The following is a 72,089-nucleotide window of genomic DNA, read 5'->3' on the forward strand; positions in this document are numbered from 1 at the left end:
TGTTTCTAGGTGTTGTTTTTCCCTTAAATCATCTTTTCTGGCCTAGGTTTCTGATTTTGGCACCCTTGAACCAGCAATACTGCTAACTATGCCATGGCTGGAAAAAAAAACCCCCAAACAAAACAACCCAAAACCCACAACCCAAAAAACAACTCACAGAAATAGAAAAGTCATAATCTTATAAGGACCACCACAACTGGGCACAAGTGGGAAAAAACCCTAACATTTAGAATATGAGCAGTCCCATGTATATTCTTAGGAAGGCGAGGGAGTCCTCAGTAGCAGAATGCAACAGCTTTTTGAAACCACAGGGGGGGTTTATTTAAGCAAATATAACACTCAACACAGTTTCATTAAAGGGAATGAGCAGATCTTTTCATGGTAAGTACTTAAGAGGACCAATGAAGCAGTTATACTTAGTGTTTAATAAAAGACTTTAAATCAATTCAGAGCCTGTTCTAATTCTATTCAGATTATAGTCTACTACTCTGGGATTTTATTTAGGTATATATTTATACATACACAATACTTTAACAGTTACAAAAATAATTAGATGGTGATGACGAAGTTGAGCTAAATCAGCCACAACTCACCAAAGCTAGTAAATGGGATTCAAACAGACTGAAGCAGGATCACATAGTCCAAATGCATGGGTCAGGACCTTTCCCCAACTCACTGGCTTCTTCCCTTGGACTTTAAAGATTTCAGACCATGGCTGGACACTGCTTCTCCATTACATTGAGCATAAGAGAGCCCTGCTCTCCTCTAGTGAATAAATGAAATGTGAGCACAAGGCAAAGCACAGGAATGCTACAGAAATTGCTCCTCTGCCCCATCTGTGATGGGGAGCCAAACACTTAGCATCCAATATTCTCTGTTGAACCGGCTGCAGTACATGAGTAGTATGCCCTGAGCTTCCCCAAACAGCTGAGAACCTGTAAAAATGCCTTTTTGCCACTCCTGCAAGGGTTTAGAGCGTTTAGTAGCAGCAGAAATTAATTACCACTGAGATTCTGAGAAGTTCTGGCTGGGTGGGAGCCAGCAGTTTTTAGAGTTGCTTATATTTGGGAATCAGTGTCCAGTAGAGCTAGATAGGAGCACCCAATCTGGCTGGCACCTGGTTTCAACCTTTGCCAAAATAGCAGAGCCTGTATTTAAACATGAGCATAACATCTTCCCTCTTTGGAAGAGATTTTGTTGAATGTGCATGTTGAGGATGTGGAACAGTGTCTCACTGTTGAATTCTTTGACACTGCCTTCTTACAGCTTGCGCTGAATGGGGCACAGTATGATATATATTCTCTGACTGAATGGGTATTAGCTATGCTTCAGTCAGGATCATATTTCCACTGGTAAAAAGAAACTGTTTGTTACCAGCATGTAGGCACAAAATGTTCCCGATAAGTTTCTTTTTCAGTAACAAAAAAGCACAAATTATTTCCTTGATTACATATTAGAAGAAACATTTATTTTTACAAATATGTGGCAGTCAGATCATACAGAAACTAACAGGGGTTTTTTGCACTTTCTACTTTTCAGTAGGATTTTTTCTATTTGATAGACTGTTCCCTGCGCTTTCATGGTAATCAAGATAAACGAGGTGATTTACTGACTCAACTGACTTAGGGAGTGCAGTTTTGGTGTGGACACCGTCAGCAGGAGAAGCTAAGCGGGCTGTAGCTGCTGAGATTCAGCACTGCCAGGTCCTGATAATGTGAACAGGAGAGCAACTGCATGGCTGCACTGACCACCTTTTCCATCAAACAGCACAGCTGCAGCTTGCCCTGCAGACATCCAAAGCATCAGAGATGTCTTCCTTGCTGTGTGCTGAGCCTGATCATACACAGGCACGTGTAGGCTGACACACAGATAGCAAAGTACTCCAAGATTTGGAAAAACAATCGCTTTTCCACAACCACTCGCCAACTCCCAGATCAGCTTAAAGCACGAGATGTCAGAGCTGCGCTGTTCAGCCAGATACGCTCGCTGCACGCTCGCCCCATCGTGGCCTCTGCCTGTGTATTAGTGGGGAGGAAACTCTCCACCCAAATGCTCCCAACGTGTTGGAGCCCTGCAAATCATCAAGGTTAGGCCCCGTTCTCAGACTGGTTAAAAACCAAAACACCCCCTCCCATCCCCCCATCAATTAACTAAATGAATAAACAGGGTGGGAGGGTGGGGGGGTGGTGGTGTAAGAGCCTTTCAGCTGCTTCCTAATCAAGTTAAGTTGTTTCAAAGGTTTGTGGGGTGCTGGACAACAGCTGGAAGCAGAGGTAAGATTTTTAAACGGAGGCCCAGGCAGAAATGCTCTGAAACTTGGCATTGCTTTGAACTGGAGGCAGGGGCAGCGAGGTAGAATGATGGGTCTGGAGAGGAGCTGCAGCGAACGGCTTCCCTGCAGGATGAGCCCCGTGCGGGGATGGAGTTAAGCCCTCTGAAGCTGGCACCCTGGTGAAGGTGGAAGCCCCGGAGGGAGCTGCCTCCTTGACCCCTACAGCCCTCTGGCAGCCTGGCTGGCAGGTCAACCAACGAACCATAGCACTGCCAGAGGCTACACAAAACAGGGGAAAAACATCTATGTCTGGCAGATACTCTGTTGAGACAGTGAACATGATACTGAGCCACTGTGGCAGAAAGGAACGGAGAAAAGAGGGCACTTGGTGAGGTAAGGCTGAAGGGAGGTGAACGGGCACTGCGGCACAGGAGGACAACTCAAAAGGCACCAGCAGCCACTGTCCCGCAGGCACGGCGAAGGAACCATCCTGAGCACTTAACCAGGGACTCAGCTCCAAAGGAATAAAAGGGATGAGATCATATCTGGCGCTGGGTGAGACGGCAAGAGAGAGACTACATTTTTGTGTACTTTTCTCATGGCAGCATATGACCTTTTAGAATATTTCCAGACAATAAACTGCATCTGACTTCTTCAGGGATCCTGGATCCCTTGCAAGGGAGCAGGAGGCACGAAGATGCATGACATGGCAAACCGGCAGCCATGGGTTTGTGGACTACTGTCGTGCTCTTTGCTCCACACCACTTCTTGAAATGAGCAGGTTTAACTTTAGACAGTGGGAAGGTATGCGAAATAAAAAAAAAAAATGTACATGGGAAAAAGAAAAGGCAGGGGAATATCCACCTCCACACCCTGTATCTGGATTTATATAAATTTTTGTCACAACTATTTAAACATATGACAGTAGTAAACCAAATCCTTACAGGTTTCTATTATTTTCAGTCCTGCCACCGAATTTCTCAGGCCCCTATTAATCTTTCACACATCAAACAGGATTTTAAACAATGGGTTTTGGAGGCAGAGCTGTAGTAAAATACAGAAGAGGACTGATTTGTTTGTTTTTAAAGAAAAGCAACTCTTATTCTTCAGTGATCCCCAAGGATGGATGCCACAAAAAGAGCTACTTCCAGATGTGGAGCAGATTTCTTTTAGCAAAGGCGTCCTAAGTTAATAGTCTTATCTTAATCTGGGTATTTAAAAGATTTCCAGAATAAATGAATAAAACAATTAAACTGATCATAAAAAGATTTCTTATCCCCTTAAACTGATCTGGTGGATTAGTAACAGGCACGTTGAGCTGGTGGACTAGTATGCAACAAGCAAAAGTGTTCACCAAATCTTCCATGTACTCACTTTCCCATTCTGAGCATAATCATGAAAACCAAAGTCCTAGAAAAAAATATCCATACTGGTGAGATAAAGCATGTGGGCACAGATACTTTGATATCCTCCCAGTTTAGCCATGGCCATAATTTACAGACAGTAACTTACAGAAGAATATTCCTTGGTATGGGGGTGCCAGGGCAACACAGCAATATCAAGACTCCTGAATATAACAAAAAGCTGACAAAAGAAGAAAAATAGATTGTTAAAACGAAGAAGATCACTATTTAAAGCTTGCTTGCTATTCAAAGTAGACACATTAAGTTCCTGGATTTCAAAGCTACACAGTCAAGTCCATTCTGGTGTAATTAAGTTCCTAGAAAAAGTCAGAAAGCTTATTTACTTTTTTCCATTGGGAATCATTAACTATGCATTAAGAACCCCAGTCACAATATCAAGCCTGCCACAGGCTTGATGAACTAGCTAGCTACTGCAGCAGACAAAGTCAGCATAGTCTGAAAGCATGTTTAGGTATCTGAAGCCTATTATTTATTTTTTAAAGGAGTCTAAAGAATACTACAAAAAATCTGCTCTGCATGTATGTTACCAATATCATTCTCTCCTTAGCGCACGGTTTTTCTCTCACTTTCCCTCTTTTCAGAGATTCTAGTTTCATATTGCACTTTCTGTTGTTACCAACATAAGCCTTGAAGATGACACACACTCTTTTCAGCTGCTCATCAGTGCGCAGGAGGGTCTCTGCTTCCAAAGAAATTAGTTCCTTGAAGATACAGGGAATGTATTTTCACATAGCAATTAAAAACCCCACTGAAAGAGTAGGAAAACTTTTAAGGGATTTTTGAGTCAAGCCCTGATTTTAGTTGAAACACCCACAATACTGACAGAAACTATGAAAGGTCATATGGAACAAACCTTAGTCCAATTAGTTTAATAAATGCATTAATCTAACAGCTGACCACTCTCTGGTAGTCTGCATAAAAATAGGAATTCCCAGTGGATAAGTGTCTACCTTGCAGGGAAAAAAAAACCCAAACCAAACCAAACCCAAAACCTTGTCAAATTGACATCCTTACTGGCAGTCCCAGCCGAAAACCCTTAGGACTGACTAAGCATGGAGGTTTCACCAGATATTTAACCTTCCGAAGTGGTTCCTCCGCAAAGGAACAGAGCCACAGCAGAGGGGATAGGGACAAGCGTGACTTGCTGGTGTCCCTGGTGTACTTCCCTTGTGCATGTCGGATGGCGTTTTGTCATAGCTGTCAACTCAAAAACTCTCATCAGAGCAGAGACACTTACAAAAAGGAAGGGGATAGAGGGTGAGAGAGTGAACCCCCAAACCCCAACCTCTTGGTCAGAGAAGTCAAATAATGGTTGCAGTGCCACTGCCCCCCAAAACTGGAAATTCTGTAAGCAACAGAATCCAGTAGTTTGAACAAATCAGATCTCTTCTGCTACCATATGCACTCACTAAAAAGGAAAAAAGAAACTTTACTTTTTTTAATATGGCAATTTAATGTCCACCTGGTGTGAAAAACAAAACACAGTGATTACAGGAATCAGCTGCTGGTGAGGCTAAAATACAGTGAGGCAGAAGGCCAGAAACATAATTTCTTATGGTTTCAGCAGCTCATTTTCCTGAAATGCTTTAACTTTAATGGTAGCACACTGAGGGATAGCTGAGATTTAATAATGAAAACGTTAAGATACTGAGAATTTAGCCTCCCTCAAGCTAGTGCACAGAGTGGACTGACCCACAGTGCCTCCTCCACCATGAGAGCAGCACTGCATCTGGTCAGGTGAAGCCTCAGCTTCCAGGGTTGGCCTGGAAGAGAAAAGAGCATCACTCTGCCAAAGCTCATTCCAGCCTGACACCCACACAAACAAGCTACTTCTTTCATTAACACCCCATTTTCCCAGCTTTGAGGTTTCACAATGCAGAAGAATAGCACTGACATTTCAACAGCTAGATCCCAGCTAACAAATGTCCTAAAATTACACTGTAGAGCCTGGTAGCTTACTAAAAAACCTCAATGTCAAAACTCAAAGTACATTCAGTTTAAACACACCCTTGGGGGATTTTATACTAACTACTTTCTATTTCAGACTATTCACTTTAAGCTCAACCAGCAACGCTTCACCACTCATCCAGGAAAACTCCCCTCTCTGCCACCCAATCTCAATCAACCTGCCAAATTAATTATCACCCTGCATTTGTCTATTGCTAAGAGGGGGGAAAAAAGCAAATAGATGAACATAGCAGTGACCCGAGCAAAAACGAATCCTCTGAAACAGAACTAATTAAATCAGTTCAGTGATCTTCTTCCAGCAGGACACATTTCACCCACCCCTTCCCCAAGCAGCCCCATTCCCGTATCTCCTCCAACTGTCCTCCGCAGGGTGCTCACATGGGGCTCAGATGTCTATCCAGCAGCAAACTAGAGATCTTTTCTACTCATCCTTGTAACCGCACAGAAAATTCACCACGATATTTTCACACTGACATTTACATGCAAATTCCTGGCCGCAGAATATGTGTTTCAGCCAGATAGCAGTAGGAATTGATTACCTACCTCAAATTTACGGGACCACAGGCACCAAACTTCGGTGCTTTGCTGGCTCTACAAAACGAGCAGAGCTCAGAGTGCTGGCAGAGTGAGGCTTCCCCTTTGGTACCCCAGTCAGGCCTTTCAGCAGAGCTGGCAGGACTAACGCGTAGAGAAATTACAGATTTTGTGAATTTTAAATCACTGCTGTGACTCAGACACCAAACCTTGCGCTAACTGCATTCCTAATCTAGCAAGTACATGTGCATGCACGACTGCAGCATCGGTGACCCTGCTGACTGGAAAGGGACTAGTTCAAGGAAGCAAGTTACACATGCATTTTAAACTTCTCTGTCCTACAATTTTAAGTGACAGTCCAGCTGAAATGCATGCAAAAATACATTTGGCCCTAAATTTCCTGGCCACTGGAAATGGCATCATTTTCACGGCAGCCACACTGTCGGACAACGCGTGAAATTCTGTACCAGCTGATAACAGCATGCCCATGCAGCGAGAATATCGAAAGCTGTAGGTGTAGGACCGCAACAGAAACACCAACCTCTCCTCTCTCAATGCACTTCACTTTCCATCACTTTTCTCTTTATGCAGAACACATTCAGAGCAAGAGCAGAAAAGGGAAAGGCAACTCAAATAGGGCAAGAAATGCAGAGTGACAGGCCCACTTGGGGAACAAAAAGACACCGAAGCAGGATCCCTCTTCACTAGGGAGTTCGAATATAAAGTCAATCCCACCTTGCCTTTCTCCCTACACAATTTTTAATACAGTCAGTGCCTCCTTTGACAGAAGGCACATCACAAGCAGACGTCAGTACTGAAAGGCACTGAAATCTGGATGCCTGCACAGGATCCCTGTCAAGTTAGGTAAAGCTTCAACACGGGAGCCCTGACAGTGCCCTCTTCGATAATGGCATAGGAACAGAACAACACCACACAGAGGCAGGACTCCGAGCAATCTCTAGGTAGGTGCCTACACAGGCAACAGTTTGTCATTCGCACCCATCTGCTGCTCCAAATCACACACACACGCTGTCACATGTGCTCTTCCCCATCTGGATTGCAGAGATGCTGGATATAAACAGGCAAAAGCCAGGAAGATGAATACCGGGCTTGTGCGGTACAGGGGGGAATCGGCAGTAATTTCAGTGGAGATTTCTAGAAGTCAAAGTAAAAACAGATTTTTCATAATGGCTGCAGGTTTTTCCATGATTTGAAATCCTGTCTTTCAAACAACTATGACTCTTTAAAAGCTTTGCTTCTGAGATTTTATTTTTAAAGTAATAAAACCACGCATGTTGTCTTAGAGGGATATCATAAAATACATTCCCCTGCAACATTGTCTGCCAACATTTAATTCCACGTGGTCACCCAAGCCATATTTCCATAGCATCACAGTACTGCTAACAGCAAAACCAGAGCCCACAAAAGCTGCAGTCTCTATCATGGTGTAAACGATGCACAGAATATATGCTATTCAGGGGTGTCATGGTGCAAACGGATATACCAGGTGGTGTTTTAGACTGAGAAGGAGAAAGGTAGAGCAGGGCAGAGGGGAGAGGAACCCATTCTGGAAGGGCTGACCTCGAAGGAGCGGGCTTCAGAGATGTGCAGCTGCTCCATCCCTTCTGTTTTAGGATTGCAGTTTTAATTCAGTTAAACCGAGTCACACGAAAGCTGCTGAAATATTCTTTGGCAGAAGAATCTTCCATTGAAAATATGTCATTTTGACTAATCTGCCTTTCAGAAACAGACTTCAACAAAATAACGTAGCATTTCTGTGGTTGAAAAAAAAAAAAAAAAAGTTTTGTGTCAGAAAGGTCCATCTATTCCAAAATAGAAAGTTCTGAAATTTGCTTTCTTTTATATGAGCAACTACTTCCACCTCCACTATTGGTCCTTTTTTCCCCAGAATTTTATTCCTTGCATAATCTAACTTTGCATGTTGCTGAAATATACTTCTAAAACAAGCTCGATCAAAAAAAGCAGTATCTCCTCTTCTTATGACAAGGACTCCCTCAGAAATAAGAGCTTTCCCTTCCATTAATCTCATTACGATGTCTTCAGCCCCTTCCTTTTTTGCTGAAAAAGTAATTTAAGTTCCTTCTTCCTGTGTCCCAAATATTTTTCTTTCATCTTCTTATTTTCAACTTATGTAAAAATGCTATTTTGATTCAGCATCAGTGTTATTTTAGTAGACACTAGTATACATCACTTTACCCCAACCAGGAGAGTCCAGATGGAAAGGTATTTATATTTCTAGCTACCAAAACAAACAAAAAAAAAAAAAGAGGGGAGGGGGGCACTAGAAGTACTAAGCAGCTGTGCAGATCTGGTCCTATGACTATGAAAAAGAGACCTCCAGATCTGTATTAATTACAGATACAATCCTGATCCCCTAATGCTAACAACATTTTTGTCAATTCAGCATGGCCTGGATGTTGTCCTTTGTTTTTCCTCTTAGGCCTGGGAACCAGCTTGGTCTTCCGGGAGACACAGTTAAACACAATTAGTCTGAGTCTCTGTAAGACAGCTTTGAGTCTCTCCCTGCTATTATCTATTAGCTGCAAATCAGAGAAATCTTAGTAGCAACACTTCCAAAGCACTTATGTTCAGATCACCATACAAACTTGTTAAATCAGACAGGACATTTGTGAGGAAAAAAATTTGATTTATCTCCATTTCACAAATGGAGAACTGAGGCATTTACCCAGCACAGTACTGCAAAACTGGGAATAGAAACTAAGTAACTTCAGTTCATGGGATCAGACCATAGGCTTAATTTTGATCAACTATTTATGTCCCAGTTCTTTTTTGGGGGAGTCGACGGCATACACCAGGGAACAGAATTAATCTTGTTTTCAGCCGCCAGGAGATCTTATCGCTCTTTCTGAAAATGCACTGTTCAGCCCTCTACATATCAGAAGGAGAACAGGCTTCACATATCAACAACCGTCCTCTTTTTAAGAAAGCACTAAAGTGAAACAGGAAAGATAGGAAACCTCAAGGGATCAAAAATAGTGAAAGTTTTTCCCCTGTATCTGTGGCTGAACACCCAGGCATCCTGCAATCCTCTTTCTTCAGTTAGAAGGACTGTAGCTAGAGAAGATGACTTGAACAAAGTGAAAAAACCAACAGCTGTGCCCCAGACCTGAACTGAACCTTCCCTGAGCTTTAAAGACATTGAGTCCACTTCAGCTCCACATATGGATGTGGAGATGAACAGCGAGCGGAAGGGATGAAAAGCCAAAATCCCAGGAGAAAAAGCATCCTCATGAAACTTTCTGATCTATTCATCAAGATCAAGTGATTGAGGTGTGTGAGGCCTCTCTGGCATGAAAGTGTTCACCACAAGAGCTCCATGAACTGGAGAGTATTTTCTCTCTTCCACCTTCCATTTTTCCACACAATTCCTTTTTCAGAAAGAGAAATCATAGATAATGGCAGTTTACCTACTTTATTAGTATCAAGACCCATAGTCCACAAATATGTTGCCAGGAGATAAGCAGTTGCATATTGAACGTTAGTTGCCTGTGTGCCTTTGGCCCTCTCAATGGGTCCCTTTATCAGGACAAAGCCTCCTTGAAGGGGAACCAGGGCCACCATCAACCTCAGTTCAGGCAAGAGCAACAGAGGCTGAGAAACAGATGCTTTATGAGCTTGGGAGAACTGCAGAAGGGGAAAAAAAATAACTTCCCTTCTCATACCTAAATATAGAACACAAATAAAAATGTATATATCCTAAATATTTTTCCTAACCTAATACTTTTCTTCCCACACATCCGCCCCCGTCCCCCCAGCACACACAGCGTGGTCCTGGAACCTGCATTTTCATTTGTTTTCAGGGAAAGACAGTTCAAGTTAAAACACCCATGCTGGGTAACAAGGAAGTCAGAAAGTTCAAGGTGGACTAAGGAGCTGCCTATGCGCAGCCAGTCTGATGAGAGGTATTTCAGTTCTTACCAAGGAGCCACAGAAAGGCAAGTATTCATGGTGGAGAGAAAATGCCCTTCTCAGCGGCAGTCTGGAGTGCGACATCGAGGAAGAGGCAGCCGCAGAGGAAAACAGGGGCTCCCAGGCAACACCCCACTACAAGCCTGTAATGCCACACTTTGTTGGCCCTATGACTAAAAAGTGGGGTTCAGCCTCCATGTGCATAATGCTACCAACATCTTCCATAATATTAAATAGACAGGATCAAGAAATAAGGGGATGGAAATACAGGTAGGGCCCACACATAGAACTGACGATAAGCTGAAACATTTGGAATCTCTTAAGATGACAGTAATAAATACTCTTACTGTAACTTACAGAAGACACACATGCTGATTTTCTGCAGTGCACAGATTATATCTGAAGTGACAATATTTCTCACAGCACTTCAGGTTTTCTTAGAAATTTCAGTTCCTGGAATCAGAATTGTAGGAAAAGAAAAGGAAAAAAAAGTAAAGAAAAGAAAAGAAATTTCTTCAAAGAGGGAAAGGAAGCTTCTAACTAGCATGACTGCGAGGGGGGGTGGGGGGGGCAGGGATTAAATACAAGGATTGAAAACTGAAGATTCGTGGCTGATCTGTGATCTCCAGAACGCAGACGGCTGCCCCTGCATTGGTGGGAAAGCTGCCGAAGGGCAAACCTCACCTCTGCCTGGTATGAAAAGCCAGCACAGTGGATATGGTAAAACATAATAAACAAGCTGCATCCTTCCACTCTATGAGGAGGATGGGCAGGACAGAACAAAATGCCAGAACTAAAGCAAGCGATTGCCAAAAATAACTTTATCTCTCCTTCTTTATCTCAAGGGCCAAATTATCTTAGTTGCTACTTGAGAAGACTAGGCAATGCCAGCATCAGAAAGGTCAGAAAGCATGTGAAAATTTACCCAGTAGCTTATCCACTGCCTAAATATCTGCTATTGCAACAGTACAGATTAGTGTGAAAATTCCTACTGTCTTGCTGCACAACTATATGGTAAATCTTTATTTGAAAAGCATGAGAGTTAAAAATGCAGTAGGTGGATACCATAGCTCTAATGTCCTCACATATTAATACACGAGGTTTTTGGTTTACTTTTTTATATTTATTTTATTCAATAAAATAGAATTCTGATTATTTATAAAACAGTGCTTTCAGACTGATATGAAGCATCTTGTAAAGGTACAGACTAATTCCTCATCCCCAGGATGCAAAGAGCACCTGCATACAAGTGAATAACACAATCAGTTGACTTGACTGTAAGAATTAAAACCAGGTTTCTTCAAAATTGAAATGCTTCGCAAACTGAATTTGCCAAAGATTTTGGTTTGGATGCAAGTACTGGAAGGGAGAAAGAGGATATTTATAAGACACCAGGGTCTCCTTTTTCAATATCTAGGGACAACAGCATTAAGTTTTGTTTTACTACAGAGTGTTGAAATTAAAATTTGAAAAGAAAAAAAAAAAAACCAACCCAAAACTCATGGAAAAAATTCCCACTATTGCTTCAAGCTTTAAAGGGTTTACTGAACCAAATCAGCTTTTCTGCTGTTGTGGTAAAGAAACTTCATTCTCAGTTTCTCAAAGTATTCAGGCTGCTTCTGCTTGGAAAAAAAAAAAAAAAAAAAGCTACATTTGGAAATCTTTCTTGAAATGCCTCCACAGTCCTGCTTGCAAAACTGGTCATTGGGTAGCTCTCGACTGAGTGGCCAAATTTTCTGACCTTACAGGCCAGTCAATCTTTCTAAGGTCAAAGAAGCACAAGATGCCTGCATGGGAGAAAGCAGGGGAGAGGGAGCCAAGGAGAGGTTCCCGAGCAGGAGCTGACAGCAGCTCACCAGGCAGCCTCATGCCCTGCTGGGGATGCCGCACAAGGCTGCGAGCGCTCAGGCTCTAGGAAAACTCACGACGCTGAAGCTTGGTTTCCTTCCCCCCCTGCTTTCAGGTCTGCATCACCCCAGAGTAGCCCAGATGTCCCGGGGACCTGGAACACAGGAGCAAGTCAACCTCTTTGTGAGCTGCTCGAGAGCCATGCTTACGCCACTGCTTGTGCCCAGCAAAATGGCTCCCGGGGTGCAGAACAGTAAAGAAACACTTATAAAGAGCAAGCCGTAAGGACGAAGGACCCAGCAGATTTCACAGGATGTAGACGTCAGAGAGCAAAGACAGAATGAGGTCAGAGTCTGATCTACAACCCGGGGAGCACAGCAAGCCATATCTAGGCCAACAATTTGCTGTAATCTTGTTATTTAATAGGAGGCAGAGGGAGAAGAGGGAATATCCTTGGAGCTCATACAACCACCAAGTAATGTGTGCTTAAAAGCAGGCTAGACCAGGGGTACAAACTTAAACCACTCTAAACTGTAGAGCAAGCACTCCAGCTCGCTAGCTGGCACTGCCTGTCACATAGCAACAACGCGGTGCAAAACGACGTTGGAATTACAGCTGCATATTCTCCTATTTGTGATTCCCAGCTTGCCAGCCATCTTCTGCCAGGACGGCATCAGCTGTGCGCCCTCCTGTGCACAGACTCACCTCTGCTTGGGGAGCCAGGTCTAAAATAGATTCCTTCCCTTTCATCTTCATGGCTAGGACAGGGCAGAATATAGCTGCAGTTATTCCTGGAGGAGCCTTTAATTTTCATTACCATCTAAGTCAATTTCCTAGTAGGAGGAGGTTGGAAGCAGGATGTCAACTTTCTTGGAAGAAAGAAGGAAAAAATCCCATCCAAACAACAAACCCAAACCAGAAATGTGCTAAGAACATGGCAAGCAGATGGCTGTTTTTGTTTTGCTGCGTGTGGGGGAGTCATAGGTCCAGGATTTCATACCAGGGAGGAATTTCACTTTTACGGATATGAGCAGAAAGCCTTTCTAATGCTGCTTATACACCGACTTCGAGCCACACATGTCCTGTGTACCTCACACACTTCTGATACCTCAGCTACTCCACTCAGTGCCAGCCCACCCTGTGCGGCTGTGCCTGCTTCGCCCGGCCGGACACAACAACGGCTCTAATACAAACACGCAGACGAGTGCCACCTTGTAAAGACTTGTCCAACATAAAAGCACGGGCTCCCTCTCTGATTAAGGTGGGGCAGGGGGATGAAGCATTTAGGCAGGGAGGTGGACTGCCCAGGGTGGAAGCATGTTTCCTCTCCGGCTCTTAATAGGAGCGTGGAGAGTCTTCTGACTCTCAAACTGTTCATTAATACCTCGCTTACAGATACCAATCTGCATTTAATCACAGTGGAGGGCATCTCTGCAGAAAGAGATGATTACTAAAGTATACTTATGGAAAACCTCAGGCTCAACCAAATCTCCATGATCCAACGGGGATAACACCAGGCATGCCAGGCCATGGTGAGCCTTTTGCTTTTGCTCCAAAGAAGTCAAGAAAATATGAGGACGGACAGGGCATACGGCTCACCCTTTTGTCTAGGGTGATATACTTAACTGCTCAGTGAACAGAAGAGTGTTCACTGGGGTTTTTTTGCTTTTTTAAAAGGCCACACTGCTACCAAGGGATGCAAAATCTATCCCTAAATTAAGCAAGCGAGCAAAAGACAGTGATTAATTGGCCAGTTTAGCTGCTCCAATCTGCTTCATCTATCTCCTCTAATTGTCCCCAAGTCCCTGTGGGAACAACAGTAAGCAGTAACTTCATTTTAGAGGAGAACAGACCCAAGACATTAGCTGTACCGGGGTGGAGCTAATTCATGATTTTTGTCAGATCCTGGCCGAGACCAGAAGAAAAAGCCTGTCCCACTGACAGGATAGAAACTAGCTTGAAGACAGTAATGGGTCTTTAACTCAACTAGATAAAAATGACTCTGTTAAGAAAAAAATTACAAGAAACAATTGCACAGTGTCTCAGTTCTACACAGTCACCTCCTTGGTTCACAGGGTGCGTAAGGCATCACCCACGCTCCACACACCCAGCTGTTCCACCTTTCGCTCTGGGTGCTCCATCGCTTGCGTAGGGTATCCCACCCGCTTCAAGAAAATGAAGATAAAAAGCACCCTGCATGTTGCTCGTGATGCACCAGGATTTGAAATAATATCCATAACAACTCAGCAATTTCATCAGCAAGCACAGAGGAACAAAGTAGTTTTAATGCAACTTGAAAACTATTAAGTCCTTTATCACTATGCAGGCTGTTTCTACCACAGGGCAGATAAAGCTAAGGAAACTAAAATACAATAATAAAAAAAAGTTATTTTACTGCCAAGGATTTTTCTGAACACAGATATTTTGTGTACGTATTTCAGACAGCCGTAGATTTAACTGTGGGAACCTGAGATATGGAGGAGGTACAAGACGAGGTTAATTCGTATCTTGAGGAGTCAAGAAAAAAAGTGAAAAGAAGAGCCCAGACTTCTTTTAAGCTCTTGCTGGTTTTTAACTTTATTAGCATGTCTCCTAACCTATAACTATTTATTTTCAGTTTCTTTCCTCACACGTGCATTGCCCAACAAACTCTCGACTGCTAAGAAGTTGCACCAAGGTGACTATGTACTGCTGGAGAATTTTTGTAGCCCTAAGAGGACTCAGTACAGCACCAACAGCTCAGCCTTCAGCAGCGAAAGAGTCGCTTTGTCACTGAGCGCAGTTGCAAAAAGCCAGAAAAACAACTCACTGCATTTTAGAATACGAATTTCCCAATGCCAGGGCTATGCTCTTACACTCTGCATATCATATGGGGGCCAGGTGGTATTGAAACAGTTAAAGGTAAAACTTCTCTTAAACCAAAACTCAGTTTGACTGCAAGTTCTCTGGGGCAGAAGAAAGTGTCTTTCTGTCCTAGTTTTATGCAGCTTCTAGAACAACAGGGCAAGTTCCCCAACTGGAAATCCTAAGGGCTACTGTCCTGTAAATAACAAAACCCCAAATTGGCAGTTATACTCAACCAAAAATCTCTCTGGCTACCACTGTAAATATGGATTTAACTAATCAATCAGCCCGAAAGGCTAATAAAGGTCAAGGATGATCATTTAAAGGACCAGTTATCACAGTAACTGATAGAGGAACAGCATGATTGTGCAGCTCTTAAACCAGAGATGAGATGCCTAGATCTAAGAAAAGCTTATTATTGAGATTGTTAGGCTGTAAGGGAAAGAGGTTTTAAAAACACACTCAAATAGCAACCCTCCTTAAAAACAACCATGCTTATACTATCCTGTAATAATAAACTAACATAGGGAAAAGCAAGCAAGCAAACAAGCTTGAATATCTACATGACAAAAAAAAACCAAAACCAAAACAAAACCCACAACAAAAAACCAGGCAATACTGAGTCTATTCTGAGAATGTTCTCAAAAATTAAACTTCCTTCTCATAACAGAAACAATTGGTCCTGACAAACTTACTTCACTTTATACACGAAACAGATTTGAGCCTAGGCAGTTACAACATGGTAACTCCAGTCGGAGAAATCTAAGGAAAAAATAATATCAAGTTTCTGCTTCTCAGACTCCTCAGCCTAAGGGCTGATTAGGTATTAAAAAAAAAGAAAAAGTTAAACAACAATATGATGAAAAAAGAGGCCATGCCCCTGGCATATGGTATTATAAACACAGGAAAGTGCCAGTATAAACCTTTATTGGGAGACTAGGTTCTTTGTCAAGCCGTGCCTTTCTTCCAAAACATCCTTGCTGCCATATGTCTGCATCTTGCCAGCTGCAGACCTAATAAGAGACTTCTTATTCATGCCGTATAATGTTTTACAGGTTTGCCACGGGGGTCACTCGCTGTGAGTCATTTACGTCACAACCCCAACAGCCTCAGAGCTGACGGGAGCCAAGAAATGTAGGTTGGCGGAGGGGAGAGGAGGGTGCAAGAGGAAACGGCACATCGGGCTTGGAGCTCTGTAATTTTGTCTCCTCACCGGTGCGCTGAAAGCTGGGCTTTCTAACTTGCTCTTCTGCTCCAAGGGGCTCTGTGGCTTTCCTGCTGTTTGTACACTTAGGATTAGAGGGGAAATTAAACACAGGTATTTAGATGAAGACCACTGAAAGATTTTATTCCCCCTACTCTTATTCTGTGCCTCATTATTTGCAATAACTCTGCAGTTCTAACAGGCCAACCATCAGGTTTTTGCAACCTATTTTGAATTATTTCATGCATTTATAAAATGAAAATGAAAGACACGCCACACATGCAATGCAACGGGTGTAAGCATTTATCTGAGCAGAAATGGAGCTAGCTGCCTGATGAAGTCAGTTTTTTTAAAAGAAAACCTACTGCCCCCACCCTCACAATTTATCACCCTGATCTGGCTCTCTGTAGTGGTTTTGGTTTTGTATCGGTATCCAATAATTGTAGGGAAAATGGTTTTTCAAATCTGCGTGTTATTATGGTGCTGGAAACACGGAGAAGAGAGAAACACTCACTACAGTGAAATCTAAAAAGGCAAAGGACCAAATCTGGAGCTGTGACTGGAGTGACCAGCGTGTCTCTTCCATCTGCCTGCAATCCTGGAGGCAGGGAAATATTTGCCTTTCCTCCTCACTCCCTTTCCCATAAACAGAGAATGAGAGAGATGAGTGGAAAAATTAGGGCAAGGTAGAAATTTGCCCTTTTTGCTGCTGGAATAATTTGCTCATTTAATGGCCAGTGAACTGAGCATTGAACAATCAGGTCCTGCACACCCGATTCAGAGCTGTGCCAACAAATTCGTGCACTGTAATTGCCCAGTAAGTGATGAACAACAAAGGCTGGATCTTTTAATTGTTCGTTTCCAGCCAAGCTGACATTTTAAGGATTTTTGGTTTTAAGTGTAGGTATTCTGTAGGTGGAAAACTGAAAAGGGAGGGGGCACTCTTGAAACATTTTCACTTCTTGCTCCACTTCATTAAGTCAGGGCTTTTGCTTTCCTTTCTGTCTGACTGGGGGGATAGGAAGCTTTTTACTTCAGTATTACCCCATCCTTTTAAAGGTTTCAAACTCTGTACAAGTGTGAAGTCTGCAGGAAGGTGAGCTTTGCTCGGATGCTCACCTTTTCTTTTTCTTTTTTTTTTGAATGCTAGCAAGTCACTAACAAAGCAGAACATTTTATTTAGTAAGGAAACAGCTGCAATGGTAAGTGACTTGGAAAACACGAGGCAGGTATTTCCATGGAAAGTTTAATAGCTAGAACTGTTAGCTTGCTAAAATTTTCAACATTTAAATGTTTTTGGGGTTGGGTTTTTTTCAGACAAAAGACAGCAGGTTTTCATGTCCCTGTCTCTCACCTGATCCCTATACAGCCATGATTTGCTAATGTGCATCAGAATATAGTGTGCTTTAAGGGTCCCAAGTCTTGCAGTCACGCAGACATACAAGAACACCAGTTTACACTTTAGAAATACTACCCTTCCAGACTGAGCCCATCACACCAAACAAAACTTAGAAAATCAGCAAGGACAGCAGAAGGTGAAAGCAATAACCAAAAAAGCGACAGATTCTGAAAGACTCTTAAACATTTCTTTGTTCAAAATTATGTACATCTAAAAGATGCAGCACCAGTACTTGCAGGCTATAAATGCACCATCTGCATAAGTGCAACAAAACCCTGTGCATCCCCCCCATCCACAGCTTCGGTAGGAGGGGAGAGAAATGGAGGAGCAAAGCACTCTGGGCAAATCCAGAGAGACGTTTATGAATTCAAGAAAGCCTCTCACTGGAGAAATACAGATCTTTCAGGTCAGTAATCCCTAATCAAGGCTGAAAATAGCACTTCAGAGCTATGACGCACTTTATAGCGGCATGTTAAAATTAGTATTATGAGCACTAAAACTACAGTAGCTCTGCTGGGAGTCCTGTTAATGAATGTACAGGAAGTGTAGTACTAAGGTCCTGTGGCACATACACACGCACACGCTCCTGTCAACTAACCTATAAACATTATGTGCACTAAATCCAAAGTCACGGTGCTAGTCTATTTTTTGCCATTCTTCCCGTAAGAGCAACTAAAAATAGGCCCATGAGAACCATGCATGGGACCCTACTCTTCAAATACTTAACTCTTGCAGCAAAAAGTGCCTAGCACTGTTTTTGAAGAGATTCTTCAAGGAGTTTGCATTATATAGATGAAGGATAAATTTTTTTTATATATATATGCACACACATATATGTGTACACAGACTGAGCTAATGATAACCCTAAGAAATTGTGGGTGCATGCTATTGCCTACTTACATGTATCTCCAAAGTTTATTTATATATTATTTATCAAGATAAAAATAAATACCTGTAGAAAATGGGGGCATGACCTCATGCAGCTCTCAAGTCCTACTCAGATGCACAGGGGAGGAAAAACAAAAAGCAAATGAAAAAAACCCAACTCTTTTGAAGAACTGCTGCTATGCAATCAAGCAAGGTTACATAGCTGGGTATCAAAAGAACCTTGCTGGTTCACTACACTGGAAAAAGGAAGAGCTGTTAAATTTAAAATAAAAGAAATTCCAGTAAGAAAAAAACAAAAATCACCTTGCATATGCAGCACCTGCTGTCTCTACTACAAGGCCTTTTCCACGCAGCATGCAAGGCAGCCAACTTGCAGGAAGACTACCCTCAAATGCTGCAAGTGCCAAACAAGCACAGAAGTATGCTAAAACCAGCAAACCTCTACCGTCCTCCCTGCTCCTCCAGAGAAACGCTACCCTGGTATTAGGACAGAGAATCTTCCCGTTGCTACGCCTCACCCATTGGAAAGGGCATATACAGACTCTGGCTGCAGCAAGCTCAGGGGAGCAGATGGCAGCACAGGCAGATGGCAGCACGCACAGGTTCTGTGGGGCTGGGAACGCACAGTACTGCATCTTCCAGTGAGGAAAACAAATGTTGGGAGACACCAAACTGAGGCTGAACTGACTTCCTCAAAGCCTATGATGTTTATTTTCAGAGGCCAACACTTCAAAGAAGAGAACTGCTAGATTCCTGCAGTGATGCTCTACACTAAAATGGCTTGAAAGATTCCGTGCACCTTGGCAGAAAATTGCCTGAGTGTTTGCCTCAGCCTACCATCACGAACTCCAGTTTTATCTCATTTCATTCATTAACAGTGGTGCTTTGTGCTTACAGACTGCTGAACTGTTTCTTCACAGATTTTTAAATGCTTTTGAGAAGGAGACTAAACAACCTTATTTCCTTGGTAAAATACAGAAACAGAGGGGTAAAAACTCCCGTTGTCTCCTGCTGTGAAAGCTGAGAGTCACCGCCAGGAAAAAAGCCTGAGTGGCTCAGCTCCAGAGTCATGCGACATTCACCACAAGTGACTGCAAAGTGATAAGGTCACAGGGAATTGGAGGGGAGGGGGAAGGATCCTGGGAAGAAATCTGAAGTATCAATGAATAGGGGCACGGGGGAGTTAAAGTTCTGTGGTGGGACTCGGCAAGGAGCTGGGATTAGCCAGGTTGTGGTGGGAAGCGATGGAGTGAAAAAGACGGGGAGCCAGGGTGGTACAGAGGGTGACAACAGGACGTGACAGGACATGCCGATGGGGATCTTCAAGAAAACGTGCTGCCGGTGAGCATCCTAATGGTGAGAACAGGCTGGGGACCATGAACAAAGATTAGAAATCTCAGCCAGGGAAAAGACTTGTAAGATGCATCAAGAGTGGAGACTTGGGAGAAATGTGCTGAAGCATGCACCCAACAGGGGACAGGCACATTTCAAACTTAGGCTAGGACACACAACCCTCTTATGGCCAGAAGGCAGTCAGAAATCCAATCCCTCTGAATTACTGGTTCAATTGAATAATGAAAACGTTAGGAATGAAAAAAAAATAAAAGGCTGCAAACAAACAAAAATCCACAGGGAGATCTTTAACACGGAAGTCCAATTTTACTTCACTCTTTCTTCTATTGCACAGCATAGAGCTTAATGAAGAGGCCACAGAGTATTTCACTGTAGGGTCCTATCTCATTTGGCACACAGAATGGTGCTGCCTACAAATGCTTTTGAATGAGCAGCTGCATTTTCTTCAGTATAGATAGCACTAAAATTTTTTAACTCCAAGCTATGGAAATTCTCCTGTCTGTTCTTTTTTTCTGGGAGCTTTTAACATTCATCACCACAGTATCTGAAAGCTTCAGAAATACTTATTTAAATAAGACTTCCTTAAGGAAGAGAGCGCTAAGACAAAGAGTGTCAGGTCAAATACATCTAATAATTTGAAACGTACAGTATGAGAAAATGGAGGCCTATTTCTGAGAATTTTTCATATTATATAATACTTTCCATATTCAAAACAGTTCCCATTGATCTCTGGAAGCATTCAGTAAATAAGATAAGGAGTCAAGCAGTCATAATAACAGGCACTCACAAGAATCTGGATTTTAAACAAATTGCCTAGTACTGCACAAAAAAATCAGCACTCTAGGGCACCATTCACCTGTCTTAACTCTGAAATTTTTCCTTCTGCAATCTCCTGACTCATTCTCTAAACACATTCTGGCATCCTCAAAAATGTGATCTAAGAAAATACTGCTTCCCTCAGTAGAGAGCACAGATTTACACCCAACACAGGTTTGTTCTGTGCAATGGCTGGATCAAGGAACCAATAGGAAAAGAAATACACAGAGCTGCGTAAGAGATGTATGTTATCCTAAAGGCTTAGGACATGAGGCGAGTATGAAGGGGATAATAGGATATAGGCTAGTTAAGCTCACACAGGCTACCATAATTTTAGCCTTCTCCTTATTTCTGAAAGATCAATAAATCCTTTTACAATGTTTTACAGTGGAGTTTTATGAGGTATACAGTCAGAAAAGTGAGACCTGTCTTCATTTCTGCTTCAAGTTTCATGAATATTTAGAAGATGCAGCAAGTGAAATCATCCAGTGTGAACAGGCTCAGAAATCGTGTCTTGTTAAAATATAACCAAAAATCATTTTAGGCTCAGATTTATTTATTTTTTTCAGTTGTGCAAGACAGCTTCCATTTACCTGATTCAATAGAAACATTAGTTTCTATCTGAAAGAAGAAACCAACCCTTCAATCATAAACCTGGGTAACCACATGCTGTCTTTAAGAAGGAAAAAAAAAAAAGTTAAACACCTCTCCTAGTTTCTAAATGTATTCTTCATTTAAGACCAATATTGATTTGCTAACAATCTATTTTCCTGGGACCTTGTTCTTTAACCTAATAATTTGTAAGCAAGCTTTCAACAGTGTTCTTCCAGATGAATTCTTTGACATGCACTGTTATTTAGTTATTGGTGCTTCTATGTAATTTGCTTCATTTTGGAGGAAAGAAAAAAAGTGAGAAACAATGTTACAATGAAGCCTGGCTAAGGATGAATGGGCACTTGCGTTTTAGGCTGCTGCTTTATCACTTGTCTAATTTAACGGAAGATGTTGACGTTTGTGTCAGGTCAGGGGAAAGACAGAGGGAATGAACATTTCAAGTCCAACTGGTACAGCAGCAATTAGCTGAGTTCGTAGAGACTGTAAAAACAAAAGAGGTCTCAAAGTCAATTTTTTTTTTAAGCCCTCAGACAAGTGACTTCTCCCCCCATCATTCACAGAGTTAATTTTTAAATTTTTTTTCCTCCAGCAAACAAGTCTGTAAGGCTGAATATTTACATATTCTGAGTTCCAAGAAGGAAAGCTGCAAAATATCAAAATAACTAATTACAAAGAGGATCTTTATATGGAAACACAAAACTTTCCTACAACAGCCCTACTGCTTACAGTAGCTCTAGTGACCTGGTCAACACAAAGAAATCCACTTTTTTAAAAATACTAACGTTTTCAGATGCCATATAAGACTATTCCTTCTTCTTCTTCTTTTTTTTTTTTTTATTATTTTTTTAACCATAAAAAGCTCCTGGAGTTGAGTTCAAACCAGCTTTTACTTTGTACTGAGTTTCAAAGACTAACTGTATATAGCAATGCACGTTTAGCAAAAAAAATATGCTTACTGTAAGTATGTTTCAAAAAAACCTAGGCTTCTTCAAAAACATACAAGTCTTTGGCTACATATACTCTAGTGCCCAGAATTACCTATGCTTAAAAATTTAAATTCCATCAAAAAATTAAGCTGCCTTTTTTTTTTTCTTCATAATTACCTCACTCTCCTCACTACAAAACAAAACAGTGAAAATAAACCCCATATAATTTTGCTGGCTCACTCAAGACTGTAAATATAGAACCATCAGTGCTCCAGACTGAATCAACCTCTTCCTCAGCAAAAGAGACTTGGCTACCCCACTGGTGCTGGCTCTAGCCTACCACTCCCTCTGGTCTCATGCCAGCATCTCTCCTGAGCTGCTGAGCACACAGCTCCCCCTTGACATCATGGGCACGACAATTCTACTGCATGGTCACAGCTCCTCTGATGCAGAGTGTGCTAGAACCATTGCATTCAAGTCTACCAAAGCTAGCAGGTCTCAAAAACTCAGGGGTGGACAAAACTTTATGTAGTATCAGTAAATAAAGAGGTTGGATTTAAAAATCAGAAAACGCATACGAGAAAGACAAGTGTCACAATCACAGTAATAATTGCTTTTTGGACCAGAAGGGGACATATCAAACATGGTTACTGTAGTAACAACCACACATATGATCACCTTGTAATCAGAAACATCTGACTAAGGAAGACTTACAAAGCCCAAAACACAACTGCTTTCTCCTTTTCTATGCATAAGGGGGGCCCATGTTCAAATTCCAGTTGTGTCCCTACTTCTTTCTCCCAGAGGAATAAGGAAATGAGGAGAAATGCTAGAGCTGGACAAAGGACACAAAGCTCCACGCAGGGGATCTGGGGATCAGGCAGCACCTTTTCCTGATTTCAGGAGGTCCTTTGGCTGCTCTTTGACACATCCCCTGGCGAGCCGACAACCATGAGGAGAGGGAAGAAGAGCTGTGGTTCTTCATGGGGGACAGAGAAAAATGACCATAAGGAGAGGGAGGAAGGTCTGCTTTTGAGCCAAGGAGCTGAGAAACGTCTGGCCAAGCCAAAGACTCAGTCCTCACTGCTGCCTCCAACTCCCCTCTTACAGCTGAAGCCAGGGCAGAAGCCCCCATGCTTCTCCTTGAAAGGTGAGGAAAGGCAGTGGAGAGAGCAGGCAGAAATCTGTCTTGCCTGTCCCTCCTCCATCCCCACCTGGGCCAAATTCTAGCAAGAAGCAGAGAATGGGAAGGGTGAATGAATATTTCATCTTCTGCTACAATGTTACTTAAACCTCCAGCTTTCTTCCCACTCTGCTTTGGACAGCCCAAAGTAGCAAAAATAAATTAAAAATCTTTTGACTACTGCTATGGGCAGGGTGATGGCACAGAAGTCACATCTGGGTCGCCACAGTCAGCTTGCACATTTTAAGCTAAGTTGCAGTAAATTGTACAACATCAAAAAACTGCTAACTTGCTCAGGAGAAGCCACCCATAATTATTTCCCTAGGTGGGCTAATGACAAGACTGTAAAAGATACAAAAGCTCTTGACTCCTGATAATTATGAATTTGCTGGAGAAACATGGAAATTCTTAAAGGTAAGAAAATCTCTCCATGCTAGATACATGCAGCATTTTATCTTCCTGCATCAGACCCACAGGAGAGGCTGCAGAAGTAGGTGAGTACTGCAGAGCTGCCACTGCAGTAATCGTCTGAAGACTGTTTTAAGGTTTTCCCAATGAACTGCCTTGTGCTGGTGGGGGGGGGGGAAACCCACAACCCACAAAAACCAGAAAAGAATCCAAAGCAGCCAACCGCACATCAGTACCTCTCCTGTGAGGAGAGGTCATACTTTCCAAAGTCAACGTTTTTCTTCCCTCTCTGGTTTGGGGAGGTAAAAGAGAATTTATCAAGAGTTTACAAATCAAACCAAGATAAAGCTGAATGCTTTTTTACTTTCATCTACACAATGACAAATATGAGCTATAAAAAAGTCCTTCATTTCTTTTGTCCAGGCCTGAAGTTGGTTGAGAGCAAGATTTGAAAGACACCACTTCCACATTTTTTTTGTTACATCACTAAATATGACTCTACAAGCAAAGGAGCCTACATGATGCAAGCTAAACCTCTTTGGAGAGGAAGACTGTTTCTTTTGGACTTCGTTACAAGTTTCTGAGGCCAACAGCACAGTTGAAATTCAAGTATTTGAAAATCCAAACATGGCATTTTCTTCGTCAAATGCTTTATCTAGCACCAGTCCCCCGAGGAGCAGGAAAAAGGCAGATTCTTCCCATCCTTCTCTCATTTTCCATTTTTCATTCCTTTCTCTTCCCCCCCCCCCCAACAGAACAGGAGAAACCTCCTCCCTTCCCTTCTTTTTGTGGGCAGGGATTGGGAAATAGGAACCTGAAGCAGCTCCCAGCCCATTCTAAACATGTGGGCAGCCTGTTCACTTCTCCAGCTCTCTTGCTGGCTCCTTTCCATAATGAGCTCAGAAAACACAGAGCCATCCCCAAATATTACAAGCACCAGACTGTTCTGCTTCTGCAGACTCCATCAGTGAAAATGATGAAGCAAGACAGGAAAATATCCCTCCTTCCCCTACCCTTCATTTATAATTGACCTCTTTGATCCTCTCCCTGGAAGGGTCTGAACTTTTCCTTGAGGTAGGCCAGCCTAATGACAGGAAAAACAAAACCTCAATATTCACTTCAAGAAATGTCAAGGCTAAAAGAATGAAGTCCCTGAGAGAAAAGTGAAGGGGAAACTTGGGAGCAGCAAGACTACCAACCTCCTGAAAGAGGACAAACCCATGACAACATTGTCTTTCTTTGCAAGCAAGAAAATATGTCTGCACATTTCTAGATTACTCAAGCAGTGCTTTTAAATACTACTTGCTAGGGAAACAAGTAACAAAAAAGAAAAAAGAACCCCCAAAGTAGTACACTTTTTTTAAATTATCATTAAATGTAGCTTGTCATTTTTGTCAGAACATCATCATCAGGGATCCATGAGGAAAAAGCCTAAGAGTACATAATGGCACCTGAGATACCAGGAACTAGAAAAAAAATAAAGAGCTATTCTTTCTAGTTTCACAGAGGCTGAGAAACTTGATACATTTGTCTAATACATTTTGTCATCTGTGTTACTGCAATAACAAACATCCTGGAGAGACACAGAGCTATTCCCTTGCCATGTGGCCTTTAAGAGAGTCCATCTCCACCACTGCAAAAAACCATGCAGCCACAAAAGCCCACAGGGCTAGCTACAAATTTGGGGTTAACATGCATGATAACAAAGGCTAGAAGAGAAGCCACAGATCAACACCAAGGACACGCACTCCCAAAGGAACAAACGTCACAGCATTTGGTCAGAGCCTGAAGCCAAAGCCCAAACCTGCACAATTCACACTTCTACAGTCTCACTTCCTGTAAATTTAGTTTTTATTTTCCATGAATGCAAAGAAAAATCTTGATCTTCCAATCTAGGAAAGAAGCCATCAAGGTTAGAATGCCCAGAGTTCTTTAAGAAACCAGTACAATTAAAACATTATGGGTAAATCTCAGTTTGGATTAATTATGAGGTTACTAAACTCTGACTGAGAATCCACTTAAACATATAAATTTTTGGAATCATGAATAATTTAGGTTCAAAAGGACCTCTCCAGGTCATATAGTCCATCCAAGTGCCTGCTCAAAGCAGGGCTCACATCAGTGTTAGATTAACTCAGTGTTAGTTCAGGTGAGCTTTCCATCCCCAGGGTAGATGTGCCACAGCCTCTCTGGTCACCATTCCGGTGTTTAGCTACTCTCACTGTGAAAAATTCTTCTATTTAATCTGACTTTCTCTTCCTCTACTGATTGGCCCTGGACCTTACAATATGCATCTTTGAGAAAAACCTGGCTCCACCTTCCCTATAATGCCCTTTTAGGTAGTCTGGAGAGCAAAGTGATCGCAGCCAGCTCCTCAGCCTCTCTGCTCAGCCTTGGTGGCCCCTCCACTCGACTTACTCCTTCTTGGCACTGGACTAAAGCACACACAGCATGTCACAGGATGCCTTAGGATCCCTGGAGGGAAGGATCACTCCCATCAGCTGGCCAGCTACAGTCTCGCAAGGGCAGCGGGCTCCTGGTGAGCCCCCATGGCCGGGCGGGTGCAGTGATGACTCAGGGTCTGGCCTGACTCGTTGCTGACTCATTACCCTGGAACTATGGTTGCCTTTTGAGCTAATCAGTCAAGAGTGCTAATGGACTGCTGAAAAGGCTAAGTTGCTACTTTTGTCCTCATTAATGCATCATGATTCACAGTATTCTGCCTACTGCTAACACCAGAGTGCTTTGACTGAGTGCACCAGAACTGACTGATACTGTATTTGTCAAAGAATTAATTTTCTTGAAAAGACAAAAACCAGTGTCAGTATCTGACTTAATGTCACCTATACAACAAAAAAGACTTTGCATGGAAGAACAGGTAGCCGTAAGGCTAACAGCTGTTTAACAGATATTGGACTAAGGCCATAGTCCTATGAAAATCTATCCTTTTAAACTGAAGAGTTTCTTAGTGCTACAAAGCAAAAGACAACCAGCACCCCAAAATAAATCTCTTTCCCTCCTACTCCCAGTATGCAACAAAAACAAGAAAACCACAGCAACTATTCATTAAGCAAAACACCTGGTTTCCGACACACAGCCCTCAACTCTGTACTCACAGTTTTGGACTTGTCGTACCATGAATCAGGAAGAAATACTTCGATTTGAGAAGCAAATGCAATTACACAAAAGAAAGAAGGCAAGTGTTCAATCTGCTGGCATCATAGCTCCATCTACCTTCCTAGCTTCCAGAGCACTCCCAGCTTGCAGAGCAAAGTATAATGCATTTATGCTCCCAGGTGTTTCTTCTGAGAACAGAGCCATACTGCTTTAGTAGCACCCAAGCAAATATCTGTTTGTGCTGTGTATAGAACATACATCCAAGGCTTCTGCATCCCCCAACAAATGCCTCTCTTACAGCAGGTACAGTATAACACTATCTTAATTGTTTAAGTCCTTCCCTCCAGCATGCCAAAATCTTTTGAGGTTCTGCCAAGAATATTTAACTAAGTGCTCCCTTAGAAAGGCAGTAAAGGAAAAAAAAAAAATCTAATGAGGTTAAAGAGAAGGTCTTTCCTTTTCTCCTTCTGATAATTATACAGAAAATACCTTAGTACGACACGGGAAAAAAGGTCACCATATAAGAAGAGAAGTGCTGTTGGGTGGGTTTTTTTTCATGGCAAAGGCTTGAGCTACAGCCGATTGCTGTTGTCTTTTTCCATACAGTGTTACACACAGAGACCTGTAGGATGAAAATGGCCCACCCTTTCCATATTGATACAATACAGGTGAAGTTTTCTTTGTGTATGTCAAGTTATTATTCTAGGCATATTCCACTGACGAAATCTACTCCTGCTCCATTTTATCTAGTTTTTTTTTACTCCCCCATTACCTGAGACCAACTATGAGAAATACATGTTTCAAATCCTACCTACCAACAGAAATCCTACCTATCAGTCTGGATCTCTCCCTTCCAAAGTCCAAGCCAAATGACTATCCATGGCTTTCTTAGTATGGACTACTTTCCAAGACTCAGTGAGATACAGACCATGTAACAGCCAATAAAATTATTGGCCAGTCATCAAATAGAAGACTGTAAGAAGTTAAAATGATATTTTGCAGACAGATACAAGCCACTTTACTCATGCCTCAAGGCAAAGGAACAACAAATGCAATTTCCTTTAGTGTAATGTCAAACCCAGCTAAAAAGGTGGCTTAAATGAATCTGTTTTTCTTCATACTAAAATGAAGTGGGAGCTCTCTGGCGCTTTGTGTCTCAGTTGAGGGAGAAATGAGGAACAGCTGAGCGGTGGTAACTTTGTAAACTGGTATCACTGAACAGCGAGCAAACACCGTACTATGTCCCAATCTCAAAAAACTCCTGAACACCTTTGGTATCTGATTAGTGTTTGGTCTTCTGAACTGGCTAGTAAAGAGAAGCACATGGTGGATACCACTGAGCTGTACAACTGTCATGCAAAGCAGCTCCTCAAAGTGGTGGAATCCACATGGTCAACTCATTTAACTTTTCGTCAGGTACAGTCTGATGGCTGGCTGGATTCCTTCTGCAGAAGACAGAGGAAGGTGGGTACCTGCAAACATGTCAACATTCTTCATCTTATCTAGCAAAACACCTGGCAATCTTGAAAGAAAGAACTGATGATCTACTTAAAGTAAGCAATGACAACATGGCTATCTCCCAAGCCTACCATGTCCTCAGACCATGTCACATGGATGCTTATCTCCTTTACACTTTATCCCTAAGGTCAAATTCCACTTACCAGATTTTTTTTTTCCCCTGAGAATTCTGCATAAAACAGTGCTTTCTTATACATGATGTAGCAATAGGACCTGATAAATAATTTCTTTATCCATACCAAACAAAATAAACAGAGCTTCTGAAATCATTCATTGAAACCTATACATCAAGAACCTCAAGTAATTCTTAAAGCTTTTTTTGTGATGCCACTGTAGTTTTTAAATACAATGCATGACACTACAATGGTACAAAGACTGTTTTGGTGCAGATTTTTTTTGTTGTTGTTGCATCCCAGCATCCTGGAAACAACATGGGCAATGTAGTATACTTCTTACTTCAAGTAAAGCAGAGAGATCATCAATGATCCAGAAATCTACTCTACTGTCAGTCTAAATACCAACAGAAATTTGCTCTCAGCACAGATCCACATGATCTTTCTTGCAGAAAGATTCAACAGGCCAGCAGTAACCCCCAGATCAGATTTTGAGGCATTTTAGGTACTCCAAATCCAAATCAATTATCATCTTGGATATTAAGAGCAGTACTCTTGATTCAATGCTCCACTGAAAGCCACTGTAAAGAGGGTAAAAAAGGTCTAACACCTTTATGGCACTGCATGTTGCTCATGAGATGGACTGTAATCATTCGAACCTTTTAATCTTTCCAAAATGTAAGACATTTTGTTTCCAAGACTAACTGCAGCATTGCAGGGCAGCTGAGAGGTCAGGGAGTAAATAACTGAAGCCAGATTATGATGTGACCATATGGGACCAGAGGAACCTCCAGTCATTAGGAGATGACATGTCATTTAGACATGCTTATTGATAAGTAACTCAGGGAGGAGTTAATCTTTCCTATCTGTAGACATATACGGTGTAGACATCCAGATGTAAGCTACTTCCTCAGATGTTGCCTTCGTAAGTCAAATGGAGAGCATCAGGCATGTTTCCATGTCATCGCTAACAGTGAGATGAAGCATGTCATGGAGCAGATCATACTTTCTTGGTGGACAGCTCAAATGCAGTTCATTTTGCCAGACAAATCCCAACTTTACAATCATGACAAGGTATCCAGAACCATAGTTGGAACTGAATGATTATGGACATGTGTTTGCAGCCAAACGGGGATATGACTTGCCTGTAAAATCCTTTTCAAGAGTCTTTCCCTGTCTCCAACACAACCTGTGCCACATTCATCTTTAACACCAACCAGTTACTCTTTTTCCCTTAGCAGATGTCATCCCAGGTTCTGGCCAACTCCCTACTATTTGCTTGCTACAAATGATAAGCAGAGCTTGCTAGGTAGATACATGTCTACTTCTGTACATACAGATGAAGTTAGAGTCCATTTTCACAGGCTAACTCACCAACCAGCTTAAGACAGGTGCTGAGGACTACCAGAAAGGAAACTGATAGCGGTGAGACTACTAGCAGAGACAGAGGTCTTCAACAACTTCTTCTTTATTTTGGGGTGGAAGGTGCACTGGGGTAAAGGCAGGTGGGAAGCAGGGAGCCAGTCAGTCCTCTGGAGAAGGCTCAGATCTGTTTAGCACATTATATGGATCACTGCTACTTTCCCTTTCCAACAGCATCTGGGAACAACATGTTGATATACTTAACACTGAAGTAATTATTTAGTTACCCTACAGCTATTAAATTATTCAATCTATTGTTTGGAATAGCATATAGCTTGTAAATGGCCAGGTAAGGGTTGACCCATAAGTGATGGAGCTGTTGCTGACTTTTAATATGCAGTGACAGACAGATGTATCTGACAGGCAGCAATGAAGACTCAGCATCCTTGATTTCCAGTACTGACATGTCCACAAGTACAGCAACTCTTCTAAATGAAATAAGGCCAAGAGAAACCAACCTTTCTAGAAGTCTAGCCTATAAGGGAAGAAGAAAAGCTTGAAAATTAAGTAATTTTTTAAAATCTGACTGGGTGACATTTTAATACTGGCCTGTAGTGCCAACAAACTGGAGTATCAAAGATGTGTTGGATGAATAAATTGTATTACATCACAAAGAAAATAAAGAAGTGCTTTAACAGAACAGCCCATCAGGATTTTACTGATCTTACGAGCACACAGCTAGACAACCAGAGGGCTCTGTCTGTGTGTGCACATTCAGGGACAAGCACATACAGACTAGCAGAGGCTTAGGAACAGAAAAGTGCTCATACCTATATATGGCTCTGTTATATGGCACTGCAAATAAATGCAAATACAGTAAAATATATGGAAGAACTCATACAGTGAGCAAAATAAAAGCACAGACAGATTGGAACATTTCCCACTAAAACAGAACTCATTCCTGAGGTATTCATTTCAATGGAAATATGCTTTTTCTCTTACTGAATTTAATAAGGAGATCTGCCAGTTATTACAAATGCAGAAGCAACGGTTACCCTGAAAGACTGAGCCAGTCAAGAACATTAAATCCTACAAGTCTCAAAAGGTTTGTTACTTTTATTAAAAGGCTCAGACACAGTATTGGTAATCAAATCAATTCATAATAACTATCACACTGTACATCAAAGAATGCAAAACCTCTGGAAATGGGATATGGAACTTGTCAGCTCGCATGTATCAGATCAAACCTACCCCAGGTCAATAACAGCCAAAATCGTTACCTGTCTGATAACTGTTTGGCGGCTTCTGCAAAACAAGTTAGGTAAGTCTACACCACATAATTACAACACTGTGCAAGGCTACAGGAGCCAGCCCAGGTTCGGGAAGTGGCCTCGCCACGTCAGTGTGGTACAGCGTCCAGGCTAATTAGTGGCTGCTTGGGGCACAGCTACGCTGCTTCCAAGACCACAGCTGTACTCCTGTATGGCACTTCACCATCTAGACACACCAGCCCATTCAAAGCCAGTGCTCCCTGCCAGCCCTGCGCAGCTTGGAACAGAAAGGTCTCCAGATCAGTAAAAGCCATCACTGCACTCATGCTGGCTCTAATCGGGAGCCCTGATCTGAGCAGAGGTGCCAAGGACAAAGCAGAGAGGAACCCAACCCGTGATACTTCCCGAAAATGTCCTGTGACCAACAGGTATAGGACAAAGTGATGAAAATGCAGCTATACAAACCTGCTTCGACTTCCCTGGTCTCGTTGCAAGCAGGTCTGTGCTGCTATCCATCCAGCTCTCTCATGATGGGTAGATCTCCTAAGTAACACTTACAAGAGGCCTGCTAACTTTCATGCTAAAACTTTAAAGAATGTTACTGTTCCACTTTCCATTGTAAAAAACAGAAAATAGTTGGTGATACTGTGGGTGTACAGGAGTCCCTCAGGCACTTTCATTTAAGCTATGTATTGTCATACCCCCATGAGAAAAATAACAACTCTGTCAACCGCTAAATTGGTAAGAAACTGAACACTGTGGTATGTAATTGGTAGCAGAGCCCTGGTCATCCTTAGCTCTGGCCAATTTATTATATGCTGGATTTCAAAGCAAAGAGCAATTTTCTTTCTACTCTGTTGGTAAAGCAAATGTAGTAATGAATACAGTGCTGACCACTTCAACTAATGAGCCCTAAAAACTGCACAAGTATAGAACATTTGCTCGCTCTGCTGAGCTGTGAAGTAAAGCAACAGATGACAACCTTATGCCTCAGTGTCTTGTGGCACTTTTCTTAATAACAAGGATCAAGACAACACTCAAAGAAAAAGCACGTATTTATGCCCTTAAAAAAATCTCACATCTGATGCTGTCTAAAAACAGTAAAAAACCCAACATCATTCCAAATGATGAGTACAGCAAGTCAGACAATAGTGATGTCTCCTGCCCTAATAACAGAAAGGCATTTCTAAATTAAAGCCTAAAAATCAATACATATTGTAGCCATATTTCAATACTTGCTTTCTAAGGAATTTAAAATCATAGCACACCTTTAATTTTTTGTAAGGTATTGAGCTATCATTTTAAACACATACCTATGGCTCTTGGACTTAATGAAATTACTCACTTTTGTACTCACAGTTTCAGAATTCTAGCTAGCTGAAAATGTGTATTTAGCCAATGGTCAATGTGATAGAAATAAAGAAGCAAATAAGGGCAGGGGGAGTGGGGGTAAGGATTCAGTGGAAGCTTGGGAGGGAGAGTGTTTCAGAAGTTTTAATCAGTAATGCTAGTTATATTCTCATCTCCCAGTATTCCCACAGTATTTTTCTCCCTTTGTTTCTTGAACAGCTGCTTCTAAAACTTCAACTGGTTGTTCTGGGGTTTATTTTGAATGGCTTGCATCCCTCTTCCCAATTTTTAGCTCCACTGCAGAGAGTAGATCCTACATCCTCCATCAAGTTCTAATTAAAATGAAAACATTCATCTCTGCATTTCTTAACGCAACTGTTAGGGCAAACTTCACCCTAAAGCAAACTTCAAAAGGGTCAAACTACAAATCATTTACATTGATGCAATCAAAAAGAAAGACAAAATAAAGTATACTTATGAATTTGATGAGTTGCATGCGTACATAGGAGTGTATTCTTCCCAAATTAGCTTTGATCTGGAGAGTGAAATACCAATATAAAGAATTTTAGACTTTAGTCTTCAAAACATCTACGTGCATAATTATTGCAGGAGACCAAAGTAAGTCACAAATTGCCAGTAAATGTAGAAGTGGAAAGCAGCAGGTTCATTTCAAGCACAAGGCTGTCATCATTCTTCTCTCAACCACCCTTCCCTGCCCCCATATATTTCTCTAGCAAAACTTAAGATCCATTTATGAATTGAAAAGAGAAAAAGCAAGCTACCTCCAGAGTCAGGTTCAGTGGTCACAACTGCCCAAAGTTATTCTATTATGGTGGGAATCAAAGTATGGTCACTGCTGAATCAAATGAAGACTGGAAGGAATCTTTAAGTTACCTAAGGTCATACCCCTGCCTTGAGTCAGGATCACTTATGGTGGTGACATTCCCGACAGACACCCAGTTACCCTTGTTTGACAGCACTGGTTCCAGTGCCAGTGCAACTAATCCTATTCTCTACTAATTTACGCAATAGATGATTATTTCCTCTTCGTGAGAGCCTTTTAAAGACTTATGTTTCTCCTTCAGGTTTTTTTTTGACTCAGCTCAAATTCTGTCAATCTTTCTTCAGAGGTCATGTTTTCTTTATCTTCAGTCATTTTAAGTACTCTCCTCTGGACTTGCGTTCATATCTTTCCTGGAGTGTGAGGCCCAAAATTAGAAATAGCCCAATCTGAAGCCAAAGAATTTCAGAGCAAAGTAGAAAGGTTATGTGATTCGTCTTGCTGACACAATAGTTTAGTTTAGGTATTCATTATGGCACTAACCTTCTTCACAACCACATAATATTATTTTTCCAAGTGTGGGCTGTGATCCACAACAAACCCAGTTCTTTTTCTAAATAGCTGCTTCAAGCAAGTTGTTCCCTGTCCTCCTTAGGACTCTCTAGCTACAGTGATCTGCATTTATCAAACTGAGCTGGAGTTCATTTCCCACACTGCAACCGCAACTTGCCCAGGTAAATTTTGAAATTTAAGCCTGTTTTGTAAGGTAGTGACAAGTCTCTCTTAGCTCCATGGGGTCTTCATATTTAATGAACATTCCTTTAAGTCCATCACTCAGCTTGCTAGTGAAAATACTAAACACCAACATCAGCTGTTATTTTTTCTTTTGATCTTCTAGGTGCTTAAATGTAATTTGACTACTTCGCTTTACTGTTTTTTTGAGAACTAAACATCTAAAATGTCCTATCTCATCTACTTTCCCCCTCTTCAGAAATAGATTTTAATGCTAATCTACAGGTCTGTCTCACATGTGCTCTCAAACGTAGCTACTAACAGCTCCAAGATGTTAGTCACAAAATCTTTACATGTCCTAACATAAAATTCATCAAGTCAAGATTACCCCAAACCATCTGAATGTTCTCTAACCTTCCTCATATAATGCTGTCATCTGTGGTCTCATCACACTAATTGTGTCAGCCACCTCCCACACGACCAACCTTTTCCATAAAGACAGCTGCTAGACAGTCAAGCGTAAATTTAAAAAACACTGGTGTCTATCATACGCTCTCTGATTCCATGAAGAAGTGGACTGACTCTTTAGTCTTCCTCTGAACACTTACATATGATAACTCCTTGTTATTTTGGGTGTATCTTGCTAGTTTCCTCTTACTTTTTGGCTTAGCTTTCTGGTTTATGTCCATGGGTACTTCTAGTACCTTTCCCTATTTGTCCTTAGCTCCTTGACTCAGTTTCCATGTCCTGTATATGTGCATATATACATACAGACACACACAAAATCCAACTTTTTTACTTTGCTATCATTCCTTTTCACTAATGTTGCTTTCCGACCTGGACGTACTCAACCTATTTCTTCCTATTGGTTGTAGTCAAATTTGAGAAGTTTCTCTTCTAGTTGTGTTATCCATCTCCTGAAATAAAAAACACTTTAACTGCTTGTGTGTCCCCTTGTGCATCTAGGTAAAACAGAGCTGGCATTCATCATAATACATTCTATGTTCTTTTTTTCCTTAGCTGTCGCATAAAGACTTTGGGTAAAGACCCTCCCCTATAAACAGGATCTCAGAACAAGTACATAACGGTTATATAAGGATGTAGCCCTACTCTCTGCTTGCTCTTCTTGAGCCAAATAACCACTTCAATATTAATCTTCTGTTAAAATTACTTACTAGGTCAGGTTCCTGTCCCAGGCAATATTGCTTATACTCATCCATGGTTTCTTTTATAGTACCCCCTCTCATTATATTAATACGCTCATGTGCAAAGCAGCTCTTCCAGTTTTTCCTCCCCTCCTGGTTCCCCCCCCGCCCTGTTTTCTCTTTTTTTTGGTTAATGTTGAAATACAGAGTTAATTTTTGCCCAACAGGTCAGAGCTCACCTGGGAATTGTGGTTAAACTGATTCCCTTTCCTTATCTTCATGAGAAAAATGATGCTGTATTGCTGTATCAAGATCAGTATGTGCCACTTATGCAGTTACAACAATTATTCCAAAGTTAGAAATGAATTGATAAGTAAGTGCTACAGACAGTGTGCAGTGAAGAAATTAAATCAGGAGGCTACAGAGAAGGAAGATGAGAGGAGATGAATGTGCCAGGAGAGAAGTCAGACATGCAGACTAAATGCTCATCATAACAGTGATGCTCTTGTTCTACTCTCTATAGCAACGACAAGCACTGCCTATATCATCAATAGGATTACAAGCCAAATGTATGATTTGTGAACTGCAGCAGTTTGTAATGGGCTGATATAATGCCTTTGAGATTCCACTGTAACATTCTGCTGTTGATAAAGCAAATTTAAGTTGAGAAAGATTGAAGCTTCTCAATTATCCATGTTGCCATTGTTCTCAATATATCACTAATGGCTGTTCTTTCCATATAGTACATTGTAATACATCATAGCTTTCAAGAAACAGTAGGTAAAATGGTGTGCGATTTTAAATTACTGCGTAGATATCAGTGCAGTGTCTATGACCTGAAAAATAATTAGCCAGTAATTCCAGACCAGGAAGGCATCATCATTTGCTTTTAAGTCCACAACATGGATGCAATACACAGCTCTGCTCCCAAGAGATTATATTTCAAGTAGTTCCTTTCCTGCATCATGAGTCAGTCAGCAGTCCCACACCATCAGAATAATTAGCCACAGCTTTTTGTTCTTCAGTAAAGATGTACAGGCTAACAGCTTGATTTCAATTCCCCACTGGAACAAGTAACTAATTATGACCTGCATTAAAAGTTAGCTCCAATAATTTAACAGGGTAATTTTAGAGATCTGACAGACCTCTGAATTATCTGTAAATAGATTGTTATGAATGCTTGAGAAATTAGATTATAAATTTAAAAGCCTCCTACATAGCAAGACAAAGACCAACTATGCACACGAGTCCCTTATCATAGCAATTTCAGAGATCCCCATCACTGAGTTTAATAATGCTAACAGTTCCCTATAGCTTCTGGCCCAAATAAATCATTAGCTATCCAGACACAAATCCAACTTTCCTGAATGGAAAAGGGTCACTCGCATAAAAAAAAAAAAGGATGAAATGAAGCTCTTAAAGTCTCAGGCAAGAAAATGGTAATTCCACATCAGCATCTTTTTAAAATATAGACCTTTATCATCAAGGGAGGGATGACATTAAGAATCTTCAAGTTTTGTCCACAAAAGCTGATGGTCAGCTAACATAATAAATATCCAACAAGCTGGACTGATTGCACTTGAAGTTCATTAGTACTACTGCTTAAAAGAAATAAAGGTGCCAACAGTGCCTGTTCTTTGGTGACCAATGTATACCCCCTCCCCGGTCTTGCAGTGTTAAAGCCTGTTTCCCAGAACAAAGAGATCGGTGGGGTGAAAGGAGAGGCAGATTCTCTTACTTAATATTATTTTAAGAAGTGAAAATGGGAGGGCATTATCTAGAGAATCACTGAGAGTAAATCACTTGCAAACTTCCTGGTTTAGCAGAAATTCTTGTCTCATTTCAGTTAACAATTACACTACCACACATTGTGATCTTAACAAATTTAATTGAAAGATTAAAGTCACTCCAGAATTCAACCTGAGGGTGTAACAAGTCTTTGTACTCATGCAGTCAATGTCCACAAGATGAAAAAAGTGAGTTTCAGATCAATTTTGCATTCCTAAGACCCTTAAACACCTCTCCTTTCACTTACGTGGCTATGTGACAAAAGTATGGCTGAGGTAATATTGCTGTATTTCACCTCCAAATTCAATGAAAAACTTATTATCTCCCCAACAGGAATGCACAGCATGTCACGTTTCCTAAGTTTTATCACAGAAGTATTTCTATTTCTTTTCCATCTTCTTTTTCAGATTTCTCTCTTGCACCTGTTCAGACCTAGTTTCTCCTTCCTTGGTATTTCAGACAATTGTGCGTGCCATGGAAACACATTTGAGAACTCTGGGGTCCGAAAGGAACAACCACTACAAGCCATCCTTTTAAAGAGCTGAGCAAGGAGCATCCCCTGAGCTCTGGGGGGAGCCCAGCTGCCCTGCATGTAGCAGTGATGACTCTAATGCCAATGAAAACCTGAACAGTATTCCCCAGTTGTCAGCAAAAGGCAAAGGCAAATTCATAAAGTTAAACAACTTAATCCAAAAATGGAAAAATTAACTCCATGGTACAAAAAAAATTAAGTATTATAAAGGGCACTGACATAGCTACTTTATCAATGAATAAGACTGCTAACATTTTAGATACTTATTATATAGCACTTTGACATTATTAGCTATTCAGACATTCAATACTTCCCCTTCAAAACAGTCTGAAATACCAGACTACTACATTTGCTTTCACAACATGATGAGGTGAAGCTTTTTTCCTGTACTATTGTGGACTTAAGACATTTTCTAATATGAACCTTGCCAATGTTTGCCCAAAGTATACTCCATAATGAGAACATATTTTCAACTTTAGAACAATCCTGCCCCTTTAAGCCCCCAGCTTTCAATGTGAAACTTGAATGCTATATGTTCTAATGGAGTTGGATGACATATATGCTAACCAACATAACTGATGATGTGAGCAAAAGAAAAAAAGAAAGAAAAATCACTACCAGTTTAATACAGGGTTTTTTTTATTAAATATTGGCAGTTCAGGAATGAACCATTTCCTTAAAACTCCTGCCATACTATAATTCTTTCATGTCCACATGCACTGCAGTAAGGATATCTGAAGTTTCCTTTGCAAAGAGCTACATGGATTTGGTGGATATGGTTTAAAAAGGCAAAACAAACACTTGGTCAAGCAACCTTACAGAGGGTTTTTTTGGTCTATATAACACTTGAAAAATAAGACAGAAAAGTGTTTGAAAAATATTTAACTTCATGGAACATAATTCTCTTGCAAGGTTTGATTAAGGTAACTCATGCCTAAACCAAATCGAACTGGCATCAAAGGGGACAGTACCATCCATTCACTGATGGTTGAAGAACACAATCGAGTTTCAGCCATCCTTTGGAGGCTTTGTCTGGGCTGCAGGTCAGTAGTGCCTCAGACGGAGGGACACTAGAGATGGCTCTTCATAAAGCTGTACTCTTCAGGGGACAACAGAATTATTTGCCAGACAGACCCAGAGTTACTTTTTGGGGTCCGCATTTGAGCAACAGGCAGCACAGCCCTCAGTAAGATGAAGCGTTAGTGAACGCAACAGATTTGAGCTAAGTCTACCTGGAGCTGCTCCTGCACCCAGCACGGGGCACCAGCACCTCTGGAGCCATCAAGGTGTGGGAGCTCAGCCGATGGGCGCGCAGGAGCAGGCTGCAGGCACCGTTTTGTCCACACCTCCTGTGCTGCATCTGCCTGGCCCGCACTACCTGGGCAACACAACAGGTACATCTGGGTCAAGCTGTTGCTACCAGCCCCATCTCCCCAGCCTCCCACTCCTCAGGCTACAGCACTCCACATCAAGTTCAGTGATGGAGAAATGGATGTCCCCTTCAACTGACATTGGGTACTGGGATGTCTACTGCATGAACTGCATCGAACAGTTGGAAAAAAATAAAATAAAAAAGATGATGGAACAAAGGCTCTGGATAAGACATTCCTGTTCTCTCCTGCCCTGTTGCTAGGGGCTGTCACGAGGCACTGAGGCAGCAGTGTACTCCTGGAAAGTGCTTAAAAACCTTCAGGTATGTGCAAAATGGTTTTGGACAGCACAAGTCAGGGAAGCTGCAACTTAAAAGGACTCCCAACCAAGTAAAAAGCTAAAAAATCTAGAGGGAAAAGGAAGTTGTTGCTGATAAGCTGCCTTTTATCTCCAGCACACATGAACTCTCCTTCCTACTGGGGAAAGTTCTTGCATAAGCTTATGTGAGGACAATAAGCTTCAAGAAGGACATATATCTAAGTAAGATCATCTCCTTTCAGACTTTTTTTTCTAGATGTTAAACTTAAATAAAACACTTTGCTACTAGAAAGCAGTCTAGTTGCCATATTTATCACTGGTGACAGACTTCCTAGAAGGCTACACCTAGACATACTAAACTCCATTGGACCTACTGGCTACTCTTACACATGCAGACACATGGTACTGCTACCCATAGTTCTGATACTGCTACAGAAAAGGAAGAACACAGCACCTGATACGTGGCAAATGTGCTCAAGATATCACAGAAGTCTCAGAAATGCGGTTACTTTAGTAACTGTTAAAAAGCTGCATTCTTGAAGCCAGGTATAAGCAATTATTCTCATTCATCAGAACTACAGTCCCTAGAAACTGTTCAACCTATTATGTGTAGCTCAAGGCCAATTACTATGCATACAATTGAAGATAAGGTTTAGGTGTACTTCAGCCTCTTGAAAGGATTTTTTAAAAAGTCTCTAGCTTATTTAGATGAAATGGATTTCCAAAAAATTCACTCCAGAGCACCATTCAGAAATCATAGTTTTATCAAAAACTGTATGATTAGATTGGCTCAGATTACATTCTGGAAAAGAAAATCCATATTTAATTAAGCATATAAATTGAACTGATGAAAAAGAAAATGTGCTCCCTGAATATAGACCCTACACTATCAATTTTTAGCCAGGAGTTAGCGATACACTATTTCATTTCACTTCATTCAGCTTTTTCAGTCTGTGGCTGTTGCTGAACTATCAAAACATACACACTATATATGACAACTTCCCGTATCTTTAAGTCAACTCCTTCACTATTCCCAGGACACATGCAGATGCAGACTCCCATATATGTAAAAATCACCCAGACTGTTCCCACCCTTCACTTTCTACACATCAGAGCACCTTTCTGTGCTATATTGTGTGTTCTGGTTTTAGGATCAGTCCCAGACTTTCCAGGAAACTCCCGTTCTGCATGGTTTCACCTCACACACAACAGCTAGAGGTGGCAGAGGTTATTCCCTTTAGGGTTTATAACTTAAGTTAGGGTTTGTAACTCGAGTAATCCCGGCAGAACATGGGACAGGCAGATGTATCTACCACCACAGCGTTCTCAGTAGGACTGGGAAATCAGTGCTGCCCATGTCAGTCATTTCTTCTTAACAAAACAGCCCAAGGAAATATCATACAACTCATGAATTTGTCACTAGTTTTGCTCTTCCATGCAGAAAACCCATCTTTGTTCTGTTTTGCTGGAATGCAGTTATTCCAGGCTACCTTGCCTTACCTGTATGTGGGCCAATTTATCCACTTTCATCCCAGTCTCAGGTAGCAAACCCCAAACAAATTCCATCTAATCAATTTCCCAGCTTAAGTTACTTTTTGTGTTCTTTTTAATTATTTGATTTAACTTGTAAAAATACCCCCTGGAATGTTTTTAATACTGGTCTCTAGAGACACAGCTTCCCCTTTGCTGCCTCTTTCTATTTGCACAAAGCAAACCTCAACACTCAGGCTCTGCTCCTCCCATGGGCTGACCTTGGCATGCGCAAGTGACCTAAGTGAAAGGAGAAAGCTTTCCCTTCAGACATGTGAGAAGCCACTGCATAAAGGATGAAAAAAGGTACTTGCCCTGCAACCGGTAGCACTAGAGAGATAAGGGCATGGTCAGACAGAATCCGTAACAGTGCAACTGATAAACCAGCTATCTACTACAGTTACCAGATAATACGTGAATCCAATGCTTCAGCCTCTCAGAAAAATATGCAGGCTCTGCTTGTTGAATTTAACACACTCCAGAAGTCATTCAGTCAGCCTTCGGTTTCTTTACAGATTCTTGAATACTCAGGAAGCTTTGGACAATGATTTGCTACTATTAGGTTATCAGTAAGCACTCCTCCCCTAGCCTTCTCTCAAGATAACTGTAATATCTCGGCAGCCCAGTAATCTTGAAGAAGTTATATGAGGAATGGAGATTCTCTTCAAGGACCAAAACCACCAAATTAGTTATTTCCACAACAGTATCCCTTGACTGAGATCATCACTGCCGCACCTCGAATACCGTGTTAAGTTTTTGAGCCCCTCACTACAGGAAAGACATGGAGGTGCTGGAGCGTGTCCAGAGAAGGGCAACCAAGTTGGTGAGGGACCTGGAGCACAAGTCTTACGAGGAGCAGCTGAGGGAACTGGGGTTGTTTAGTCTGGAGAAAAGGAGACTGAGGGGAGACCTTATCGCTCTCTACAACTACCTGAAAAGAGGCTGTAGTGAGGTGGGGGTCGGTCTCTTTTCCCAAGTAATAAGCGATAGGAGAAGAGGAAATGGCCTCAAGTTGCACCAGGGGAGGTTTAAATTGGATATTAGGAAAAATTTCTTCACCAAAAGGGTTATCAAGCATTGGAACAGGCTGCCCAGGGAAGCTGTTGAGTCACCATCCCTGGAGGTATTTAAAAGACATGTAGATGTGGCCCTTAGGGGCAGGGTTTAGTGGTGCACTTGGCAGTGTTAGGTTAACAGTTGGACTCAATGACCTTAAAGGTCTTTTCCAACCTAAACAATTCTGTGATTCTATACAATTCAGCAGACAGACAAACTACCTGGAGCGAGCCATTGCTAAGCAATATAATCTTTCATTTTACCAAACTGGAAATTGTCCCATGCAACGTCTAATGAAAATACTGTTCACATGAAAGACTTGTGGCGTAATCCTATGATAGGAAATTGTCTTCACTGAATTAAGATACTGTATCAAGCTTTTGAGGTACTTCAGGAAAATAAATTTTATTTCATCATTGTCTGGATGGCCATTAATATTGATATGTGAGAAAATTGTTTTTAAATAAGTTTCATTTTGCCCTCTACAATATCCCTACAAAGAATGTTCTTGAAAACGTACCCAAAACAGACAGTCCCTTTAAAATGATCCTCCATCTCCTCAAACTGACTCTCTAAATTCCCTCACAAATCGGCTCCTCTCACAGCCCCAAAAAAGGAACCCACCCAGTTGACTGCAACAATCTTAAAGAAAAAAACCTCAACCCATAGAAAAATAACCATTTGGTCAGGGCTAAATTATGACTTAAAGCACAACCCTACCAATGAGGTAAGGTAAAAAGCTTAGTGCAAAGAGACACTGCAGAAGTGTCAACATGACTAACAGGCATCTCCAGCTCGAGTGCATTTCTCTTTCTTTCTCTAGATTACAGGAAATTGCTTTAATTTACGCTGAAGGAGCCCCCTACTCATGAGTTTCAATAATGGATGTGATGCCCACCCCCACACTCCCCCACTCCAAATTCCCTGCTCACTTGCTTGAAGGCAAACTAAAGGGGAAAATAATCAGTTCAGCAATTTGTTAAGCATGAACCCTGGGACTTAGAAGATTTCCTACAGAACATTTAGGGAAAGTTTCCATATTCTCAGACAAGTCTGTGGTCAATTCACAGCTAACCCTTTATAGTGAGGGCCACGTGTTAATGAGCAAGTAGGAAGCAAAAAGCACAGCACTGAAATAGGCTGACACCTATGAGTATCTCACCAGTAAAGGTGATGGTATTTTCCTGCATTTCCTGAACTTGTCCAGCTATCTTACAATAATACCTCCCTTAAAATTACACTCAGGCTTCAGTGTCTTTTGATGATGCATCTTCAGTCTCTGCTGCAGGCCAGCAGCACTGTTAACATCATGGCTTCTAACTTGTCTCAGAAATAAGGTGGGGAAAAAGAAATGGAAACAGGACTGTCTAGCTCACAATGATCCCATTCCTGCTATCAACAAGCTAAGCCATAGCAACGAAAGGTAGCAGGAGGTCTGGTGAAAGACTGCTGTGTGTAGAAAGCTTAAGAACAGAAATAGTATCATGGGAACCCAAGCTCAGGTTGCTTCAAAGGACAGTGAAAGAAAGTGATTCATAGAGTGAGGTTTCAAGCATTTGCACATTTCAAGCCAAGCACGTAACCACTTACTGGTGCAAGTCTCTTCATTAACATAAACAAAACCATACATCATACATACACATATGGAATAGTTTGTGTGTTTAAGATAATTTTTGGTTTCTCTTTAAGGGAATTCAATCATAGCTGCCACTTCAGAGCTGCTAGTAGGTGACCTTACATAGCATCTGTGTTGCAATGCCTAAATGTGTTGCTAGGGTGAGCTAAGGATAGAAGTTAAGCCTCTGCTCTAAATTTCCTGGCTTTTTTCAGCTCATGTCAGCCCTTATTGTTATTTCCACATAGGGAGAGGAAGGTGCGATTAAGAGAAAGGATATTGTTGCTCTGCTTGACTGTTTCTTGGCAGTTGGTGGATTTTGCTAAAAACCTTATCAGAATAAACCTCTCTCGCTTCTGTGGCACGCAGTGGAAGCATTTTCATCTACAGAAAAAGATATGCTGTAACAAACCGTTCCCTACCCCAACATTACAGGCAACCTCCCTGTCAGCACAGGCTTGATCCCTCTAACCTGCACACAGGAACGGAAAGGAAGTCTGAAGCTGAATCTCTTTGAAGGAGCCCTTTACCTTAAGCTCAAGTACTTATTGGGAAACAAAACAAACTAGCACACTCAGGCCAACAGATGATTCACTCCCAGCTCTAACACTACCTCGGTTTACCTTTCCTGGAAACACAACGCACCCAATATTTTTTCTTCTTTCCCTCCTCCCAGAAGACCAGCTAATACTTATTCAATTGCAGATGCCTGTACTCCCCAACAACAAGAAGTGCAAGATGTATTAGGAACAATTTCAAAGTCTACAGACAATGCTTGTTATTCCTGGTAGACGATAAAGAAGGTCAGCCATTATTCACTGTCTGCTATTTGCACTTGAAAAGTGGCAATTATTCATAAACGTGTTCCCACTTCAAGTGCATTACTGAGAACTGCAGCTGGTAAGAAGTCTGGACTACTACAAAACCTGAAAACATTAACTGGTCAAATAGCTTTTGAGGCCACAGCACAAATACCAACTTCACTAATTGAAAAGATGACGTCATTGGACTGATTTATGAAAGGCACTGCTGATGTTTAGATTAGGAAAATTTACTTGAGATGGCCAAAGTAAACTTCATGGCCTTTGTTTTGGATACTTCAGTTTATGAAGCTGTCATTTAAAAGAGCCATTAGAAATAAACAGATACATGGTGATATAACCTATTGAAGAGGTCGGGACGGGTGGTGGTGGTGCTGGGATTGTTTTCCTTTTAAACCCACATACAACTGGCACAGCAGTGTTTCCTCCAGGCTTCCACTCTTGACCCTCTCTAAAGTGAAAAATTTCCAATACAGCTTTCTGCCTACAATACCATTAATGATAGCAGCATATATTGTTTACAATATGGGTCCACTCGGTGATCCAACAGTAAGAAGTAGGGAATACTCTATATTCCCAAAAGAAACAGGCTGAAAACATTCTCCCCAAGTCACAAATATTCCCTAGGCCACAATTCAGGTAGTTTCCATAGACTTCAAGCTGTGATTGAAATGTTTTATAGTCAGACTGGTGAATTAAAACATTTGTGATGCTTGGAATTATTATTGGTTTACAGAATTTAATTACAAGTTGTTTTCTTTTCTTAGCAATTTTATTTTTTGACTATTTAATGCGTTTGACATTTACTACTTTATCGTGGCTGGAGGCTAGACAGCAAGCATGTATTAAGGCACCCTACCCCAAAACCTTGGAGCCTTCCTTGTTTCCTTGTGCGACAACAAAACACATGCCCTCCCATACACTGCAAAACAGACTGCATTGAAACAGGGCCAGGAACAGAAGCAACCAAGTGGCATCCATCCCCACAAGAAAGAGCAGAAACTAATCCAACATCTGAATGCCAGACACTGGTGTGCATATATGAAGAGAGAGAATAACACAGTGAACTCAATTTTTTCTGCATTTACATAGGCTTACCTGTTTAAGACAAACACAAAATGTTACTGTGCAAAAGCTGCTGTCCAGCTGAATGGGGGCAGCTGTAATCCACTAGTGATGTTAGTGGATCCAAAAAATTTATTGTAAAGGACAGACAAGGTACCAGGCTCAGCTGCTCAACACAAAGCAAGAACCAAAAACATTTAAAAAAAAGCCTGATTGCTCACATAGAACACAGGCTTCACATGGAGTCACCTCTAAAGAGCATCTACAGGGACTTGAAAGAATTATACAAAGTTTTGGGTGAGATTGCACTAGAAAGATAAATATTCAAAAGAATACAGAACTAAACAGCATAGCTGCCTCAAAATAAGGGAAAGAAAAAAAAAGGCATAAGGGAATAGGGAAAGCAGCTGAAGGAGGACATGTGTTTCCATCCTTTCATAAGGCAGCAGAAAGAGAAATCATCTAAATGCTGGTTTGGGAGCCAGAAGCTCTTGCATATGGTGGGACCCAAGACCCTGTTAGTCATGGCCAGAGTAAAAACGAGATGAATTAGATGCCTCTTAAGTATCACACGATTAGATTTAACCTGGAATAATCTATGAATACTGCAATGATAAAACCAAAGCAGTGCTGTGAAAATGGACGATTTTAATTATGTTACATACCACTCCACTGGCTTCAGGAAGTTTCAGGTCTACCAAACTCCCTCCCTGCCTAAAATAAGTAGATACATATTGATTTTAAATGGTCCCTAATAGCCAGACAACTAGAAAATAATAAATATGGTACAGCTCTGTATTTTCTACAATGAACCTCCAACACCAGCATGCACAATCTCTCTTTGCACTACTGAAATATCCATGTCCCAGCCTAAAGGCTTACCTATAGATCTCAGCACTGCAGTACCTCATGGAGGAAGCATATGTTGTATTCACTCACATTTACCAACCTCACTGTGTATTGCTTACATTCTCAGTATGCACTAATATACCGTATTCATCTTAGTTTGCGTAATCTTAGAAGAAAGGAACCAATGAAACAGCCCAAGTCATTCTGGGATGTTCATGAACACCCTTAAAACAGTACATTCTCTTGACAGGCATAGCAAATTAATTTAAAGCCTCTGCCTTCCAGGTGTTGTATTCTTTAAAGTAGGAGGTAGCCTAAAATGGCGTCACTTGTAAGGCATGCTCATGAATATGCTGGTGGTCACAAAAACTTCAAATATTTTTTGAAATGATTTTAAAAAGTGTTGCTGTTTTGAATTTCCAAAAACATTCACCTGTCCTTGGTGGGGGTTCTCTTCAGGCAAAAGGGAGATGGATATTTGCATAAGGGAAAGTTTCCACCTTATTGTAAATGCAATCAGAAAGCAAGCAGACCTCAACATTTCCAGCTTTTATAATCCTTAGTAGAATTTAAATCACCACACAAGTAATTCCCAGGAATTTCAGATAAGCTATGCATTAACTGCTGGGGGGAAAGCAGACTTATCCAGAGACAATTGCTGTGTTTTCCTTCCATTGAATCACAGTAGTGCAGACCCTGCCCTGTAACAAGTAAAAGTAACTCCGTTGGCTTCAGTAGCCTATGCTGAATTTTTAATCAACATATCTATATTAATCAATCAGTAAGCAGCTTGCCAAGTCCTAGTACGGTACAAGAAATTTCATAAATGTTATTCCAAATGGGTATTAAATGAAAGTGAGAAAATTTAAACAAAACCAGACAAAACCAACCAAACCCCACCACAACTTCCCAAAAGCGAGGTCTAAGGGAGTACAGAAAGCAACTTCAAATATTAAAAAAACCCCAACCTCCCAAAAACCCAACCCCAAAACCCCCCAAACCAAAACAAAGAAACTCAGGAAGAGCCCTCAGTTGGAAAGAGACAATGCACCCCAAGTGTCTGATCAGGTTTTTTCAGTACTAAAATCTGTGTGGCTGTGACAGTAAATGTTACTGGACACAAGATGGTTTCTCCACTACTGAAAACACTGGCAATGTTATGCCGCTGGCAGTTGCCATACAGTGACATCTCAAAAGCCTCTCTCAGGGCCACAATAAACTGACAGGTTTGTCAGTTCAAGCACCTATAAGTCAGCAACAGCCCAGACTACAATTCAGGGTGTAGTTAAATTTTCTCCTTTAAAAATAAATCTATCAATCAAAATCTGTGAGAATGGACAAGAAAAAGAAGTCTAGCATTTGGTTCACACTTTCATTTAACACAAGACTTTAAAGCAGAGTCAAAAATCTAAATCTAATCTAACTTAAACTTTACTTGGACACAAGTGTGATAAAAAGAAAAAAAAAAAAAAAACCAACCAAAAAAACCCCCAAAACCAAACCAACAACAACAACAAAAGGCATCACAAAACCACTGAGCAGCTGTAGCATTTCCTGAGCTCAAATGAATAAAGCAGCATCTCAAACCACCTGAGCAATGCAGCAAGTTGCTTCCATTAGAAAATTATGAGCTTAAACATTTTTTAAAGAAGTGCTGGAGCTAGAAAGCCTGTTGTAGCACAAAGTGCAATCACAGGTCAAATCTGGCAGGGGCCTGCTGAACAAGGAAGACTAGTTCCCCTTCTGTTTGGCTCACAAGAGCCTGTTGCCTTTGCTGCCTAGGGTAATTCAAGCGCTTACTGAAGTTTGTGCTGTGGGGCCATTTAGAACATTATTTGTTTGTGGGTTCTCTGCTGTCTCATAAGTAGTGCACTCCCAATGCTCCTTTCTTCTCCACTGCCTCCAAACTCCAAACATAATGTGTATTTCCCTCCTCTACCTGGTCACCTGGTTTTAAGAAACTGATAGAAATTTAAGACCTTTACCATTCTCTCCAGGGCAACTAAAACTGCCTAACAGACTAAAAGACAGGTGTTTGTTTGCTTTTTGGATGAAGAAAGGGAAAATAATTGGGCACCTTCATTCAAGGAAAGTGCAATGGTATGGCTTTCTTTGGAGTGACATTGTATTATTTACACAGAAAATTAGATATTTAAAAATAGTAAACAAAATAATTGACATGCATAGAGGAATTACTTATGTCCTAGAAATTGCAGTCATTTATATAAAAAAGCAACCTCCCTCAACAAACTCCACCTCCTGATATTTCACCTCAATTCTGACATAAGTTGAGTAGCAGCAATGTATTCTTAATTTTTGCTTTTGCAAAAAGTCCTTAAGATGAGGATTTAAAGCTCCAGTGTAACCTATAAAAGATTATGCTGAAATACCTTAGCATATACCTATAAAACTTCTTTGTAGACATTTAATAATTTATCACTACAACAGGAAGACGGAAGGCCTTTTCCAAGCCTACTCAGCAAATTGTCAGCAGAGCCAAGATTAAAGCTTTCACTCTCCTAACGCCGTGAATTTAGGAAATTCACTGTTAGAATGGGATGGTTAAAAAAAAAAAAAAATCTTCCTCAGAACAGACATGCAGACTCACTCCCATCAAAAAATGCCAAACAGCATTCCATTAAACTTTCCAAAAAAACCTTCTGGAGTGCGAATAAGGAAAAATTTCAGCTCTGGATTGCCTGCAAGTTCACAGCTCCTGTTTTCACATACTTCTAACAAAAAAACTTCATTACATAACTGCAGTGTTGTTCTTGCCATAGGAAATCTTTCAAATGACTTCCACGTTGCATGTGGCAGGTCATGCCCTTGCTGGAACAAACACAGACAGCTCCGGCAAAGCTGTGCTTCGGCTAAAAGCAAACGATAATCGACTTCCATAGCCCTCGAAAGCTTTCGCAGTAATGTCACAGATATGCTGCAGTTGTGCCTGCTCCAGTCTAACAAACTTCAGCTATTTCACAAGATTTTCCTCACTTCCCAGTAAAAAAAAAAGAAAAAGCCCTACTTGATTGACTACACTTACCCACTACAACCAATACACTAAATCACGAAGCAATTGGTGTCAATGGACACTGTGGTACAGCTGCACCCATTTAAAAGCACAGCTGCTCAAGAAATAAAAGCACATTCTTTTAATCCAGCCACAAAACTTTCAGAAACATGAGTGACAAATCTGCCTAAGTGGATATTTATTAGCAACACTAAGGACTCCTCCTTAGATCCCCAGCGTTTTGTTCCAGGCCCAAATCTTCCCTCAGCATAAAATTACTCATTTTTGTGGCTGTCCCTGCTTCTACAAGCAGCTGCCTTTGCCAAACATTACTAATAATTATTTGTATTCAAATTGATCATATACTAAGTGTTGACCATAAACATAAGGGTGCTGTATAAGGCCTCCAAATGCCAGCTGCTCTTTATAGCTTAGGCCTACATGGAGCCCACCTCACCAAGGCCTACAATGCTACAGTCCGAAAGCCAGGCTTTAGCACAAGCATCTGGGTTTGTGGCAAAGGAGGAGATTTTACTTTTTCCCATGGCCTCTGTGTCATATCCTGTTTCTCAGAGTCCTCCCATTCCCCTAATCATGACTTATCTCTCCAGCACTTCTCTTTCTCAGACTCCAGGCTGACTATCCTGCTGACGGCGGAGCAACAGCACCATGAATGCCAGCTTTGCATATAATTAGATAAAGGTTTCAAACCATGCTCCACCATTTCCTGGCTTTCGAGTATGGTAATTTTAACTAATAAAAACTTGAGAATTTGAAGTTTGAAAAGTGTTTTGCTATTGTAAGATAAAAAACATTATGCAGAAGCACTCTTTATATTTATTTGTTGCAACAGAATTTAGTTCAAATAAACCTTGTATGTGATGGAAGTAAAAAAGTATTTGTTTGAAAGACTACACTCAAAAATGACTAAAATATGTTTCCAGATTAAAAGTTACAGATGCACAAGCACAAGCCAGGACCAAATTTTGCTGTCCTTAATCAAGCAAGCTGATCCTAAAGCTACTGCAAGTCTAAGACGGTTTACAAGAGGAAGAAACTGGAGCTTTGACATGTCAGTGTATGGAAACTGTATACAATCGCCCCATATAAGGGTATTTACATATGAGTCTGACAATAGATATTGCAACAGTACCGAAGCTGGGGTAAGATTTGGTGGGTTTGGCTTGGTTGGAGGTTTTTTGGTGGTTTCTTTTCTTCCCTGGAAATAATCCAGGGACAGCATATGGAAAATAGAACAGAGATTACAAAAAGGAAGGATTGTTCCTGAGAAAAACAGTATTCTCAACAGAGCTATGCATGGCTCAGGAAATGGACAACTGACCCCTGCTCGGGAAAGATTTTATCAATGAATAGCTTTTTGGTTTTACAATCAACATTACTGCAGCAGAGTGGAGGAAGGCAACACAGATTATGATATCTGCTGTACTATTTCTCAACTTTACACAAGAGATTTAAAATACCGCTATCTAAATGCTGGCCATTAGTATGCAAAAACCTTTCAAGGAGGAACACAGAGCAGGGGTGAGTATCTACTAAGCAGTTCCATCTGCTGAAGCCAGTGGTCCAAGCAGCCTCTGTGTAATCCGAAGCATTTTCCAAACACACACTTTGCCCTGCTAGCCAAAAAATAAATACAAGATGTGCTCACATTTGGCCCCAAATTAAAGCCTAGAAATTAAGAGTTATAGTGAGTATCAGTAAAAACAGTCCTTTTTTTTTTTTTTTTAAAACAATCCTTCCCCTAAACACCTCTCACGAACAAAGGCTAGAACAAAAATTGTCTCAGAACCATACAAAAAAATTATGTATAAGCCTGCCAAAACCAGGTGATCAAGTAGTCCCAAAACAGGGGAGCCCAAAAGCACCACTGGGTGAAGTCCTGGAAGAGAGAAGACAATGTGGGGTGGGGGGGTGGGGGAAGCACAAGTGGCTAAAGTCAGGGCTCAATGCCAAGTCTGAGCTCAAGTCTGTTCACTAGTATATAGGCACACATCATTACTTTGTAGAATGGACTACTGCATTTACACACAAGAGCAGCAGTAGCCAGCTTCATAAGATTCACTAATAAATATGCCAGAAGATGCTGCAAATTCGATGTCATAGAGCGCCCTTTCTGGACTCAAGGGTGAGGTGAACAACTTGCTTTCCACTAAAACAGCTATATCAGAACTGCACAGACAGCACACAGAATAATGGTTCCCTATTTTCCTATTCTGAACTGATGGAAGAAGGTGTTGGCTACAAACGTAAGGCTCACGTTATTGGGCTCAGTTCAAATATTCCCCAAGTTCAGCCCACAGACCTCAGAAATGGGTCTCCTCATTTTTCTTTTCCTCCTTTTTGAAAACACAAGACAGTAAGTCAGATATGCAAACACAAGAACTAGTTAACTTTTTAAAGTATTCTTCATACCACAAGGTACAAGAGGTTTCAAAACTGGTTTTCCAACACACATCATTATCAACTTCAGAAGCATACCATTTCCACAGTGCTCTAGATACAGAGAAAGGAGATGATACATACTTTTTTAATTGGATGATCTGATGCGGTGCAGGTGTTGAATAAAGAAACAAGCAAGCCTACAGACTGGGCTCTCTCTAGGACACACAAGTCCTTTTACATCCTTAGATCGCCACATTCACTTCTCCAACCACTTCGGGATCTCTTTCAAACACACAGATCCACTCCAAATGCATTTGCTACCTTTGCAAATTAAATTAAGTCCATTTGCCAAACAAAAACCCAACAACTTACAACTGAAAAGCTGAGAATGGAGACTGAATAGATAGATAGCATGTATACTCAGAAACAATTGCTAATCAGTAACTTTATTCTTAAAAAGGTAATGTAGTTCATCCTAGGACAAAAATCAGCATGTCAGTTCAATAGCAGTTTTACACATACTGCAAAAAACGTGTATTTCAATGGGATTATGAAGAATGAGCTAGAGTCTAGAGCTCTTGAACAAAGATGAAATTCTTTTTATGAAGAAAAGTACTAAGAAATAGTCTTTGCCTTCAAAAGGGATCTAGGAGGAATCTAAAAACAGACAGAACAAAGCAGTTAAGAAGTAAACAGTAAAACATGTATTATATTCAACCTCATCTAACTCTTTGAGTCAGTGAACAGACACAAACCATGACTGTCACTGGCACATTACAGCTGAAAATTTTTGTCATCTTAGTCTACAAACTCTAGGATAATATTCTCTCTTAAGAACATTCCAACATTTAAAAATAAATGTTTCTACACCACAGCTCCACATAGGTAGAACTGGGTTCCGTCATTGCTGGCAGAGTGAAAAGTCTATGGACCTTTATCATCAGCCCACTTTATCCAACACTCATGCTTTGCAATCAGCGGTAGCAATCCCCCAAAGATTTAAAATTCCCAGTTCCCATAAAATTGCATCAACAGTACATTTGAACCAGTACGTGAGCCATTTGAAAACTCTTAGGTAAGATTTTCAAGCTCTCTTTGTTACATTTACTTGGGCGGCTGTTGTTTAAATTCAGTCTTCAAGGCTTTGGCACTCCAGGAACCCGGCCGAGTCTGGCACAGGGTCACTCCTGCTGCAAGCGGCTGCCAGAGGCTCAGCTGGAGAGCCGGCAGGGAGAGCACTTTCGCCGTCTGGAGACACGCAAACAGCCGAAACCAGCACCAGCTCATTCATACATTTCAAGGGCAACTCAGTCAGCTGCCATTTTTTGGTGTCATTTTAGAACAGGACTGACTTTTTAATGGTTTTACTAAAATAAAAGCAAAAAGATGTTAGTCACATTTGAGACCACCAGTGTCACAATCTGAGACTGCGTACTCCATTATTCCTGCTATTTGACATGTTTTCCCTTTGCCCTGAGACATTCTTTCCATTGAATTTGCAACAGAATGAACATAAAACAGACCTTAAAAAAAAAAAGCAATTACTCTGAAATAATAACAAACAGACAAAGCCATAGTAATTTCTGTTGGCATAAGAAAAATTAGTGGAATTTAACACGTCGCCTGACGAGTACCTCCCACCAAAGAATTAACCATACACAGATGAAAAGATAAGAACTAACCACTGCCAGATAAAAATTCTTATTGAAGCTAAAAGAAATCAAGTTTCGAGGAAAGATTCAAGCAAACACTAAAAGCATTGCAATGCTTGCAGATTTCCATGCTTTTTCAGTAAATCAAGAATTAGAAACTTGTTTGGTTTATAAAGAGGAATGCATAACATGCTTGACCATGATAGGGAAGAACTGGAACAGATCACACCATATGTCCTTCCCAGACCTAAGATTTTAAGATGACTCGATACTGAGAGAAAGATCATCCAGATGGTTATTTGTCAGCCCGCTATCCTGCCCTTATGATTCCTCCTTTCCTTCCCAATTTAGTGAATTCTCTCCCAGCTTCTATAGTGTATTTTCTCCCAGCTTCTATTGTTCTTTCAATCTCAAATGAAATGTGGTCTCAGAAAACAGTACATTATTTCAGAGCTCTAAGTTTCATGTAATTTGTTGGTGAAACATGATAATATTTTTAGTGATCACTTAATCTGCTTAGCATTCTGAAATGCCCAATTATATGGTTAACATAAGCATGTTAAGAGCTTGAAAGCAGAGCTAAACGAGTAAGGAAATTCTCTGGCTTGGTGGCTCAGTTAAAATAAAGAAGGGAAGGGGCGGAGCAGAAATCACCTTAGGCCAAGAAACAGCAACATTTCAAATTAACCCCAAGAGTAGGTTCATCTCAAAATAAAGTTCTTTATGTCATTTTTGGTTAGCATATTTTTTTATTAATCTTTAAAAAGTGAAACATAGTTTAACATCTAAGCACAAATGACAAATTCTCTTTTGAAATAAGGTCTGACAAATTCTTTAGCTAGCTTAGTTGGATACTTCTAGAACTCCTCCTACTGTCATCTTTAATTCTTTGGCTGAAACTATTCAAATCATGTTAGTCCTCTTACTTTTCTTGAATCTTTGCTCCCCATCAAGGGGGCGCTTTCAGAATGAATGTGCCACTTGGTGGTGACAAGCATTTCTGTGTCACAGAATATAATATGAAATACTGAACTTCCAAGTACAGAAGCAGACTTTAGGAAGCTTCTGAGAATTTCCTACTTTGAGCTACACATCTGTTTTACAGAACGAAGAGATGGGTTGGTTTGACAGGGTGACAGAAGGGACATGCTACTCGACTGACCATACTTTCTTTTGTACAGGTCAGGTAACACTACTAAAGATGACACAGGAGTCTTAAATACTTCACTCCCAGAACTACGCACACACTGCTGACAATGCCAATGTACAAAAACCAGGGGAACATTAAAAGACAGCTCATCTTGTATTCCAAAATGACTTCATGGGGAAACTACAGAGAGGGAAGTCAAATGAAAACATGAATCTTTAATGAAAATATTTTATAATCATAAAATAACTTAGATTGGAAGGAACCTTTGGAGGTCATCTGGTCCAACTCCACCCAAAGCATAGTCAACATAGTAACTTCATGTTTTTCTCATACTTCTCTTTCAAAGAGAAAACAAGAATAAGCACGACGATAATCACTTACAAAGGGGTATCAAAAGTCTTTGTGACTTACATAAAAAAATAGCACGCAAGTCAAGCACATTAAACAAAAAAAGGAATAAAACGCAAACCTTCCAAAGTGCCTTCTAAGCTACCTGCTGTTGATTTAACACTCTCCCTTTACAAAACACCTTAAAGTCCAAGAGGAGGCATAATATAGAACCTAGACAGGAATATAAGATGGTGGCAGATGAATGAAGGTGCCCCAAGATTACTATTTTCCTTTAATGTTTTTTTCTCACTCTACTGAGGTCCAAAATACAGACATTTTACACCATTCTTTGGCAATTGATAAAATAAACCAAAAAAGGGAATATCTTTAAATGCTAAGTTCCTCCATGTTGGGAGCCTTTGGAAGCCACACTTCCAGCATGGGCAAGACACTGAACGATTCATCAGTGTTTCAGTCCAGTGTCTCTCACCCAGCTAGTATCAGACATCTAAGAGGATGGTACAAGAGCTCCCTGACAGACAGATACGGTACCCTCTAGCCTCTGGGAAGGTCTTTTCCTAAGCCCTGGGAGTTCGGATGTAGTTCTCAAAAATGCTGTTTTGTACTCCTTTCCAAGACTCTTTTGCTTTTTTCTTCCTCTCTCTTTCTTTTTTTTTTAAAATAAACATTATTTTTTCTTGTTAAACTCAGACCACCATAGTTGAGAGAGCAAGAAGCTCACACATAACATGATAAATTTATCTGTACATCATAAAGTCAACAAAGGTACAAATAGGCTGAAGTCTGAGATACATGCATCTGGGCTTTTGTCAGTGCACTGTGCCTGCTAGTGACCCACGGGAAAAATCACAGTCCTCCTGTGTGACCTTAAGAAGAATCTCAAGTGGGATCCTTTCATACAAATCGAGCTGACTAAGCATCAGGATTAGATTAAGTCAGACAGCCAACACTCTTTTATACTCAGTAGAGACAGGAAACTCCAGAAAGTAATTCACATTAGTGTAAAACAAGGACAGAACTGAGAGGAAAAGGAAGTGGAGGAAAATAGAAGTTTTCTGAATGGGATTTAGGAAAATATCACACCTAATTTTCCCTGCAACCTTCTAAACTCTTTAAAAGCAACATGATTAAAACACACATATACTGAAGGAACCCTGAGAACAAAGATAATACAGCCCTAACGAAATGGCAAGGCTAGATCTCAAGCACTGTTGTTTCTGAAAAATTCTCTCTGCTATATGAGAGATGTATATATTTTTTACTGAAAACAATCAAACAATACTCACTGTGTAATTTCATATTCTGTACAACTTGAGACTGTATTGTTAAATACGTATTTTCGGTGTAATTAGTTTTAGATACTGGAGAACAAAAAACTATCTTGGAACATGAATGGCAGCAGGGTGCACTTCACACTATTTCTCCTTTTCAAACGTATCTTTACACTTCACTTAAAAATGTAGAATGGGAGCATAATACCTCATTCATTGCTAACAGCACTATGAATGAAAGGCTCTTCAAACATCTGTTAAATGATATTTAATGCATGGTCTAATAAGCATTGGCATTTCCCACTCACAGATTTGTAGGAATTACATATAGGCTACAGTTCTGTTGACAGATCCTTGCTCTTCGGGAAAGACTCTTTGCCCAGTCCTCAAAGCTTTAGTTTAATTCCTTATGGACATCACCATATGCTTGCAACTCTGGCTAGTTATGCTAAGCCAGGTTTGATCATGGCACTGGATACACATTGTCTAAATACCATACAGCATCAAAAGCAACTTCCCAAATTAGCTGTTGCTAGGAGAGACAGGAATGACAGAGAAACACAGGAATGGAACATGAACCAAAACAAACCAGAATGAGTTTTTCAAAGGAAACAGAAACATCGGGGTTTCTTCATAGAGCTGGCATTTATGAGACATTATCATAGAGTTTATATAGTCAGGTCCACAGCCTCTTCCCAGCCACAGTCCCTTTAACTCATAGCAGTTAAAGCAGCCATCACACACAAACAGCAAGGAGGCTCAGAAATCACTTTCCTTATTCTTGTCATAAAACGGACCATAAAACACACCTTTATTTTTTATAGTTCTGTACTTGCAACTGGAAAACACGCAAGTTAGTTCTGATTTGTAAATGAAAGTATACTCACTCCCTATTTAATATTTTAAAATCCAGTAGGGGAAGTTACTTCAAAGTTTTACTTCAGGGTAGTGGAAGTACAAACAATAAAGAAACCTTTACAAGGTTTATTTCTTGCATTTGAACATGCATGGAGACAGAGATCTGAAATTTGTGCAATATTAGTCACACTGAAGAGGTCCAAGATAATGACAATGCAAGAGCTAACACAACATCTGCGCGAAAAGAAACCTGACCCAGCATAAGTAATATCTTTCTTGTAAAGCTCCCTATGGACTTCATCCAACATACTTTATAGATATGCTCTCTTTCTATTCCCCCGCTACAAACTTGCACTCATCTCAAGCTGGCTGCCTTCTCTGCTCTCCACATAACCTCAGCACTTCTGCTACACAAGCCAACTCCTCTGCAGTTCTTGCTAACTGGAGTAATCTTCTTGTATATCTACACCTGTACAGCTCTTCTCCTCCCCCATCCTCCCCCTCTCTAACTACTCAACTTCATGAATGGTTATTACACAGCCTTGCAGTTTTGAAATACAATAAAAACCAAGAAAATAGAAAACCTTCAGCGAAAATAAAGCCATTGGAAACAATGTGGTATTATCCAGCATACACAGCTGTATGTATAAATGACAGAACAGGAAAAATACAAGGATGAAAGCATGAGTGCATGCAACTTTTAGAATGAGCAAAAGCTGAGAAATGAGCCAGCTGAAAGTCCTTACCAGACACAGAGGCTGCTGCATTAATCCACGCTGCTCAATGCTTGTTATCCGGCTGGGTCCTGCATATCATTTCCAGAAAAGAACCTTAGAAACTTTCACTGGCTAAACACACCATTTAAGTATCAGCAAACTATTCTGTATAATTAACACAGGACATTTTTCTGATGGTGACTGGCTGCCTAAACAGCCTGGTACAAGGCCATCCTGCTTCTTGCTCAGATTTGCAAATGATATGACTGTCACCCTACATGTGTGCCACACATAGGTACTGCTCACTGACCAAATACCAAATCTGGTTGGCCACTCAAATACAGCTAAATTGTTGAGGACTACATGGGCAAAGGAGAGCACCCTACCTTTTGAGCAACAGTCACACTATGCTTAGGTCAAGCTTGAAGCACAACCTCATCCATATGTGAGATTGCCCCCCTCTGTTAACATCTCTCCCTGCTAACGATTGCTTGTGAGGTAGGACAAGGTATTTTAGCACTGCCTAGCAAAGCCACTCTCAGAACACATACTTTCGAAAGAGCAATGATAATTCTTTGTACTTTCAGGAAAATAATGCTAATTTTTTTTTTCTTCTTCTTTTTTTGGGAGGGGTTAATTAAAACAGTAGTAGTTACTTTTTAGTTAAATATATAAGGAGAATGCTAAAGTTGCACAATTAAGCAAATCAGTAAGTGACAGCCTGAATTATACTACTCAGAACTGTGTAAATATCATCTACCATTCCTCAAATAATAAAGTATTGTTCATTTTTCCTACAGCACCTTGTAGCCCTGTGTCTTCATTAAGAGATCCCACAGAAATCCATAGGGAAAGACATGTCAGCCACTACTTACACTTAGTCTTCCATATACACTACAAAGCAGCAGTGAAATGCTGGGGAGATAATTTTCTTACACAGACACCTAACGAGCCACTTCAAACCCCTCGCCTCTGTTCATCAAAACACTAAGTGGGAAAAAAAAAAATATCTAGTTCTTCTTAAGTCGTTCTTAATGGAGAAGTATTTCTGGAGAACATGACATAATGCACCAAATAATGGTGATCTGACAGTGAGGAACAAGCTGCAAAAGTGAGGGGCACACAGCCAGCTCAGCAAAGACCTGTAGAGCCCAGTTGAGGTACCAGACCGTGTACACATACTGATCTTGAATATGGCAAGGGGAAAAGTAATGGAAAATGTTAACAAACATCGCCCCAGTTCTGTCTGCTCTGAACAAATCTGTATTTCCCTGCTGTTGAGATGCTTTTCACTGGACAGCAATACAGATTAATAAAAACATGCCTTCCAGAAAACACCTAGATTATGAAACACTTTAGACAACCAACCTTGGTAAGAACAATGGATTTTTACAAATTAGCTTTCAATGAGCACAAAACTCACATCAGCTAATTAAATTGTAGCCTCTGGTTTATTCCAAGCTACCAGGTATGAAAAGAATGGTAGAAACCTTAAATATTTGGTCACCAGGCCCTGCATATTTTGTAAGCAGCAGGCATTTCCATAAGCCTATTAATCTCTTGACACAAAGGATCACTTAAGGCATGTAGGAAGCCTGTCCCATCCATCTTTTTCCGTCCAAACTAAATTAAAAAATAACACCTACAAAATAAAAGAAAGCGATACGGCAGTCTTTTCCCTTTACACTTGATATTTGTGCAGTGATCAGGATACTTTAAACAATGGTTTGCTTCACAGAGGTTGAGCAACAGGATGCCTTACAAGGACAGGGAAAACATCAAGCCATTCATATCTAAAAGACCAAAATAAATTCCACAGTTGCAATAGTAAAATCTGAGAAATGGAAAAATACAAACACTTGCTGAATATTTCAAACAAAGGGGATGGAAAAAAATCAAGTGAAAATATACTCTGTAAATTGAATGGTAATGTACAACAATCAAAATAATTGATTAAACATTTTAATGTTATGCAGTCTATCCCAATTGCTATTACTATATTGAAATATGTTTTTTAGACAATCTACAACTCCATCACAGCTAAAATGAAGTGAAACTAATTCCCTCAGTCAGCACTACAACAGACACCTCACCAGACTCTCAGTCGCCCTGCAGCATGAACGCGCCACCAAGACCTTGATCTTGCAAGAACCTATAAACATCCTAAAGCCATAAGCTTAAGCAAATGTTCTCACGATAGCCTGAAGAACTGAAGCTAACTAAATAAAGCAAATATGCTGTTCTTGCTAGCTGGGTAGTAGGGAACTGCTTGTGTCATTCCAGTTCACGTGACTTCCTCTCCAAAAAAATTGTCTTACTCTTGTCAAGATCCAAAGTTTCTGACAAAAGAAAGAGAAGTCATAATCTTCCTAAAGCCAAAGTCTTGATGGTGTTAAAAAGGCAAGAGCAATTCAGAAGGTAAGGCAAAAAAACACCAGTTCAATGGGGAATGAGAATACAAACGGGACTGAATATGCATCAGTCAGGTTTAAACACTATTTAAGTAATTAGAAAATTGTAGAAAGGAGTGGCATGCAAGGAGGTTGTGTTCTCAAACAAAGATCGAAAATCTCTCTCACTGTATTAGAGACGTGAATGTTAAGCCCAAAACATGTAGCACCTCACAGAATCAGAATGGCTCCTGGCAAACGAGATGGCTAAAACAGCCCATGACACTGCTACTCTGTGCCTGACATTTGCTAAGACACCTCTACGTGATCACCATCAGCTCTTGTGGCAAATACTGCCACAAAGGAAAGAGGAAAAGCAGGCAGTAGGACATATAGTCACGGCTACTATTAAAAATGTGAACAGAATGAAAACTATGTAAAATGTAACAAAAAAGTAAAACCAACAGTATTTTTAATTATAAAGTTGTTAAAAAAAACCCCAAACCCTAACCAACAAACTAAAAGAAACATCCCCACACCAAAAACTTCCACATGAACAGCTAAGAGATTCAGCGTTCATTTAAAGGTTTCATCTTCAACCATCTGTGATTTAACTGTTATTATTTTATAGTCATATATCACTTATTCCTACATACTGTGAGGAGTAGGGGAGGAGGGTTGGGGGAAAGACATTTAATGACAGTAAGCAGAGTACTTACTAATTTATATAACTCCCAGAACTGTTCTTATCTACTGAACAAACATTCCAGTGTTTTAATTAAGTCAAGCAGACAGAGATCAAATGAACATGTATGTAGCAATTTAGGAGTAACTCACAGCAGTGGAAGGTGCACTTTTTTTCCCGAGGCCAAGCTGAGCCTTTGAGTCTTCCTACCCCCCCCACCCCCACCCCCCAACCTTTAAGTTAGAGTACATGGGGAAAAACATTCTAGAAAATATGTTGCATGGAAGCTCTTTAAGCTACTTTGTTACTTACTCTAAAATTAAATGCTTTCACCATTTACTTGAGTAGATAAATCACTAGTGACACTATTATTTAAAAATAAGTCTGCTGCTAGGGAGGTAGAGCATTCAGTAGTACACATTTCAAAGATTTAGCCAGAATTACCAACAACTGATCAAAAAGAATGGTTAACATCACAAGAATCAACATCTACTTACTTTGCTTCTGTCCATTAGTGCAAGAAGCTGGAGACCAGACCGAGCTGCAGCGGCCTCCCTGACACTGATCTGCACAACACAATCCCTTTGAACATGCATCATCAGGCTTTTGTAGGAAGGAGTCACGCTGATTTGTTTGCTCAGCATCTGTCACTGCTACACATCCAACACTAGAATTACGTATGGGTGCAAAATGCAAGGCTCAGGTGGGCCATCAAATGGCTCTACCAGACTGCCTATACAGCAGGTGAGGAAGCAAGGAGACCACACCGAAGTTCAGATCTTCTTCCTTACTGTGATTTTGTGATTAACTAAAGACAAAGCAGTTTGAGTATGAGGATAGTGTGGGCTTAAGAACAAGTAAGACTTACAAGCACGCCCATGCAGTTGCTGGATGGTGGGACACTTGATTGGAATAGGGCAGAGAGGGGAAGAATATTTCTGAGATGGGAGGAACAAGAACACGATTTGGGCCTCTTGGACTTCATCCCCAGCTATACTTCTGTCTTATGTGGAAGACACTTAAACTCTATTAAAGGTAATCCACATGTAAATGCAGCAGCCCTTCATTGCTTGAGTATTCCTAAACACTTTTGATCTTCTATGTGAATTTGCTGTCTTTGAAAATACTGTTTCTATTGATTTTTTTTTTTAAGAGGAAAGTTTTATCTTTAGAAAGCACAAGTGGAGTAACACATCATTGGTTGCAACCTCTCATGACACCTTGAGTCAAACTGAGTCAACAAGCAATGCATTGCAGAAGATAAATGTGGGTGGGTGGGTGCATCTTACAGCAACTGTTTCTCCATGTTATCGAAAAACAAACTAACAGGCATTCTGAAACATGAGCAAAAGCTGAAGGTGCAAAGATATTGCAGTAAGATCACAGTCATGCGATAATGGAGCCGTACCCTTAAATGACAGAATAAGGAAATGACAGAACAAGTCTAGGTATAGAAATATTTTTTTTTTAAGTAGCCTTCCAAGTGATCTGTTCCTCATATTGTAGAGGAATGGAAGAATTTTCCATCCTAAAAGAACCTAATAATATACTTCAGAAATTGACTTCAGTGAGAAACTGGGATAGGATAAAGAATAGTGTATTTCCTCCATTATTTGACAGCACAGTTCTTTCCCCTTCAGAGCAGCAAAGACAGTTTTGCAAAACTGCTCCATTACATCACAAAACTGTTATCAAATACTCCACTTCTCAGATACATGTCTGCTCTCCCACATCAGCATAATCATTTCAGTTGAAACCAATGCAGACAACCCATAACCAGCAAATTTATGTCTTACAGCTGTCTTGACCTTATCACCAATCATATAAATATCTGGTGCCTTCATTTCAAAACAGATTTTAAATACTCCAACTAATCAATCAAAAATTTATAGGAAAATGCTCTCTCTCTATATACACCAATTTAATACCCACACCTCCAGACAAATTTACTCTTCGCTGGGTGAAAAAGTGGCTGGATGGACGAGCCCAGAGGGTTGTAGTGAATGAGGTGAAATCCAGTTGATGGCAGGTGACAAGTGGTGTTCCTCAGGGCTCGGTGTTGGGCCCTGTTCTGTTTAGTATCTTTATGAATGATTTGGATGAGGGGATTGAGTGCACCCTCAGCAAGTTTGCAGATGACACCAAGTTGGGAGGCAGGGTCGATCTGCTCGAGGGTAGGGAGGCTCTACAAAGAGATCTGGACAGGCTGGATCGATGGGCTGAGGCCAATTGTATGAAGTTCAACAAGGCCAAGTGCCGGGTCCTGCACTTTGGTCACAGCAACCCCATGCAGCGCTACAAGCTTGGGGAAGAGTGGCTGGACAGCTGCCCAGTGGAAAAGGACCTGGGTGTGCTGGTTGACAGCTGGCTGAATATGAGCCAGCAGTGTGCCCAGGTGGCCAAGAAGGCCAACGGCATCCTGGCTTGTATCAGAAATAGTGTGGCCAGCAGGAGCATGGAGGTGATTGTTCCCCTGTACTCGGCACTGGTGAGGCCACACCTCGAGTCCTGTGTTCAGTTTTGGGCCCCTCACTACAGGATAAACATTGAGTTGCTGGAGCGTGTTCAGAGAAGGGCAACCAAGCTGGTGAGGGGCCTGGAGCACAAGTCTTATGAGGAGCGACTGAAGGAGCTGGGGCTGTTTAGTCTAGAGAAGAGGAGGCGGAGGGGAGACCTTATAGCTCTCTACAACTACCTGAAGGGGGGTTGTAGTAAGGTGGGTGCTGGTCTCTTCAGTCAGGTGGCTGGAGACAGGATGAGAGGAAATGGCCTCAAGTTGAGGCAAGGGAGATTTAGGTTAGATATTAGGAAAAATTTCTTTACTGAGAGGGTTGTCAGACATTGGAATAGGCTGCCCAGGGAAGTGGTGGAGTCACCATCCCTGGAGGTATTCAAAAAGCGAGTAGACGGGGTACTTCAGGATGTGGTTTAGTGGGCATGGTTGATGGTTGAACCGACTCGATGATCTTGAAGGTCTTTTCCAACCTAAATGATTCTATGATTCTATGAAATTTCACTGTGATTACTTAGAAAGCATCAAAATGCTGTAGAATTGCTTGGCTGTATACCTCCAAAGAGGATGATAAAAACAAGCCCAACAAATTACAGAATGCATCTGGAAAATGGAGACTGATGACTCATGAAGAAAATTCATGTTTATGCTTAAGATACAGAAGTCAAGAATAAGGAATCAAACTCTTTGCTTTTAAGTCTAAGCTTAGGTAAAAGATTTGGAAGACGGGGACAGGACCCCAGCAACAAAGAAAACACATGTTGATGTGGAACAGTTTTCCCTGAGTCTCTGAACTCAGGTTAATATCAGCAAGAGCTGCTACATGCTCACTCCCTTAGGTGTTGACTCTCATTTCGTATGTGTCCTTCATTTAAGATCACCTATCCTTTTTTTAAGCTCCTAAATTCATGTGTTCACATATTCCCCATTTTCAAGAACTCAAGAGAAAAAGCAAGCATGAATATAATTATTAAAATCCCCCAAAGTTACACATAAAACTTCTTTTCAAGCAAGAGACCCAAGCTATCATCTTTTAAAGTTTGGAACAAAAAAAGATTGTTTCACTCACATTCCTAATAAGTATGTAGAAGCCTAAAATTAGCATTACTTTTTAAATAATGTTTAACTAAAAAGTTGTTGGGTAAATTAAATGGGAGAAAAAGAGTATTTTAGATCTTCACATGTAGAAACTTTACGTACAACATCTTCATGATGGTTTTTGCCTTTTGACTAGATAACTTGTCTTATTTCTCTGCAATTCTAACCCTTCATCCCTCAGTCATCATAATTACAAGACAGGTTGCTATTGGGAAAAGAGGCTAATGGATTATATAGCTCAACGGGACCCCTTCAGTGGAAAGGACAAATCAGTAACCATGTAAGATAAGCACGTAAGCAAGCATGGAGATAACCTTGTGCGGAAAAATTTTCAGATAGTCAGCAAGATGTGGTAGGAAAAAGGTAGAAATATCTCTTGGTAGAAAAAGAGAAAGCAGAGCTTTTATTGGGTAAGGAAAAGAGAAGAGGTACAAAATGAGGATTTCAAAGAACAAGGGTTAAAATAGGCAGCTTAAAAGAAGCATACAGAAAGTCAGGAAATAGCTACATGAGGAAACAGTAGTAGGTAACGCCACCACTCCTTCTGTCTAACCACGCAGAAGAGCAAGCTACATGCTAAAGCAAAGACATAAAATGACTTTAGGGAGTTCAGCAGGTTCTAGTCTCTCACATGCAAAGCAGGCATTTATGATGGGGAACAGATTCAACTGTGGGGACTAAAGAGAAAGCCATAAAAATTAAGAAGGTGCTCAATATTTCAGTGCTGAAGTTACAGAGATCAGTAAATGGAAAGGGAGCTAGAAAGCTCCTGGGAAGCCACTTAGAGCACAGCAAGAAGAAATCACTTTAAGGGTAACAGGTCCTTCAGACAAAAATATACCACCACCTTCAGACAACAGAAACACCCAGGGCACGCTAAGAGCAAGCCCTTTGTGGAGAGCACAGTAACATCTATAGAGCTATCTACAAAGCACTTCATCACCCTTGTGAATCTCATCCTGAACATCTTGCCCACTGTCACGCCACCAACAAACCAGATTTCCCCAGTGCCAGTTGTGTTCTCCAGAAACTAGAAGTCAAGACACATGCATATTCTCCTTAAAAACCTCCAAGGAAAAGAACAGGTCATCAGTTTCTGGAGTAGTATTCATGCCTGTCTCTCCTCCTTCTCCCTCTCCATTCTATGCCTAGGAAGCTTTATTTATATTTTTCTCCATGAAAATAAAAGAACTACTGCTTGTATGAGGCAGACACATGAGGAAAAAAGGAAGGAAAGGCTTTGCTATTTTTGTAAAGGTAATGTATTGCATGAAAACAAGTACAAATGTTAAAATGCGCTGCAAGCTTGCAAACCTGCTGTAACATTCTCCAGTTACCTCAGCCTTGATATGGAGGAAACATGGTCTCTCCAGGGGACAGAATGATCCAGTCCCAGCCAAATCAAACCTTCATGAGCCAGAAGCTCCCAATTCATGTGCTAAATTATATTCAAAGATTTTATAATGTGAACTCCCCAGGTTAGAGCTGAAACTTAAACACTTCATTTTAGAGTCCCAAAGAGGAGATAACAGTGTATTTCCCCTGTCACCTCCAACACACACCTATTTCTGATTGCTTCTGTAAATTTTCTTTTCCAAATACACCCCTCAGAACAATCCTAAGCAGAAGGGTCTCCTGCTGCTACAGGTTTTGCTCACAGTATCAAAGGTCCATCATTGATTCAAATTCCACTAGCTGGTAGTTCCCTTTATCATATGTTAAATTAGTCCTAAATCTACAGAGTACTGAAATAAGTGCACTGCAGCAGCACACAGCTATGGTCCACCGATCTTATTCAAATCCCCTATCATCACAATTTTTTTTCCAAGGAGTCAGAAATGCAATATATCTGGCTACCCCAGCATCAACTCAATTACAATACCTGCAACGTGTAACACAAAGGCTGAAAACAAGAATTAATAACTGGGAAGGGTTGACAGTTTTATGTTTTGGTAATATTAATTTCAATCACATTTATTTCTAGAGACTTGCTCTACAATCTCAGTTTCACTGTTCTAATCATCACATTGCATGCTTTTCTGTATGCCTACAGCAAATCCAGGGTAGAACACAAAAGCAAACAAGTCTCGGTACACAATTCTTCCCATCCTATCCTGGTTTTTAGGACACACCTATTCATTGCAAATCTTAGTATGCATGAGTAGGGAAGTAACCAGCGTAATAGAGAATTAGCAAAAAAAAAAGGGCAATTTAGTAACCTGAAAGGCTTATTTCCAATCCACTCTGCCTCTTTCTCTACTGTACTCATGAAAGCCTGGGGTTCAGCTTCTTTCAGATTCCCTAAAGGCAGGGCTAACTTGCTCATAATTAGGGAGAACTGGTAGGACCAATATCTCTTTACCCATCACCTGAAGGAAATTACGGAGGGAACTATCAAGTTTGCAGATTACACCAACTGGGAAGGGGGGGTGGTGGTGGTATCGTTCAATACACTTGGGGGCAGGGGCTGCCATCCAGAGGGACCCGGCCAGGCCGAGGGAAGGAGCCACCCGGAGCCCAGTGACGCTGAGCAGGGCCGAAGGCAGAGCCCTGCCCCGGGGAGGACGAGCCCCGGCGGCCACACGGGCTGGGGCCGGCCTGCCTGCCCGCCTGCCTGGGGAGCAGCTCTGCCGAAAGGCCCCGGGGCCCGGTGGGCCGCGAGCGCTTGTTAGATCCTGCCTGGAAGACCGCGTCCAGTTCTGCTGCTCCCCAATAGAAGACAGACGGATAAACTGTCGCGAGTTCAGCAGAGGGCCGCCACGACGGTCCGGGGCTGGAGCAGCTGCCCCGTGAGGAGAGGCTGAGGGAGCTGGGCCGGTTCAGCCTGGAGAGCGGGCGGCTCCGGGGGTCCTAACAGCAGCCCACCTGTACCTACAGGGAGCGTATTAGGAAAACGAAGCCAAGTTCTTCACAGGGAAGCACGGCCAGAGGCTGAGAGACAACAGACGTGAAGGGAAACCAGAGAGGTGCCTCAAAGGGGAGGAAACAGTACCCTTCCTGTGAGGAGGGTGTCACTAACCAACTCCACTCTCTAGAGAAGAGGGGTGTACAGGACCTAAATAAACTGCCTGCTCACTAGAAACAGTGAGTTTGACAAGAGCTGAAAATGCAATATAACTTCTCTGAGAGCTTTTAAGATCACCACCTTAGCTCCGGATCTGACTTTGGACTTCCTCCTAAAATTCCAGTCAACTAAATTAATTCCTGATTGCCAGGAGGAGAGAGCACTGAAGTTTATTTGGTTTTATGGAGTAGGAGTGTTTTGGTCTTTGTTTTTGCTAAGTTAACTATGTACATCAGTAGCTAGTAACTAGGCTTTCAAAATTTAATTCCTCTGTTAGCATGTGTTAACATCAGTATGATGTGAGATGGATCACTCAATATATCTAGTACTTCACTCATTTTTCCTCTGATAAACAAGACAGTTGGCATCAGCCTATTTTGCAAAGGCATCTCTTAAGACCAACACATGACAATTACCAGTTCTCATGAAATCCTAAATCACAAAGCAGAGCTTACTGATTGGTTCTGATTGGGGGGGGGGGGGAAAAAAAACAAAAAAAAAAAAAAAAAAAAAAAAGGCAAGCCAGCAACAACAGCAACAAAAAATCCTTAATATCAATCCTCCATAAACCAGGCAATTTTCAGAGGGATTTGTTCACAAACAGCTACAGGGATGGGAAGAGCAACACTGCCCTGGCCCTCTGACATCCAGGTTGATGTCTGTAGGAACAGCGCGCAGGCAGTTTTAACAGCCACATTGCATAACTGCATAGGGCTCAGCGCTGGACTAAAGGGTGGGACTGGGAGCTCACAGGGAGTATTTGGACATAATTTGAGAAAACAGATTTTCAAATAGGCCTTATTAAAGAGGCCTCCAAACTTTATCAGCCCCTGGAGCAGCCGTTGTTTTATCCAGTCTAAACCAGAACAACTTACTGATTGGATTTTTTTTTTTCCTGGGAAGCGAGGGAATCAGTCTGGCACACTGATTCATGGTGTTACTACACTGGCTTTCCTCAGCTGGAACATTCCTTCAGCATCCCATGAAGGGCTATTAAAATAAGTAAATCACGAGAACCATCTGTCCTCTGCAGAGAGGAGGGAATGGGGAACTGCAGTGCATTTCCTTCTTGCTGCACAGTGTTGACCCCTTCCCTGCTTGTGAGACCAGCCCATGTCATCCTGAGAAATGAATGCCTACATCCAATATACAACATTTTGTTTGTTTAGTTAAACTTTAAGTTGCATACAAAGAAGGACTAGACCTGGGGCCACATGGGACAAAAGACAGCATAATGGTATGCTGGGAGAAAGGACATCATCTTTCTCCTCCCTTCCCAACAAAACCTTCATCAGCTGGTTTTTTTCTAACGTTACAGTATCTTCTTGCACTTTAGTTGGCATCCTTCCTTTAGGCTAAAAGCCACTATATGCTAATGAATATATTTATATATTACAAAAAGAACTTTATAATTATTCTTATGAGAAAAATTGCATTTTCCATAAAAATTCACTCCTTACAACAGTGTCTGCTTTCAATTTTTCATTAAAACAACACTGTACTGAATTTTCATTCACACCAGCAAAATATTTTTCTGCCCTCTCACCAAAGCAGAGGAAGAGTAGGAGGCAATTAAGCAGAGAGGTGATGTGATATACACCCTTAAATGAACATGAATAAAAAAGGAAAAAAATAGGCACTTAAAGTATCTTTTAAGAACAGTATGTTTTTGCTTTTAGACAGGCATCTAATCCTCTGTGCCTCATCAGGAGGAAACACTACTTGTCATCAAAGGAAGTTATTGTTCCCAGTTAATTAATGACTGTTACACGCCTTGGGATCTTGGAATTTAACATATCATTGCTATTACACAATGCTGAGGTCTTTTCAATCAGTTAAGTATTTCTATTAATGTGTATAACCCAAGTACGTTGCACTGTTTACTTTGAGCATACTCTTTCTAAGTAATTTCACAGTCTTCCCCCAATCCTGCAAAATACAGATGCAAAATCTGTAAATAGCTATAACAATATCAACCCTTATTGATCCTCAGATAAGATCCACATCTGACAAATGTTTTAAAAATACTACTGCTTACTCCAACCACTCCTGCTAAAGGTAGGATTATCCAACAGGACAAAAGGACACAGCTCTACAGGGTTTTGCAGACAAAAAATGTTTTTGTGATTCTCTGTCCTGAATGCTGCTCTGGTGAACTTGCAGACAGCAATTTCCTTTCCAAGTGCTGCTCCTGCAGCAACCACTGCACATGCATACCTCTCCTTCCAAGTTGCAAGCAAATCCTCCTGACTTAATGGAGCAACGTGCTGCATGTGAGTGTAATAATCTTTGCAAACTGGGGACCTAAAGGGATCCCAGTCGTTAAGCCAGAAGACATTAATTCCTTTCTATATCAAAAGACATGCAGTGAAGATCCATACTTTTTACTTAAGATCAAAGGACATCATGGAAGATACCATCTTTTCTGATTTAGAGAGTGGACTTCACAGGAAAAGAGTAACTATTATATGCTGCAATACTTTCCTAATACACACATCACCTTTACCTCATTGACCTCTTGACATTTCACACTTTCTTTGATAATCATCCTTCTCCACCTCAGGGTTTGAAAGTGGGTTTTGTTAACTTCTCTTTTAAGAACAAAGGGAGCTTAGACGAAAACAAACTCATGGTTGTCATTGCTAAGTGGTGCTAGAAACACAGAAATACTACTTATGGCAACCAAAAAGATAAAATGAATCAACACATACACATAGAGTGCATAGTTGAACCATTCAAGTTTGGAGATAGAGAAAATCATCCCAAAGGTTTCAGAAATAAAGGAAAGCAACAGATTTCTATTCACAGATATAGAAAATTTCTGTTGTGCCTTAAGCATTTGCCAACAGAACAAATTGAAATGTGATTGCTAGAACCACACAGCAATAAAGAGCGCCCCAGTCAGAACCAGCATAAAATCACAAATAAAAAAGAGTCCAGTGTGCCAAAGGCTGCCTGAAACCAGGAGGAGACTAAAGCTTTTTATTTAGAAAAGATGAAAGAGGAAAAATTCTGATGTGGTTGTCAGAGAGGAGCACGTTTCACAGCCACTGAGCTGTGGAAGCACAGAACTGCCCTCCCAGAGCTTCCCAGCCCCACGCAAACAGCCTTGGCTCCTCACCACAGTCCTGCACAGCAGCACCAGCTTCTGGCTTTAAGGTCAGAACAAAAACCCTGATGCCAAAGAAATATCGCAAGCAAAAGCCCTGGCAGGAAGAACATAAAGAAGCGGTGCTGAGGAAAAGTTGCTCTCCCCTCTGCCTCTTATGGTTGCAGAATACAAAATAGTTAACATGTTGGATGCGCACCAAAAGTTCAGTTTGGAAATGAATGTAACTCTTCAAAGTAGTAAGTTGATGCATCTCTTCTGGCCCTACAGATGCAGCCAAGTGGAGTCCAACACTAGTGGGCTTCCAGACTGTGAATCTTAACTCTGCTAGGTCAGGAAAACCAATGGATAAGTGATGCTGCTGAACAGGAAGACTCACCTTTGGATCATGTACAAAGAAACCAGTAGCTGGTCAACTTGCCTCTTAGCTTAATTTGCAAAGTACAGATTTCACAAAAACTGCCTTGCCTACACATGTCGTTGGGGATCTGTTGGGATCTCTTCATTCAGGCTAGGAAAGCCTTCACCAAACACACTTGCACTTCTCAGCAGGGCCCATAGCCTGAGAAGGCAAACTGCCAAAAAAGAGCACCATTTAACATTGTGAGATGACATGATGCTTCTTCAGCAATTTTGTTCTAGGAGAAAGAGTGCATAAACAGCAGTATTAGGGCAATGAACAGGTCTCTGCGGCCCTGCTGCAATCCTACTGGGAAAGAGCACAAAACGGTGAGAGGCATCACCAAGCATCACATATGCTGCCTGATTCAGCAAGTCATTTTCCTAGAGGTCACCAAGGTGTATATATTGTTCTGAACAACCGCATATTACACAAGTACATTTACCCAAACTAATTAACAAGTCAGTAACAGCGTAACCAGGATGACAATGTCAAAAAGCAGTGTAAGAGACACATAACATAGTGCTGTGTTACCAAACCCTTACTGTTGCTATATAAAGAAAGCACATTTTAAATAGATAATCTAAACATGTTTAACCTTCTTGCAATTCGACATTTAGCTTTGCTTTGTCTATACCATTCAATTGCTTATGTTTCTTAAGAAGTTTTAACTACCAGAAATGCAATATGCTGATGGCTACATAGGCCTGTATTTTACAGATGTGGTGTCAATATTCTATCTGTATTGTTAATGTACGTGTATATTAACAGAATACTCGAGAATCAGCATTGAAAGAGCCATCCTGTTCACTTTGATTTCTTTTAAATACCTGCCCTAAGACAAAAATTACTGCCAAAATACAAGAAAGCAGAAACGACTTTAAAATATACTTCAAAAAATCTAGTTGAATTAACCTCTTTAAAGTACCTTCTAGCTATACAATGGAAAATTCTTCTGTACAGGTTTTCCCTAAGGTGAAATATTACTCACAAGCTTGCTTAGTTATCAGGTATTGATCTAGAAGAAATCCCATTGTTTATAGTAAAGACATAAAAGGAAGTACAGTACTTTTGACCATTAGGAAGTGTATTTTAATCAGGCTAGTAAGTCAAAAGATAAAACAATGGTGTGTTGATGTCTACTTCCATAAAAAGTGTTTTTTTGGAATCTGTTTTAATACAGAATTCTTAAAAATTTCCTCACATGCCCAAAAGAACATAACAGTGTAATGTGATACTACCTTCTCATATAACACTGGCTGTGACCTAAGAACATGAGGGTGGCACTTAATGGCTACAGATCTGGATCCTCCCAAAAACCAGACACAGTCACTTAAGCAAATGTTTTCCTGATCTGATTTCCGCACAATAATGTTTAAGACCATAAACCACTTTTTTGGATATACTTTTGATGCATTGGGATTATTTTCCATTCCTCAGGACAGGAAAAAAA

This window comes from Haliaeetus leucocephalus, unplaced genomic scaffold (assembly GCF_000737465.1).
Source record: "Haliaeetus leucocephalus isolate CR32 unplaced genomic scaffold, Haliaeetus_leucocephalus-4.0 Scaffold206, whole genome shotgun sequence".
In the NCBI taxonomy this organism is placed as follows: Eukaryota; Metazoa; Chordata; class Aves; order Accipitriformes; family Accipitridae; genus Haliaeetus; species Haliaeetus leucocephalus.